This window comes from Apium graveolens, chromosome 10, assembly GCF_009905375.1.
Source record: "Apium graveolens cultivar Ventura chromosome 10, ASM990537v1, whole genome shotgun sequence".
Taxonomy (NCBI): domain Eukaryota; kingdom Viridiplantae; phylum Streptophyta; class Magnoliopsida; order Apiales; family Apiaceae; genus Apium; species Apium graveolens.
This window is the reverse complement of record NC_133656.1, coordinates 20999835-21071923: the sequence shown is the minus strand read 5'-3', so window position 1 is coordinate 21071923 and position 72089 is coordinate 20999835.

Genomic DNA, 72089 nt, shown 5'->3' with positions numbered 1-72089 from the left:
CACCTGCTGATTCAGGCTTTACTAGTCACTCAGTTACAGGAGTACCTTTCCAGTTCTCTTCCTATCCTGTTCCATATCATCAGTTTGAGGCTTGCCTTATGGAGCAACGATTCCTACCGGGTCAGATTCAGGAGTTACTGCATATTATGCGTACCAGAGAGGTTGGGAGTGGTGAGAGGTGACTTAGAGAGAGGCTTCAGGCGTTTCGTAGAGCAGCTGCAGTGAGGATTGCTGAGGCTACACATGAGGACATCACCCCTGATTTCCTAGTGGAGTGGGCTAAGTGGGTTCTAGAGGAGCTTGAGGAGATTGGAGGCCCAGACTTGCCATGAGCCAGAGATATTCCTTTCCAGTATTGTCATTTATTTTACTGCACCTCTTTTACTTTACCTTATTTATTGCACCAGTTATACCCCTTTGATACCATGAACCCTGTTTTCCATAACTATTTATATTCTATAAAGAAGCATGCAATTTACTTAGTTACAACTTTTTTCAAAAAAAGATATTTCTGTTTTACAAAACTTTTCTTTTCTGCAAAGAATTTGGTTTAAAAGCTAAATAAGTTGTTTGATTCTTTACAGAAAATGCCTCCTAGAAGAAATACCCGCACCAACACCCAGAATGAAGAAACCAACAACAACAATAATAACAACCAAGATGATACAAACCAGAATGCAAACCCAGGACCTATAGACCCAGCAATAGCCCAGATTCTCCAAATCTTGGCCCAACAAACAGTTCACCTGGCACAACACCAAGAAAGACAGACCAATTCCCAGGTAACTTTCAAAACTTTTCAGGCGGTGAACCCACCAGAATTCAAGGGATCCTTAGAGCCGATTGAAGCAAATGTTTGGTTAAAGGAAATAGAGAAGGCATTTGCCTTGGTGAAAGTAAAGGAAGAACAGAAGGTTGAGTTTGCAAGTTACTATTTGAAGAACGAGGCCTCCTATTGGTGGGAGATGGTGAAGACATTGGAAGGTACAAATGTTATTACTTGGGAGAGGTTTAAGGAATTGTTTTTGGAAAAGTATTTTCCCCAGTTTGTCCAGGATCAGATGGAGCTGAAATTTTTAGAATTAAAGCAAGAAAATATGTCGGTGACAGATTATGAGAGTAAGTTTGAGGAATTGTCAAGGTATGTGCCGTCGTATATGGATACTGACAGGAAAAATGCTAAAAGATTCCAACAAGGTTTGAAACCATGCATCAGAGGGAATGTAGCCATTTTTGAATTGGATACCTATGCAGGAGTTGTACAGAAGGCTATGATTGTAGAGACAGAGAGTGAGATGTCACAGAAAGAGAAAGAAAGCAAGAAAAGGAAATTTGAAGGGAATGAAGGTCAGTCACAACCAGGGAAGTTTCCAAATTTTAAGAAGGGCAAGTTTCAGCCAGGAAGAAATTTTAATTTCAAGAGACAAAATGCAGGCAACGGAAGCTAGGGCAACCGTCCAGTTAATGTGAATCAGCCAAATCAGTTGAGATTAACTTTTCCAGATTGTCAGGTATGTGGGAAGAAGCATAGAGGAGTTTATAATAAGTTGAATGTAGTTTGTTTCAAATGCAATCAGAAAGGGCACTATTCAAGGGAGTGCCGAAATCGGTCGGCAAGAGAGCTAGAAAATAAGGATCAGCCTATCTGGAATCCAACAGTGAAGGTTCCAGCCATTGGATTTACGTGCTTTAAATGTGGGAAGCCAGGACATATAGCCAGGGATGGCAAGACACCAGCCCCAGTCAGTAATGCATTGAGAATTATGGGGTCTACCCTAGCAGTGAATGAGACTCCAAGGGCTAGAGTTTTTGACATGTCTGTGAAGGATGCTATCCAGGATATGGATGTCGTGGCAGGTACACTTAATGTGAATTCTTTATGTGCCAAAGTGTTAATAGATTCGGGAGCAACTCGATCGTTTGTTTCACAAGATTTTGTTAGTAAGTTAAATTGTCCAGTTGAGTATTTAAATGAAATAATGACTGTGGAATTGGCAAATCAAGAACGAGTATCTGTTAATCAAGTTTGTGGGAATTGTGAGATTGAGATTTCTGGTAGTAAGTTTTGTGTAGATTTGATACCATTTAAATTAGGAGAATTTGACGTTATCTTAGGAATGGATTGGTTATCTAAGCACGATGCCCAGATAGATTGTCAAAATAAGAAGCTAATGGTAAAGACGCCAGACGAAAGAATAGTAACGTTCAAGGGCCAGAAACAAGTAAAGAAGTTCTTAACGATGATTCAAGCCAAAAAGTTACTACGACAAGGATGCGAGCATTTCGTGGCATATATGATTGATAGGAGTCAGGAGTCAGCGAAACTTGAAGATATTCCAGTAGTGAATGAATTTCCAGACGTGTTTCCCGACGAGTTACCAGGACTTCCTCCAGATAGAGAAATTGAGTTTGTAATCGACTTAACACCTGGAACAGAACCGGTATCCAAGGCCCCGCATAGAATGACGCCCATTGAGATGAAAGAGCTAGCGAAGCAATTGCAAGAGCTGTTAGAAAAAGGAGTAATCAGACCCAGTGTATCCCCGTGGGGAGCCCCGGTATTATTTGTCAAGAAGAAAGATGGAAGCATGAGACTGTGCATCGACTATATGGAACTCAACAAGCTTACAATCAAGAACAAGTATCCGTTACCCAGAATTGACGATCTATTTGACCAATTGAAGGGAGCCAAGTTTTTCTCCAAAATTGACTTAAGATCGAGATATCATCAACTGAAGATTAAGCCAGAAGATATACCAAAGACAGCTTTCAGAACAAGGTATGGACATTATGAATTTTTAGTGATGTCTTTTGGATTGACCAATGCCCCGGCAGCGTTTATGGACCTGATGAATAGAATTTTCAAGGAATACTTGGACAAGTTCGTCATTGTGTTTATAGACGATATTTTGATTTATTCAAAGGCGGAAGGGGATCATGCGGAACATTTGAGAACAGCTTTGGAGATTTTGAAGAAAAAGAAGTTATATGCTAAATTCTCGAAGTGTGAGTTTTGGCTACAGGAAGTTCAGTTCTTAGGACACATAGTTAGTAATGAAGGGATCAAAGTGGACCCAGCAAAGATTGAGACAATTATAAACTGGGAAAGACCGAGAACACCCACCGAGGTAAGAAGTTTCTTGGGATTAGCGGGATATTATCGTTGATTCGTTCAAAAATTTTCAAGGATTGCAACACCATTGACAAAGCTTACACGAAAGAATGAAAAGTTTATATGGAACGACAAGTGCGAAGAAAGTTTTCAGAAATTGAAGCAACGATTAATCACAGCAACTATTTTGTCACTTCCAGACGACCAAGGGAATTTTGTAATTTATAGCGATGCTTCTCATAAAGGACTAGGATGCGTTCTAATGCAGCACGAGAATGTGATTGCGTATGCGTCAAGGCAATTAAAACCACACGAACAGAAATATCCTACTCATGATTTAGAGCTAGCATCCATAGTTTTTGCTTTGAAAATTTGGAGACATTATCTGTATGGAGAAAAGTGCGAGATTTACACGGATCACAAAAGCTTAAAGTACATATTCACACAGAAGCAGCTTAATATGAGGAAAAGGAGATGGTTAGAATTGATCAAGGATTACGACTGCTCGATTAATTATCATCCCGGTAAAGCGAACGTTGTAGCAGACGCGTTGAGTCGGAAGGAAAAGTTATATATATTATCAGTACCTGAAGAGATATATAAGGAATTTTAGAAACTGGAATTGGATATTAAAGTTTGCAGGTCTAATGAAGCAAAAGTGTACAATATGACTTTTCAGCCGGAGTTGTTAGAGAAAATAAAGAAGTGTCAGGAAGATGTAATGGATCAAGATATAAATCGTTTGGTAGGTGAGGAATTGTGCACGCGGATGATGATCAAGGTATTCTTAGGTTTTCTTCAAGAATTTGGATTCCACCGGTGACGGAGCTGAAGAATGAAATTTTACAGGAAGCACATAATTCAAGGTATTCAATCCATCCAGGGAGTACCAAAATGTACAGAGATTTAAAGGAAAGTTATTGGTGGATATGAAGAGGGAAATTGCGGAATGGATTAGCAGATGTTATACATGTTAGAGAGTTAAAGCCGAACATCAAAGACCAAGTGGATTGCTATAGCCATTGGAGATTCCAGAGTGGAAGTGGGAACATATTGCCATGGATTTCATAGTTGGATTACTAAGGACAAGGGCTAATCATGATGCCATTTGGGTTATAGTGGATAGACTAACTAAATCAGCTCATTTTCTGCCTATAAATGAAAGATTTTCACTCGACAAGTTGATCCATATATACCTGTTAGATATATTTGATAATGTCATGGCTAATATAATTTATGTTTAGATTTCAGATCTTACTTAACAGGACAAATCAGTACTTAACTGTTGATCAGTACTTATACTGGAAGTCAGGACTTAAGGATATCAGTACTTATATTATCAGGAGATAATCATCAGAAGTTAGATATCAGAACTTAAGTGCTGAAGGACGATCAGATAAGGACAATAGCTGATTAAAGGAAAGAAGATCGAGATAAACATAAGAAGAGATATGCATGAAGAAGGAGTTCCGTGAAGAATGGAATACTTGGATGAAAAGATATCTGATTGATATATTTTAGGAAGCAGAATTATATTCCATATCAATTAGCGATTATCTTGTAACTGTGTAGTATATAAACACAGACATAGGGTTTACACTATAAGTGTTATCATATTCGAGAAGATTATTCATTGTAACCCTAGCAGCTCTCGTGATATTTGTTCATCACTGAGAGGTAACAGTTCCACACTGTAACAGAATTTATTGTTTCAATAAAGTTTGTTTTCTGTTACTTAATATCGATTTGATTGTATTATACACTGTATCCACCCCCCTCTACAGTGTGTGTGACCTAACAAGTGGTATCAGAGCCTATCTGTTAACACACATGCAGTTAAAGATCCAAACACAATCATGTCGGACACAGAAACTCCAACTAAGCCTACCAAAACTGAGGAACCACCAAAGACACAAATTCAGAGTCGGTATGAGACCATCAGAGTTCCCATACTGAGACCATCTGAATATCCCATATGGAAGGTAAGGATGACCATGTTCCTGGAAGCAACAGATCCAGAATACCTTGATAGAATCAAGGAAGGGCCTCACAAACCAACCAAGCTCGCTGTTGCAGTTGCAGGTGAAGCAGCAAAGACCGTACCAAAGGAGAAGAGTGATTATACTGCTGAAGATATAGCATCAATTGCTAAGGATGCTAAGGTACGACACTTACTGCATAGTGCCATTGATAATGTAATGTCAAACAGGGTAATCAACTGCAAGACTGCTAAGGAGATATGGGATGCTCTGGAAACAAGGTGTCAGGGAACTGACACAATTAAGAAGAACAGGAAGACAATACTCACTCAAGAGTATGAACATTTTGACTCAAGGACTAATGAGTCATTGAATGATTTATATGATAGATTTGTCAAACTTTTGAATGATTTATCATTGGTTGATAAAGAGTATGATCTTGAAGATTCAAACCTTAAATTCCTGTTAGCTCTTCCTGAATGCTGGGATTTGAAGGCAACGACAATAAGAGACAACTACAATCTTGATGAAACAACTCTTGATGAAATCTATGGAATGCTCAAGACTCGTGAGCTTGAGATGGAACAAAGAAGCAAGAGGAAAGGAGGAAAGTCAAGGACAGTTGCTCTTAAGGCTGAAGAAGAATCCCCCAAAGCAGCTTCAGCAAGGAAAGACAAGGGTAAAGCTCTTGTCATAAAGTCTGAAACTGAGTCATCAAGTTCTGAAAGTGATGATGACTCAGATTCTGAAAGCTTGCCTGAGACTGATGCTGATGAGGAGATGATGAAGCTGTGTGCTCTTATGGTGAAAGGAATCACAAAGATTGCATACAGGAAGTTCAGGAAGGGAAAGAAGTTTTCCAGGAAAGGCATAAGTTTTGACAAGAAGAATTTCAGAAGATCTGAAAGCTGAGGAGGAAAGTCTGACAGAGGAGATTATACCAATGTTAAATGCTATAATTGTGGTGAGAAAGGCCACATATCTCCTGATTGCAAGAAGGCAAAGGGTGACAAAGGCAAGGCTCTTGTTACAAAGCAGAAATGCTGGACAAACACCTCAGAATCTGAAAGTGAGGAGAACTATGCATTGATGGCAAATGCTGATAAAGAAAGTGCTGAGAGCAGTTCTGAAGCTGCTGAAACAAAGGCACCTCAGACTACTTATGCTTTTCATACTGATGATATTAATGAGCTGAGAAGATATCTCAAAACCATGTTTGTTAGTTATAGAGATCAAACTTTAACATGTGAAAGATTAACTTCTGAAAATCTTGCTTTTAAGAAAAGAAATGATTTCTTAGAAAAAGAGTTAGTCATGTTCCATCAAACTCAGAAGGATAGAGATGATGCTTTTTATGTTAGGGATGAAGTACTAAAAATGAATGAATCTCTAAAAACTGAGTTAGAAAAGGAAAGAGAGATTATCAGGACTTGGACTAACTCTGGAAAAACAACTCAAAATTTGCTAAGTAGTGGAAACTGGAAAGAAGGCTTAGGTTATGGAGAAGATAAGAATGATAAAGGAACTGAAGAGATTAAGCCTGTTGTTAAGCAAAATCCAAAGTTAAAACCTGTTAAGTTTGTAACTGTAAAGTCTGAAAATGAGAAATTAGAAGTTAAAGAGGAATCAACTTCTGACAAAATAAAACATGAAAAGACAGCTGAAGTGAATATAGGCTTAATGACAAAGAAGCAGCTTAAGCATAAACTGAAAGATGTCAAGAATGCAAACAAGGTAAAATCACCTAGGAAAAATAGGAATGGAAAGGAAGGTGTGAATAAAAGCAATGATTATAAACCTGTTCCTGATGCTCCTAGGAAAACATGTCATAACTGTGGAAGTTCTAACCATCTAGCTTCTTTTTACAGGAAGAATAAGAATATTAACTCCTTACCTTCAAAATCAGGAGTTAAGAGTCAGTCTGTTAGATACAAGCCAAAAAATCCTTGTTTTCATTGTGGTAGTTTATGGCATTCCATTTATACTTGTAAGGAATATCATAGTTTGTACTATGATTATTATCAAATAAAACCTTCTTTGAAGAAAGTTTCCATTGTTCCTTCTAGTGTAAATTCTGATTCAAAGTCTGATAGTGTAAGTTCTGATAAGAAAATTGTTAACATAAACTCTGATGCTAAATCCGCTGTAAATGTTAACAAACTTAATAAGGCCAAAGGATCCAAGCAAGTCTGGGTCCTTAAAATTAATAATTAGTGGTCTTTGTGATTGCAGGGCAACTGGAAAAATATTCTAGTTCTGGACAGTGGATGTTCAGGACATATGACTGGAAATAAGGCCCTGCTATCAGACTTTGTGGAGAAAGCTGGCCCAAGTGTTTCCTATGGAGATGGCAACATTGGAAAAACATTGGGATATGGCAATATCAATCTTGGGAATGTCATAATTAAAGATGTAGCTCTGGTCTCAGGACTTAAACACAATCTGCTGAGTATAAGTCAAATCTGTGACAGAGGTTATCATGTTGATTTCTTTGAAGAACACTGTGAAATTGTGAGAAAATCTAAAGGCAAAGTAGTTTTGAAAGGATACAGGCGTGGTAACATTTATGAAGCTAAGCTTTCAACAAGTACTGATGGTTCTGAAATCTGTCTGATGAGTAGAGCATCAATTGAAGAAAGCTGGAATTGGCACAAGAAACTCTCTCATTTAAATTTCAACAATATAAATGAACTGGTCAAGAAAAATCTTGTGAGAGGACTGCCAAAGTCAGTATTTGCTCCTGATGGCCTTTGTGATTCCTGTCAGAAGGCCAAACAAAGAAAATCTTCATTCAAGAGCAAGACTGAATCATCAATTCTTGATCCTTATCATCTACTACATGTTGATCTATTTGGTCCAGTAAATGTCATGTTTATTGCAAAGAAGAAATATGCATTGGTCATAGTGGATGAGTTCACCAGATACACATGGGTGTATTTCTTGCACACAAAAAGTGAAACTGCATCTATCTTGATTGATCATGTCAAACATTTGGATAAATTGGTCAAAGATTCTGTGAAAATTTTAAGGAGTGATAATGACACTGAGTTCAAGAATTTGATAATGGAAGAGTTCTGCAAAAACCATAGAATAAAGCAGGAATTTTCTGCTCCTGGAACTCCACAGCAAAATGGAGTTGTTGAAAGGAAGAATAGAACTCTCATTGAAGCTGCACGAACAATGCTTGAAAAGCAAAGCTTCCAACCTATTTCTAGGCTGAAGTTGTGCAGACTGCTTGTTTTACTCAAAATGCAACACTCATTAACAAGCATGGAAAAACACCATATGAGATGGTGAAGAAAAAGAAGCCAAATCTGAAATACTTTCATGTATTTAGATGCAAGTGTTTTGTTCTCAAGACTCATCCTGAACAGCTATCCAAGTTTGATCTAAAAGCTGATGAAGGAATCTTTGTTGGATATCCACTTTCCACAAAAGCCTTCAGAGTCTATAATTTGAGAACAAAAGTGGTCATGGAATCTATCAATGTCTCTTTTGATGACAAGAAGATTACTGGTCTTGAAGATTTCATTGACCATGATCAGCTGAGATTTGGAAATGAAGACTCAAATTCTGATACTGAAAATCCTGACAGTCTAAGTCCTGATACTGTAAACTCTGATGGATTAAACTCTGATGTTATTGAAACTGTGGTGACTACGTCAAAGGAAGATGCACCTATGCAGGGGGAGCATACTCAAGATCCTACCACATCTCAAGAAACATCAGAACATACATCTGGCTCTTCAAGTTCTGATTCGTCAAGTTCTGTTAAGCCAAGTTCTGATAGTGCTGAAAATCTAAATACTGAAGAATCCAACTCAGAGAGCATAGTTTCAGGGGGAGTATCAGATAATGAAAATGAAGACAGCATGGATCATGGGGGAGCATCCAGTTCTAGAGAAAACCTTCCATCTGCAAGGAAGTGGACAAAATCACATACACCTGATTTGATAATTGGAAATCCTGATGCAGGTGTCAGAACTAGAACATGTACTTCAAATGAATGTCTCTACAATTCTTTTCTCTCTTAGAATGAGCCAAAGAAAGTGGAAGAAGCTCTTCAAGATGTTGATTGGATGCAAGCAATGCAGGAAGAGTTAAATGAATTTGAAAGAAACAAAGTCTGGACCCTAGTGCCAAGACCAAAGAATAGATCTGTTGTTGGTACAAAGTGGGTATTCAGAAACAAAACTGACAGTGATGGCATAATTACAAGGAATAAGGCAAGGCTGGTTACAAAAGGATATTCTCAACAAGAGGGAATTGATTATGATGAAACATTTGCATCAGTTGCTAGGTTAGAAGCTATAAGGATATTTTTGGCTTATGCTGCTCACAAAAAGTTTACTGTCTTTCAAATGGATGTGAAAAGTGCTTTTCTCAATGGAGAATTGGAGGAGGAGGTATATGTTGAACAACCTCCAGGCTTTGTAGATTCCAAACATCCAGATTATCTCTACAGGCTTGATAAAGCACTTTATGGACTTAAGCAAGCTCCTAGAGCATGGTATGAGACTTTAGCTCAGTTTTTTCTGGAAAGTGGATTCAACAGAGGAACAATAGACAAAACACTGTTCTACCTCAACCATGGAAAGGACTTACTTCTGGTCCAGATTTATGTTGATGATATCATTTTTGGGTCTACAAATTACAAACTTTGCAAGAAGTTTGCAAAACTAATGCAGTCAAGATATCAGATGAGTATGATGGGGGAACTTAGCTATTTTCTGGGCCTTCAAGTCAAGCAGAATGAAGAAGGCACTTTTATTTGTCAAACCAAGTACACCAGAAACTTGCTGAAGATATTTGGAATGCAAGATTGTTCAAGTGCATCCACTCCCATGGCCACTGCAACAAAACTGGATAAGGATACTGGTAAATCAGTAGATATTACTGACTACAGAGATGCAGATTTTGCAGGTTGCAAAATTGACAGGAAAAGCACAAGTGCAAGCTGCCAATTTCTTGGAGGCAGATTGGTTTCTTGGTTCAGCAAGAAACAAAAGTCAATTTCCACCTCAACTGCAGAAGCAGAGTATATTGCTGCAGGAAGCTGTTGTGCACAGATTCTTTGGATGAAGAATCAGTTACTGGATTATGGGTTAACATATTTCAAAATCCCTATTTACTGTGATAATCAAAGTGCTATTGCTATGACAGGTAATCCAGTTCAACACTCTATGACAAAGCACATCAGCATCAGGTACCACTTCATAAGGGAACATGTGGATGAAGGTACAGTGGAATTGCACTTTGTTCCAACAGATCAACAACTAGCAGATATCTTCACAAAACCACTGTGTGAAGCCACTTTTACAAGATTGGTAAATGAACTTGGAATGATTTCAAGTTCTTTCTCTAAATCTGCTTAGTATTGTTCTGTATTATTAGACTTTATGATCAGTACTTACCGAATTTAATCTCTTTCTGTGATTACTTGCTAAATGTTTTTAAGTACTGACTATTGTCTGATATATGTTTCTAAACTCTGATAAGTGATTTGTCTGTCTAAGTAACAATTCAATCCTCTGAGGATAACTGTGCTAGATACTGACCTAGTAGTCTTCAATAAATAAATGATCCCATGTAAGAAGTAATTATTTCTGTGAAAATTTTATGACACAAGCAAATTCTGATAATTGAGCTTAGTTGAGTTTACTTTGTTTATCTTATTACTAAGTCACAAATTAGAATAATGCTACTCATCTGTTAAGTTCTGATACTAGTAAAACTGCTGAATGTACTAAGTGCTGATAAACCTCACTTATAAAAAGAAAAAGGATCAAAGAATAAAAATCAGGTACTCCTTTGAGATCTAGAGCAAAAATGTGGAAGGGAAGACCCAAGTGCATTGCTGGTATTAAGTAAATATGCATTAGAAAAGCAAAATATATTCTTGGTGACTTTTCACACTCTATGATTACTGGAGAAATACTCTGATAATAGCATAAATTCTGATAAGCAGTCGTGACTCACTTACATTGAGAAGCCACTGTAAAATAGAATTTAAAAAGATGCATAAAATTAGCACAAAACAGTTGAGGTGGACTCAAGCATGAACTCATTCATCAGTAGGTTTCAGGATAATGACAGCTCTTTAGCAAAATTTTAGTTATGCCTTATTTCTAAGATATACTGAAGTGAATCAGACTTTACTCTTTGTCTTCTATTTAGCTTGATGCACACACTAATCACTCCATCTGAATGATGAAAATTACTGTGGTGGTTTATGTTGTTTTAGATAAACAGTCATTGTGTCATTTTGCACTAACTCTGAGGACAAGTTCTGGTTGCATATTCTGATGATTAAGTTCTGAAGAGTATAACTCGGCACTTGTATGAGGATTTACTAAGATAGGCATTCCTTTTTCGAGTTAAGAAATTATGTTCTGATGACTGTTAGTTCTGAAATAAGTCTAAGTTCTGATATTACAGTCTAAATTCTTTACTTGACTTATCTGTGGATAAAATTTGATAACAGTCTCGGTACAATCTAGAACATGTGAAGTGGAAGATTAATAGTCACTATGGTTAGGATTAATGGTACTCGTACTTGAACAGTCAACTTTTACTTGTGTCTTATGCGCATTAAACCATGTTTTCTCTTTCCAATGAATGTTATTCTTTTTCTAAGTTTGGGGAGACGAGGTAGAATTAATTCTACCTGTCAGCATTAAAAACCTTTGTGTCTCATGGCATTCTCTTGCCTATATAAATAGCCTCTTCATATCAGCCTTCCCATCAAATTCTTTCTCACAAACTTACCTTCATACTTTTTCTTTCAAAAACACAATGGTCAGATACAACATGTTTTTGAACTACCAAAACTTCAATATGGAGCTAAGCTATGCCGACTGGCAGCAGGAATGGCACGTCACGGCCATTCCTGAGGAGATATGGGACTCTATCCCACAGGAGGTACTGACCCACCTCCTGTTCTTCTATATGGACTACCATCGCCATCTAGAGCGATTGGAGGAGGAAAGGCTGGAAGCTCTCCCCCAGCAAGAGCGAATCATCCGACTCGCCATTCTATTTGTCGAGAGTAGGAAGAAGAAATGATTTAATCTCATCTTTTTCCTGTTTTTCTTCATCATCAGCTTTGTCAGGCTTCTTAGCTAGGACTAAAGCTGTTGATGTTAGGTTTCGTAGCTTAGGGAAATCTTGTATAAGTACTGATGTAATTTCCATTTCATGAATGTATTCTCTTGATATATTAATGAAATCTGTCTTTCTTTCAAGATTTTGTCTCTAAGTTATTTTATAATGCATTGATAAATCCTGATTGATATTTTGATGACCATATAAATTCTGTTTTAATTTAAGTTCTGACTTTCCTTTATCAGTACTTACTCATTTGATTTATCTTTGTCATTTTAACTTGATTTCTTTTCAGAATATTAATGATGCAGTGAAAAATAATTAAATCAGTGGGAACAGTTTCAATTTTGAATTAAAACTGTTTCACCTTGATTAATGGGATATCTGGGTAAATGGAACGGCTTTTCCTTGAAAACAGGCAAGTGGGCAAGTAATGATTCCTGTTTTCTCGCGCTCAGTAACTATCCGTTATTACTGCATGTCTGACAGGTGTCCAACGGTAACATTTTTTTTAGAGTATAAGTACGACAGAGAAAGGATTTCTTTAATCTTTTATTTCCTTCATACTTTTTCTCTCTACTTGCTTTTACTCTCTCTTTCTCTCACGTTGGTTTTTTATACAGACATTTGATCAAACACCTAACAGGCACTTTTAAATCTCAATTTTTCACATGGCACCTAAGGATTTAATCATTGATGGAGCTAAGTTTGTTTCAAACAACTATGCTGCAATTCTTGATCATGCTGAAGCTCCATCTGAATTGCATTTTGTGCAAGATCTTCTTGCACACAGTGAGATTGGGTATGCACTGACCCAGCCTTCAGTCTTTTAGAGCCAACAAGTTCTGATGTTTTGGTGGACTGGGCATTTTGATGATGGTGGTAAACATGGCACTCCCAGTATTGTTTTCGAAGTGGGTGATTCATCTTATGCAGTCACTCCTGGTACAATACGCAAAGCTCTACATCTCCCAGAAGGTTGTACTTTTTTAATTCCAGTAGAATCAGCTCTTCAGGATTTAATGGCAAATTTGGGGTATGAACGGAGTTTGGCAAAACTTGGGCAGTTGAAACGGGCTCATATCAGAAGAGAATGGAGCTTCTTCTTCGACTGCATCACCAAAGCTTTTGGGAACAAATGTTCGAATTTTGATGCTATCCCAATTCTGAGTCAGCACATAGGGTATGCTATTATACATCAAACTCATTTTGATTTTGCAACTGGAATAATTGGTTTTATTGGGGATAGGATGACAGAGGATAGGAATGTTGTCTATTTTGCTAGATTCTGTCAACTTATATATACTTTTTGTACTGATGAACCTCAATTAATAAGTTCCTCAACCCCACCTTTTAGAGTTGCAAAACGATACTTTAATGACCTGGTAAATGCTGATACTAAGAAATCAGTGGTTAGACCATTACAAATTCCTCAGTCTGTAAAACAGATCTTAGTAAATGCTGATCCTCATACTTATAGATCTGTTTACTCTGATGTCCAACCAACCACAAACACCCAAAAACCATCATCCTCAGCACCTACCACTCATTCTACTCAACCTACCCTCAGGACATATCTCAAATCCTATCTCTCCACTTCACAGACTGAACAACCCTCAGCCTCAGCACCTACTGTGAAGCCTTCTTCCTCCAAGCCAAAGAGGACAAAAACTGTTCCTCAAACACCTCAAAAGAGAAGGAGGATTACCTTGAGAGATGAATCTGATACTGAGGAACAGGTTCCTTCTTCAGAACCTATTGTAAGTGAAGCTGAGAAAAAGACTTCTCAGAAGGATTCTGGAATTGGGGGATCTAGGCTTCTCAAAAGGCTTAGAAGAATGACAGTTCCTGAAACTCCCAAGGAATCCAAATCAACAAAGAGATACCAGAAACAGAGGGCAAAAAGGCCAGTTTCAGATGATGAAGAGGAAGCAGCTAAGGAAGGGGATCAGGAATCTCTGATCTCACAAGACAAGAAATTTGCTCCAGTCACTTCTTCTCCATCAACTCCATCTAAGGAAGCTGCTACTGAAAAGGCCAACACACCATCTGTGTCTCCTGTTCAAAAGTCTGTATCTCCTGTTGATCCAGGCCTAAGAGCTGAAATTGATATTCAGAATATGGTTGTGCCTGACATACTTTTCTTAGAAGCTCCACCAGCAACTAATCCTTCTACAACACCTGTTCCTGATGCTGTTCAAACTCCAGAGTTATCAATAACATCTTCTCTGAATCATGATGCTGATGATCAGACTTTAGGTGAGCATCAGGATTTGGCTGTTGATCAGAACTTAGAACAAGATCAACAATTAGAGGATTCTGAAGCCTCTATTGCTACTCATACTGTTGTCTTATCAGAAGATACTGATTCTTTAAGTTCTGATGCTGCAAATGCTGGAGATACTGGTGATGCTGCTCCAACTGCAGATGCTGATACAACAGGTTCTTCAGGACATGCTCCTTAACAGACTATTCTAAAGTCTGAACTGGTTAAGAAGTTTGTTACCGGAGAAGCACCAGTACCTTGGAGTGAAACTCCTGCAGGTCAGGAGTGGACTAAGGAATGGAACTCAGTTTCCTGTGTTCCAACTGAAAAGCATCTTGCTGAGCACTTGACTAAAGCTGATGCAATGTTAAATTCTGATGATTTCAAAACCCAGCTTAGAGTCACTGCATTGAGTACTAAACATCTACAAGGTCTTCATTCAACTACTCATGCAGAGCTCCACAAGATTCAGGAGAACTTTATCAAAAAGGAACAAGTTTGGAAAATTGATAAGAAAAAGTTCTTCCAACCTACCATTGACAGGATTGCTTATATTGAGAAGACTCAAGATCATCAACAAGCTCAGATTGATGAAATTCTGAAAAATCAAGCTTCTCAGCAATCACAATTAACTGAAATCTAATCCTTAGTTGAATTGCTTATCTCTCTTCTACTACCTGCTGATGCCAAAAAGGGGGAGAAAGTAATTAAGTCCAAATGCAAGACTGACAAGACACTAGCAGGAAAGGATAATGAAAAAGATGATCAAGGAAACTCTGGAATGGGTAGAGGTCATAGTCAAGGTAGAGGATTCACATCAAGACAAGCTAGTCACATGACAAGTTCTGATACTGGGAACAGAATAAGTTCTGCTACTGGTAAAAGGATAAGTTCTGATGAACTTTTAGATATTGATGAGGAAATGTCAAGACAGTTATTTCTTCAGGAAAATCCAGGAATGGACTTGGAGAGTTTAATGAAAGAAGAAGCCAGGCTTAAATCATAGAAAGTCACATCTAAATCTGAAGCTTCTGGTAAAAAGCCACTTCCAAAACTCAAAGGCATTGTGATCAAAGAAAGGACACTTACTGAAGCAACATTGGCTAGATCACAATCACAGATAGATCCAAGATCCAAGGGTAAAGAAAAAGTTGGTGAACCTATCAAGGTTTATGTGCCTCCTGAGGATAAAGAAATTACTGATGAAAAGGATAATCTTGCTCTGACTTCTAGAAAAGTTCTTAAAACAACCTCTGACATGGCTCAAGTTGTTCAGAGTCAAAAAATTGTAAGTTCTGATATTCAGAAGAAGCAAGTAACCTCTGACATAGCTCAAGTTAACTTGATATCAGAAGATAGACCAAAGACACTCCTACCAGGATTCACTAAAGCAAAACAGACTCAACCTTTGAAGACTACTGTAAGTGGTTTTGAAGCAAGAGTAGTTACTGGAAAGGAAGCAAGAGATAAAACTGGATTGGGAAGTGCTGATGAAAGGAGAATACATAACACTACCAATGATCCAACTTCCTTGAGTGAACCAGGTATTGGAGCAACTCCTGAGAGATTGAATCAACTGGAATCTGTACAGATGGTTTACCATACCTACTTGAAAGAATACATCATGTTGTATTTCATGACAGATGGTAGGGTTTTCCATTGAAGTATTTTGAAGAATTGGAGCATGTACTTTTCTTACTTCAAGTGGATGACAGAATAACAGGGACTGCTGCAAACTATTTAAAAGAACAGATTCAGAGACAGAAAAGGCTTTATTCTGTTAAGTCTGACAGCACATATGTTCCAAAGTACAGAGATCACAATGGTGATATTGTTGATATGAAACCTAGTACTGCACAGATCAGAACATATCTTGGTATTAAGGGACTTGAATTCAATCTGGAGTCTGACAAAGCCTATGTCATAAGACTAGATCAGGAGTTGAGAAAAGCAAAGATCAATGATCTCAGAGCTGTAATCTTTCAAACTGGTGAAGATACTGCAGAGCTTAAAGATGCCAAAAGGAGAATGATTGATGAACTCAGATATGCTGAGAAATGTTTGTTGAAGAACTATCTCAGAACAACTCCTGACATCAGAGAAATCAGATGATGAAGCCAAGTCGAAGATCTACAACTGCTTAAATTCTGATATTTGTACAGACTGAAGTTGTTATCAGAAGTTAAATATTGGTAAAGCTTTAAGGACTGTAAGTTGTAGTTATCTAGTCTAATTCTCATGCATTTGTACTTAATATTTTTGACATCATCAAATATCTGTTAAACTTGTATATTATGCTAATTTACAAGTTGGGAGAGATTGTTAGATATATTTGATAATGTCATGGCTAATATAATTTATGTTTAGATTTCAGATCTTATTTAACAGGACAAATCAGTACTTAACTGTTGATCAATACTTATACTGGAAGTCAGGACTTAAGGATATCAATGTTAGGTCCCAATTTGTTTGTAGAAGGGGGGGTTGAATACAAACAGTACCGAATAATCGAATTAAATGCGGAATAAAAAATGTGAAATAAAATTCAAGTTAAATAAAAATATTATTAAACTTGAAAGGTGTTACAACAACTGTATCGATTACAAGGAATTAATCTCAAATTAATTATCACAAATTTAGAATAAATTCGACATGAACTTTTTCTATTTTTGCAATAATTAGAATCAAATGCTAAACGCGATTTGAGATTAAGTTCTAGGGATTTTGATCCGCTAGATTGTTACACAAGAACAAGAGAATGATTTCTAGTTGATTGGATTTAACTTTACAAACTAGAAATTTAATCTTGAAGTAAGCAGATGAAAAATGAAATATTTGCTGCGGCTGCTGTGTTCTTGTTTTTGACTTGTGTATTGGATGGATAATTGAACTGCTGCTTGTCTGCTTCTTTTTAATCAACAGAATAGAATTGAACTGGCAAGACAATCCTGAGCTCAACAAGACAATCGGTAGGACAATGGATTGAACTAGCAAGACATTCTGAATGAACTAGCATGACAATCAGAATGAACTAGCAAGACAATCCTCCTCCTAGTGTAACTTTCGGTGAGACTATTGAAAATGGCCTAGCATGACAATCGGTATGACAATCCTGATTGTCATGCTAGTTCATTTTCAATTGTCTTGCTGATTTAATGCAGATTTTAATCCAATTTAAATTCTGAAAATTCCTAAAATTAATTCAGAATTAATTAATCAATTAATTCAATTAATAAATAAATTATTCTTCGCAGATATAATTTATTTTCTTAATTAAATTAGATGACTTAATTAATTAATAGAGAATTAATTCTAGTCTTCAACAACACCCATCCTTCTGCAGATCTTCTGAAAATCACTGAAAATTATGAATCAATTCCACCACTTCAATGTTGACACTCGATGTACTGTCTGGTTCATGAGTGACTAACTTCCGTGACGTTTCTTCATGTCTTGACTTTGACACTTTGATTTTCTTCAGATTAAATCCTTGTAATTAATGATACTCTGACGAGATCTCTGTCACTTGATTAAATCCACGATCTTGATTTATATCACTGAGGCATGATCAACTTCTTGAACTTCTTCCAGTGAATTACCTTCTCAAGTCTGTAGATAAACCTTATTTCTGAATCCTTTGACAGATATTACTTTGCGAGATCTCTCTGACGGTCCATCCACTATTTACTTATTACATTCTTATTTGAGTTGAGTTGAATCCTCGAATATACAAATAGGCCTATGACATATGACTTACAATCTCCCCCTATTTGTTTGTTAGACAATAACACACAAATACCTAGAGGATAACTCAACTAACAAATAAGAAAAAGATATAAACATACATGCAAAGTAAATAGCAGAAAAGTTCTGGATGAGATTTAACATTTTCCAGATTCCAAGTAGATGTTCCTCTAGACTGAACATATCTTCAAGTAGTTCCATCTTCATTTGTACAACCACATTTCCTGTTGAGAAGCCCATATCTCTCTTGCTTCTCCCCCTATGAGAATCAACTGATTAAAGAAGATCACCTTCGTTTACCACCTCTCCTGTACAATAGGATCCGCAGATAAAATCCAATGGTACTCCCCTTTTGAAAACAGCTTCTCCCCTTACTTAGAAAATCACCTTGTGTTTACCACCTCTCCCGTACAATAGGATCCGTAGTTACAAACAACAATGGTGTGGTATAGTGTACAAGTAGGATCTTTTTCTTACTCCCTGCTATTTCTCCCCCTTAGTTGAGGAATCCTTCAAACTATTACTTAAGCTTTTATCTCCCCCTTAAAGAAGGAATGTATGCCGTCGTCTGAAGGAGTTCTCATATTTCACTTGGTTGGAAAAGAAATAACAAGTAGTTTCTTTTTCTACCTCACTGTGAGTGTGTGATTCTGTTTAGTGTACCTCACATGTGTTTCACTCTTCTCTCCACTCGTGTTTACACTCATTCTCACAAGTGTATCACTCTTCTCTCATAGCTCCATAATCCAGCTGTACCTGCAAGGAAAATCACCTTAGCCATCCTTTAAGGAGGTCACAGGTGGTGCAATGGGAGTTCACAAATCCCCATCCTTGTTAAACTCGTCAGATAAATCTGAGTCATAATCTACAAGTTGTTAGTTTCCCTTTTAGGGTTCCAGATTTGAATTCTGGGAAGGTAAACAATGATCCAACGATTTTAGCATAAAGATCAAAGTTCCCTTCTAATGTCTGTGAAGACACTTCCTTGTGACTTATCAGGTAATATCTGAATCATTGTCAACAAGTTGCCGATCTGCACCTATGTCAGATCCACTATCCGCAGATGCATCCAGGGGATTTAAGCCTGGGGAGGTAGACACTGACCACTGACATATGGCTTTTGGATCAGTATCCTCTCCTAACACCTGTAAAGGCAATTGGTCCACTAACGAACCTGGAACAATCGAATATGACCTTAAAATGGTCGAAACTCTTGTTTTCGTCAACTCATCCTTTGTGTGTGTAACCTCTCCTTGTGCATCAAGAATTGATTATATTTGAAGTGGTGACACTACATCGGATACCTTGGCCGACAGGCAAAATTCAGTAGACTCACCCTGTTGAGAGAATGAATCTAGTAACTGTTTTTGTGCCTTTTCAGCCATTACATCTTTTTGAGAAGATGTATGGGGGCTAGCAGTTGTCTCGGTTTAAATACTACTCATCTATGTAGGAGACAGAGCTACTGGGTTGACTACAGAACCTTCTTTATGTGGTGCACTAGGCACTATCTCCCTCACGCTCATTCATACTACATTTAGTGGTAAGAGAGTGTTGGTTGGTTCTGTTTTTGTGTTTGTCTTTACAGTCTGGGATAGACGTTATGGGTTTTCAACCTCATGATTGTCAATGAAAGAAAGTCATTGGAGACTGAACCTGTATCATAGAACATATGGTAATAGAGAGAAAATGATTTACAATAGTGATTTCAAAAGATTTTACATGAAATAAGAAATCACTAATGTAGAAAGAAGTTTAATTTTTGTTTTTCAAAATGAATGAGTTTTTGATAAAACATTGATCACTTAGGGTAAAGTCTAAGTAATTCTCATTCATGTCAAAAGCTTACAAATATCTGCAACATAATGTTAACAACATATCATTGACCGATACTTGTCAAGTACTTTAGATACTAATTGTTATGTTGCATTATCAATATACCACTGCACATATAAAACAATATGATTGTGCCTAGTGATAAGATAGTTATTAATATGATGACTCTACTTATTCATATAAAATTATAACTTCTGTTAGAGTGTCATACCATGTCCTTGACGATTGCTTGAGCAGTATACTAGTTCATACCAACCTGAAGTGAGATTGTGAAGAAGAAATTGCATAGTCCAATAGATCTGCAGCTGCAAAGTCCATGAACTGTGGTGCATTGACTTCCTCTTTTGACTTACCAACCAGGAGTACACTTGTACACATCTTACTAGAGTACAATTCCAAGTGTAATGTGCAGCAGGTGTTTGATATGTCGTAATATTCTCAAGTCTCGTCACTGGTGCTATATGTTAGATACTGCTTCCTGATAATAACCTAGCACAATATACAAAATTACAATGATAACATTCCCAGCTTGCAAACAGCCATATCCCTCGGATAAACCTTTGCTGTTATCTCCAAAGGTAACCAGGGGGCCAGCTTTCTCAATTCACATTTGATAGCAGGGCTCTATCTCCGGTCATATGTCTTGATGATCCATTGTCAAGAATCCACACTCCCGGTTACACCTGTTTAATGCCCTGCACTACAAATGGATTAGACCTTCTTCGGAACCCAAACTTGGTTGGGCCCGGCATACTTGTAGAATTGTCCTTTGTCAGGCAAAACAACATTTTTAATTTTAACGATCTCAACATCCTCAATGACTGAACATTTGACCTTGTAAACAGCCTTAACAAATTTTTGTTTAAGCTTAGGCACAAATGTCTCCTTTCTAGCCTTAGAAGGACTAGCAGTCTTAGACCTATCATGCTTCTTGTTATTCACATGCTGACGAAGAGTAGTCTTATCATTAGACACATGCTTACCATTAAAATAAGCATACATCATATTAAAAGCACAAGACATACAATTAGCAACACCACATACTTTATGAGAGTGATTAATAGCAGGCAATTTATGCATGGCAGACATGGCATTTTTGTTATCCAACTCATGTGTGTCTGAGTTAGTCTCAGTTGCTTTCACAACTTTGACTGGAACTTTCGACACACTTGACTTGGAAACAATCTTCTCATTAGCATGATCTTCAGCACGTATTTCTTCATGAATAACAGAAGAGGTCGCATCAAATGGTTCAGCAATTGATGCTTTATAGAGGGGTTCATCAACACCCTTAAGCACATGTGGTACTTCCCTCCCTTTAGCACAGACATGAGGAGGGGAGTTTATGCCTAATTCTCCAATAGCAGCATTGTAATCATAACCTATTCCAGATGTTTGATTAACAGCTTGCTTACTGTAGAACTCTTTAGCCTTCGAACAAGAATTGAAGTAGGCTCTAACCTTAGTCTCAAGACCGGTGATCTTGTCTTTGAGAATAGTTTCGAGTTTTCTATAACAGTCAACTCTATTCTCTAGAAAAGATACCTGTTCTTTTAATTTGTCTTGATTAATGTGCACAAGTCTTAATTCATTGACCTCTTTCTCAAGGTCTGTGATCTGTAAACTTAACAGTTCATTATCAAGACGTGCACAATCTAAGTTACCTCTTAGATGATAAACCATTTCAGCATCAGAAAGTTTTACCTCTATTCTTGACGATGAAGCTTTTCCATCAATAGCCATAAGAGCAAGATTCCCTTCTTCTTCATCTTCACTGTCAGTATCATCCCAGCTTCTTCCCTTTGCTAGATAAGCCATTTCAGAGTTCTTTCTTACTTGCTTTAGCTTCCTACATTCTGTGGCAAAGTGTCCCAACTCATTGCAGTTATAGCATCTAATGGTGCTCCGATCAACCATCCCTGTTTGGTATCCACCACTGCTGGTGTTAGAGGATGAAGATCCACCTTTCTGGGATTTGTTGTAGTTGGACTTGTACTTAAGCTTGGGATTCCTCCTGAATCTGACATGGGAGAATCTCTTGACAATTTGGGCCATTGATTCATCTTCCAATTGCTCCAGCTCTTCCAAGGAATAAAAATCATCACTTGATTGATTTGTAGTAGGAGGATCATATTCTGCTACTAACTCATTTTCCTCACCCTTGGAAAACTGTACCATTCTTTCTAACTGTTGAGATTGTTGTTGTTGTTGTTGACCTTCAGCTATAAGTGCAGTAGATGTGCTGACCATTCTATCCTTCCCGTAGACTTCCTTCTGTTGAATCTGCTCCAACTCATAGGTTTTTAACACTCCATAGAGCCTGTCCAAAGAAATCTCACTCAGATCTCTAGCTTCTCTAATGGCAGTGATTCTATGTTCAAGATGAGCTGGCAGTGTTAAAAGGAACTTTTTGTTGACCTCCCTGATTGAATAATACTTTCCATTGATGTTCAGGTTGTTGATCAACGCATTGTACCTCTCAAACACTTCAGTAATTCCTTCTCCTGGATTTGATTTGAAATGTTCATATTCAGAGGTTAGGATTTCCAACTTGTTCTCCCTAACTTCCTCTGTGCCTTCATTAATCACCTCAATAGTTTCCCACATGTGTTTGGAATTTTTACAGTTCATCACATGTCTGTTCATCAAGGGATCAAGGGAATCAATAAATATTAATTGAAGGCTGGCATCCAAGGAAGCTTCTTCCTTCTCAGCAGGAGTAAAATCTTCAGGCTCTTTTGGATAGGTTCTAGCTTCAGTAGTCACCACACCATCTATTATTACCTCCGGTTCAATAACCATCGGAGTTTTTATACCCTTCTTTAACAAGTTTGAATATTTGGGATTTGCGACTTGTAAAAATAATAGCATCTTCTTCTTCCACATGATATAATTCTCTTTATCAAATTGTGGAATTTTAACGGTTCCAACTTTATGTGAAGTCATTATGAATTTTTGAATAAATAAAAATTAAAGGAGTTGAAAAATCACAAAAGTCTAGGATCTTGATTTGTTCGTTAATCAGAAGGCTCTGATACCAATTGTTAGGTCCCAATTTGTTTGTAGAAGGGGGGGTTGAATACAAACAGTACCGAATAATCGAATTAAATGCGGAATAAAAAATGTGAAATAAAATTCAAGTTAAATAAAAATATTATTAAACTTGAAACGTGTTACAACAACTGTATCGATTACAAGGAATTAATCTCAAATTAATTATCACAAATTTAGAATAAATTCGACATGAACTTTTTCTATTTTTGCAATAATTAGAATCAAATGCTAAACGCGATTTGAGATTAAGTTCTAGGGATTTTGATCCGCTAGATTGTTACACAAGAACAAGAGAATGATTTCTAGTTGATTGGATTTAACTTTACAAACTAGAAATTTAATCTTGAAGTAAGCAGATGAAAAATGAAATATTTGCTGCGGCTGCTGTGTTCTTGTTTTTGACTTGTGTATTGGATGGATAATTGAAATGCTGCTTGTTTGCTTCTTTTTAATCAACAGAATAGAATTGAACTGGCAAGACAATCCTGAGCTCAGCAAGACAATCGGTAGGACAATGGATTGAACTAGCAAGACATTCTGAATGAACTAGCATGACAATCAGAATGAACTAGCAAGACAATCCTCCTCCTAGTGTAACTTTCGGTGAGACTATTGAAAATGGCCTAGCATGACAATCGGTATGACAATCCTGATTGTCATGCTAGTTCATTTTCAATTGTCTTGCTGATTTAATGCAGATTTTAATCCAATTTAAATTCTGAAAATTCCTAAAATTAATTCAGAATTAATTAATCAATTAATTCAATTAATAAATAAATTATTCTTCGCAGATATAATTTATTTTCTTAATTAAATTAGATGACTTAATTAATTAATAGAGAATTAATTCTAGTCTTCAACAGCACCCATCCTTCTGCAGATCTTCTGAAAATCACTGAAAATTATGAATCAATTCCACCACTTCAATGTTGACACTCGATGTACTGTCTGGTTCATGAGTGACTAACTTCCGTGACGTTTCTTCATGTCTTGACTTTGACACTTTGATTTTCTTCAGATTAAATCCTTGTAATTAATGATACTCTGACGAGATCTCTGTCACTTGATTAAATCCACGATCTTGATTTATATCACTGAGGCATGATCAACTTCTTGAACTTCTTCCAGTGAATTACCTCCTCAAGTCTGTAGATAAACCTTATTTCTGAATCCTTTGACAGATATTACTTTGCGAGATCTCTCTGACGGTCCATCCACTATTTACTTATTACATTCTTATTTGAGTTGAGTTGAATCCTCGAATATACAAATAGGCCTATGACATATGACTTACAATCAGTACTTATATTATCATGAGATAATCATCAGAAGTTAGATATCAAAACTTAAGTGCTGAAGGACGATCAGATAAGGACAGTAGCTGATTAAAGGAAAGAAGATCGAGATAAACATAAGAAGAGATATGCATGAAGAAGGAGTTCCGTGAAGAATGGAATACTTGGATGAAAAGATATCTGATTGATATATTTTAGGAAGCAGAATTATATTCCATATCAATTAGTGATTATCTTGTAACTGTGTAGTATATAAACACAGACATAGGGTTTACACTATAAGTGTTAGCATATTCGAGAAGATTATTCATTATAACCCTAGTAGCTCTCGTGATATTTGTTCATCACTGAGAGGTAACAGTTCCACACTGTAACAAAATTTATTATTTCAATAAAGTTTGTCTTCTGTTACTTAATATCGATTTGATTGTATTATACACTGTATTCACCCCCCTCTACAGTGTGTGTGACCTAACAGTACCTGAAGGAAATTGTAGTTCGTCATGGAGTTCCTGTGTCTATCGTATCTGATCGAGATCCAAGATTTAATTCAACATTTTGGAAGAGTTTTCAAGAATGTTTGGGAACAAGACTGAATATGAGTACAGCCTACCACCCACAGACGGACGACCAAAGTTAAAGAACGATCCAGACGATTGAGGACATGTTAATTTGTGCTATTGATTTCAAAGGAAGTTGGGACGAGCATTTACCTCTGGTAGAATTTGCTTATAACAAGAGTTATCATGCCAGTATTGGGATGCCACCCTATGAAGCCCTTTATGGACGCAAATGCAGATCTCCAGTGCATTGGGACGAAGTAGGAGAAAGCAAAATATTTGGATATAAACTAATACAGCACACAAAAGAAGTGGTTGAAATTATCCAAAAGAGATTGATAGCCGCACAGGACCGTCAAAGGAAATATGCAGACCAGTCAAGGAAAGACATGGAATTCGAAGAAGGAAGCTTGGTATTACTGAAAGTATCACCATGGAAGGGACTAACGAGGTTTAGAAAGAAAGGAAAGCTGAGCCCAAGATATGTCGGACCTTTTGAGATTCTAAAGCGTGTTGGCAAAGTAGCTTATGAATTGGCATTAACTCCGCACATGGAGCACATTCACAATGTTTTTCACGTATCAATGCTTAAGAAGTATAATCCAGACTCCAGGCATGTAATAGAATATGAGCCAATAGAGCTTCAGACATATTTATCATATGTAGAGAGTCCGATAGAGATTCTAGAGGAAAGAGAGAAGGTATTGAGGAATAAAGTGGTAAAGCTAGTAAGAGTGTTATGGAGAAACCCAAAGGTTGAAGAGTCAACCTGGGAATTAGAAAGTGATATGAGAGAAAAGTACCCTCGTTTGTTTTCTTAGGAGATTCTGAGGACAGAATCCTTTTAAGGGGGGAAGGATTTAATATCCGGGATATATCGTGTAATTATTTTTGCTAATAAATAATTATTATATGTGTTCAGTATCAATTCTGTGATATATTTGTTAAGTGTTAAATGTGTTGGGATGTTTAAAAATAATATTAATTGAGTATTTTAATTTTTATATGTCCAAAATAAAATATAGATAATTGTCATATCTTCCTAATTATTTTTATGTTGATTTATGAATTTATAAGAATCATATGAAATTTATAAAATCTTTTTCCGGGTATTTAAAATCTATTTTATAAAAACGGGAACCAACCGACGTCATCCATTGTTACGTTTCTGGAACCCGAAACTCTTCCGAGAACTCCTTCCTAACCTAATTGTAATATTTCGAGCATATTCCATGTTTCGACTTTTTCGATCCGGCGTACGGTTTGTCCTGCGCGGGTCCCGGCGCAATATTTTCGATACAATATTCGTTTCGGTAAATCAATAAAACTCGTATTTTCGATAAACGGGAGCTTTTTATTAAACTATCCCAATTATCACCTCATAGTACGTGTAACCAGACGCTGAGACCAAGACCGCAATACAAATTGTACTGATTTGGATAATTATCCCGGAAACTGATACCGTTTGGATCAGTTTTTACAAATAAACGTACCGTTTTATATCTGGAATGATCCAACGGGATACTAATTTTCTGTAATTATAAATAGCCTTTACCATATTTTATTTCGTATCAAAAATCATTTGCAGTAAGTAATTATATAAATTTCCAGAGAAATCTCATATATTTATAAACCTTTCTGAGAATCAAACCAACAATCGAAGGTGTTATCGGAGTCCGTTTGAATAGCCCGAGTACTCAAAACGAAGGTCTTGAGGTGTTCTATCAGATTCCGTGTTCTAAATCACTGCAGAAATCAAGAAGAGGCAAGGCGTAGGAAAGGGAAACAGGTAGTCGAGGAGTAAGACAGTCGTGGCTGAAAGCGAGTGCAGTATAATAAGCTAGTACCAGGCAAGTGTTCTGAATTTTCTCGAGATATTATAGTGATTGATAGTCATGTTTTATATTGCAAGTGCTTTGAAGCACTGAACCCTAAACCCTGATTCCAGTTATTGATCTTGAGCTGTAAACCTGATTCTTTCTAAACCATTGATTGTTGTATACCCAAATACGACCCTCAAATATACGATACTACTCCACAAATACATACAGACTAATTATCAAACACTGAACCAAGACTGCTTACACACTCAAACCATTGTATCTTATGCTTTGAAAGGCCAAATCCTTGAAACCCTGAAACACTGATTCTTTTGTTATCCAATTCTTTCACTACCTAGCAGCCAAGATTTGGAAATGCCATATTGGTCTTTATGTAGATTGAAATCATTTTCATTATTGAACGTCCAATGTTGTTAATGATCCTGTTTATTGTTTATTACTGCTTATTCTGTTATTATGGTAGAATTGGAATGTTTTATAAAATTGTGGACCAGATTCGTGGTCAGACCATATAATGGTCAAGTTAGGCCAATGTGTGCCTTGGATCCAGCAGTTAGAGCAGTGCTGTGTGCTGATCAGCAGCCTAATCTTGGTTTTTAAAATGAAAATATAATATCCAATTCTAAATCATAATCTATTGTTCACTTGTTATCATAACCATATTTACCTGATGATCATTATTCTCAGTTTTGTCATTGTGACTTGCTGAGCTAGTTAGCTCATTTGTGCGATGTTATTTATGTTCTTTTTCAGTTAAGAAGGTACAGGTTGGTAACGAGGATCCCTAGTCCAGCGCGAGAGCTAGGGGTTCAGGTTGATCGAACTAAGCTAGTAGGCTTCTTTTGGGATACTTTTGAGTTTATAAAAGTTTGTAATAATATTTAATACTCAGTGTTGAGTTGGAATAGTTGGGATTTGAACGGTTTGTTATATAAGTGTGTGTTTGGCTTGTATGCATACTTTAACCTGTTGTGGTCCGTGGTAGTTGGTAAGTAGGGTCACTACATATCATTATTATTATCTTTATCATTATTATAAGCAGGTTATAAATAAGGTGTGTGTGGACCCAAAACTTCTGACCCAGGTTTGGAGGGCGCCACAGAAGTGGTGTTAAGACTCAAGGAATTATGAATACTGAGCTGAAGGATCCTGCCTCTCTTTAATTTTGTTTTTCTCTAAAAATTTTCACACAACTCACAGAAAAGCTCAGATAATTTGTCCTACAAATATAAGGGGTGGCTAAAGAAGGGTGATTTGTGGTCATACAACTAGAGGTAGTCCTTAAATAAGGTCTAGAAATAATCATACCAACAGGATTTATAACATGCATTGTAAAAACCCAAAATTTTGACATCGGTAAAAGATCTTTATGAATAGTAACCTTGTGGTTTAATAAAAACTTTTGTGACCACACCATATATGAGTTTTTAATTTAAGTTTCCGAGTTCATATTGTGGTTATATGTACTAAATGAGTGTTTGCAAAAGTCATGAGTTTTCGAAGAAAACCAATAGCTTAAATTTTACGAGCCATTGAGGAATAAGAGAATTATACTACGACCAAGAAAATCTTGAGAATTATAATTTTATAACTCATAACCAAGTACGAGCACTGGAAATGGTAATGATTTACGATAAGCAGAATTATTCGACGTAGTATTTACAAGATTTTAATTTAAACATAGGTGAACGAATGCGAGATAATGTAGGATGACAAGGGATCAAGTGATAACCTAGGAAAATTAATTATTTATAAATTTATCCAACAAGTAATAAATTAGGAACCTAGTTACAAAAATAGATAAATAACAAATTTCAATAAACATAAAATCCAAGGAGCTTATCATGCAAGTTTTGACAAATGACACACCTAGTTAAGCCTATCCTTTAAAAATAGAATGCATCTTGTCCTACACACTTTCTATATTCACAAGAAACCTATTTCCATCACATTTCCAAGAAGCAAGCAAGGCAATTCTCTCTCTCTCTCTCCAAAACCCCAATGCTGATTTCCAAGAACACCATGGGAAGAAAAATACATATCTCATGATCTACTTATTCAAAAATCACCAAATTTTAACCAAAGCTTCCCCATACCATGCACAAGGTACGTTCAAAATTGCATGTCCATTGAATTAGTATAACATAGTCAAATCCTTTCTCTAAATTGGTGGTGAATAGTAACTCTGAAAATCACTAACTTGTTTTCTTGATTTTTCATGGAAGTTTAAGGCTCCTAAAGCAAGACCAATGCTTCATCAAGGATCTTAAAACTTTATTAAGTATTAAAAAGCTTCAAGGAAGGTATAAACATTCATCCAAACTTTGTTTAAGTTTTAAGTTTCAAGAAAAGTAAGGATCTTGGATATAAGTATGGTTTTGGTGATTGATTTGATATTATCTTGATGTTTAGTTAATTAGTTTTAAGGTTGATGATGATTGCCTCAATAACATGATTTTATTGAGAGGAGTTACTATTAAGATGATGATTTGATGATTTTTGATGGTGGTATAATGATTTAAGACGTAAACGAAACTCGAATCGTAATCGTAACCTCGTTAAAATAAACAAAACTCAACTTAAGTTTCCGCAGAAGTTCCCAAATGTATAAACTGTAGTTTCTTAAAATTAAAACCTGATTATGATATAAAATTTTATAAGGATCGTTTAAGCACTTGAATCGCTTGATTCTGATTTACGGATCAAAAGTTATGACTGTTTTAGTAAAAGGGATTTACGCGACAAAACTGCTACAAATTATGAACTTTGAAAATCTAAATGATCGACTTAAAAATATTTACAAATCATGAAATTTTTTACAGAGAGTAAGAAATAGAGTTTCTTAGCTGCCATAAAAATTTCAAGTAAAAATGTTTAGTTTTTAATTTTATAAAAATATGGGAGCCGAGGTCACGCAGAGTACGAACATCAAAAACAACCCCCTGTTAGGAAACTACCACTTCGGGATTTTCACCCCTGTTACCAGAAAACTATTTTCAAATGATGTGTTCTACATTTTGTGTAGATTGTGAACGCAAAAACGGTGCGTCAATTAAGTTAACGGTTTGAGAGATATCAACGATTTAGTGAAAGCGGTTTGAATAGTAAAACTCCGTAGTTGACCGAACTTTTGAAATGCTTTTCACCTAATTAAATTCATTTTATCAAAATGAAACTTTTAGGATAAATATTAAAAGCACTCAAGAAGCTCCTAGAGGTGGTTTCATATTAAAATACTGATTTTACGATATATTAAAAATGATCGAATGCGAGTCGCGTAATAGTAACATTCGGTAAAGTCAACTCTAGAAGACTACTTTGACCGTCCGTTTCGACGAAGGATCGGTACTTATTTCGATTCGGTCGAATATTGAAAATTATGAAGTATTGAACTTATTAGAATATAAGTTGGTGATGAGAGTAAGAATGCTAATTAAGATTATGATATTTATTGAATAGAAAACCTGGAACGAGAGGAAGTCGAAAAACGTATCTTGGATTCCAGGCAAGTTTTCAAACCCTACCTTTTAAAACTGTTGTGTTGTGTTTGTTTTCAGATAAATTCTAGATACATGATATTGTATTATGATATTTTACGAATTGTGATATATAATATCATACGATATATTAATGATTTTGGTATATGAATATTACCGAATTTCAATCGATAACGCTAGAGAGTAGTGTTGTATATATGAGGAGTATATTTTAGACTATATTTTAGACAGAGGATCGGTCAGTATAATTTGATGAAAACCCGGAAGTATTCCGGAGGTGTTTTATTTAAGAATATTAATGCTATAGTAGAGCGTGATGTATAAGTTATAAGACCGAGAGTCGGTCAGTTTTTATAAAGTATAAACCCGGGAATCATCCCGGAGATATTTTGGACGATTAAAAGTCCGTACTTGTTTTATCCCAAGGGACTCGGTGTCCACTTGTGAAGTATTAAATACCTCGAATATATTTAAAATGATTTCCAAAGATCGTATTCCCTCAACTACATTTAATTACTTGAGTAACGAATATTATTTCAAGTTATTCCTTCAATATAGGAGAAGTATTCTCCAACGATTATTAATTTCAAACCTGATTAAGTATATTATTAAAGATTACTTTAATTATTTAAACATAAATTAGTTGGGGAATATTATTTCAAATATTCTTTAAAAACATATTCATTCGAGGTCTAATTATTTAATAATTATTATTTAATTATTATTTATTTATTTAATGATTTAATATAATTTAAAAATCATGAAACCTATTCAAAAATACTCCTAGATTTCAGAAAATCATACGAATACTTTCAGATCATCGATGAATTTATCTCGACTTACTTTAAATATTTGAGCATATTTTCAAAAGAAACTCCCCTTTATTTAAATATCAGTTGACAACGGTCAATTCACATCCTTAGTACTTCCTCCGAAAATTCTCGGAAGTATATATATATATATACATATCAAGGTGTACCTATCAACAAGCAATATGGTTGGGGAACAATATAAGTTCCAGATATATGATGGGATTCTTACAAGGACAATGAGGGGTAGACTCCAGTACTTCGTGAACTGGGGAGACTACCAATTTACTACAACATGAGAAGGTATATTATATACCGATGAACATGTGGAGTATGCGTACTTGAGAGGGATGGACGAAAAACCGTGTCTTGAGAGGGATAGACACAAAGTGGGTACCTGAGAGGGATGGACACAGAAAAGGCCCGAATGCGGCCAGGGTGATAACTGATAAAAAAAGGGAATCGTCCTTTTACTAGTAGAAAAGGTTACTATTTCCGCAGTACGACTGATCATCGTATGCGGTGACTTCAGTGAATGTCATATTCTTCCAATTGAAATTGAGATGCAATACCGTAACCCAAGCCTAGGTGCTGGGTTTACCATTAAGGTATTTGCATACTAATAAATCAATCAAATAATTGTTTTGAAAAGAGGTGTGTATCACCAAGAAAACTACTTTGAGTAAATATATATCCTTATACGGATTGATATAATTTCATTAATAGTTGTTTCATACTGTTGATTATTATGGTTGAACATTATTGCTCACTCTTGATTTCTTTCAAATGTCACAATACAACAAGTTACCAGTTTACCAATGTGGGACTTAGACACTTGAAATCGTGGGGAGAATCCCCTACAGCTTTGTCTCAGTTGGACCAGAGTATCCAGATAATTATAAGATGTTAGTAGTAATTATTGTAACTTCATGTAGAGGTTACGAATAATTGTTTAAGATCCTGTAAAGTACATTTGAGTGTAATAAAAGAAGATTACATTTTGTACATCATTTCTAAGGCTATAACTAGTGTGTGTGTCTGTGTGTATGTGCGGGAGATTGGGGTCTGTTGGATTATTGAATCAATACAGGTTACACTTGAGTGAAGGATGGCGTGACGACCCAGATTCCTGACCCCGGATTTGGTGGCGTTACATAAATGGTATCAGAGTATTAAGTTATAGTACTTAGAGACGAGAGTGTTAGGATTTTGTCTAAGATGTGAGATTTCGTAAGAGCTCATATAGAGTTCATCATTGGACTACCGGATCTAGCCTCAATGTGTAGGTTAGATTGAATGTATATTTGAGGTATTAAAGTGTGAGTAATAGAACCATTAGAGATTATCAGAATGATGAAAAGAAAAATTATAATCATATATGATTTGGCAAGGATGTGGATGTAGAACTCGGAGCTGAGTCTCTAGGGCATTTGGGGTAAAGACGATATTACCAACACCATATGTAAATTTTGATAACACGAGCCTTGTTACTCATAGTTCTTTATAAGTTGCCCATGAAGGGGAATCACATGTGAGAACCATAAAGTCTAATTATTATACAGTTGAGGTTATTGACCCAAACTAGTTGAAGGTGTCATTTTACCAAGGAGGATGTCGTATTAATCACGAATTCACCAGAGATAGTGTCCAATATACCCTTAAGGATATTTTCTATTAAGGAAGATTTGAATGTAATATAAGAATGTTATCATAAGACGACTACACTACATGATATTATTAGTGTGCTTAACATGTAAGGTTATGATGGTTTAGCTCAGAGATCGAGAGCATCGAGAATTGATGGCATGTCTACAATTGAATGGCGTAAGATTACAACGAGCGATAGTTCGATCTTAGAACCTTCTAAAAGAATAGACAATGAGTCTATAGCGAAATTATTTGGTAGAAATGATTTCAGATACTACGTATATATACTCGTAGACCTCTAATATATACAGTAATGTATGTTCACTTACACACACATGCCACTGAACTTATGGACTATATTGAGATTCCTAAGAGATCTCTTTGATCTGTTCCCAGAAGGAACTGGCCACTTGTAGTTAGTAACGGATGCGTGTAGCAGGCCCCTATCGGCTTAACAGATGCTTTTGGAATAATTCTGAGAAAGGTCTTCGAGGTGAAACACCGGAATGACAAATATATTTACGAAAGTCAAGTTAGTAAGTGACTTTAAAATGAGGATTGAGGGAGACACTAATTGAAACATGGAATTGCGAAAATGAAGAGATGGGATCATCCTCGGATGGATGATGATGAGGGTTAGGATAATCAGTGAATTATTTGGCATTTACTCACCGTCACACTACTCCCTCCAAACTGTTGATCATTCGTATTGCCTTGATAAGTCATATCAGGCAATCCTTTTCGTTCCCTACTTTGAACTTCTGATTTGACCATCTTGAATAGTCTTTCTCCGCATTAGGACTTGTTCAATTCTTTTAGTTGATCAATGAACTTTCATTCATAGATTATGATCTTCTTGTTCGGCTCAGAGCTATTTATACTTTATTTCAATTATCCAAGGATTTTTTTCTCCTCAATTCATTGACGAATATTCATTATGGATATCTTCATTTGATTCTTCTTTCATACTTACTCTTCTCAGTCGAGATTGTAAATATTTATCAAATTGTTAAAAACATGGATGGTCTAATATCCATAGATTCCTCATGAATCCTTTTCTCTCTAAATCAGGATGAAATTGAATATTGAACTTTGAAATCATAGTAAGGGTATTAATTTGATATTGGTATTCCGAATTCAATTCTATTGAGAATCTAATAAAGTATGTGAACGAGGACACCTCTGAGTATACCCTTTTATTGGCAAGAAATATTTGATAAGAGGCTACCGATTGTTCCGAGGCCAAGACCACTCGATTCAGAGTTATAATTGTTTTTCTTGGCCCAAATTTGAAAACTCTTTATTTCAAAATAATCATCCAGGTAGCCACAATTCTTTAGTGGTTACGATATTGAGATTTTCTTTTTTTTTTTCAAACAAACTGAAATATGCTTAGTTGCATATTTTTTCATGAACGGCTAGTTAATGTCCTAACTAGTCGAAATTTTAATTAATACGATGGAAACCTAGCTAATCGCCCTAGCTAGTTACTATGTGCCAAACCAATTGAGATGGCCATTTTTTTAGCCGGTTGATAATATTGCTTGTTATGGACTAGTTATTATTTTTCTAGTTCCACTTCCAATCAAATTTTGTTTTACATGATGCATTATATATGCAAGATTAATTGTTGATGAAATTTTCAAAGAATGATTTAATTGAGACTTAACTAGGTCGCCCACTCAAACGAGAATTCATATTCAGTTTTTTTATGAAATATTCTATTCATGAAATGTTCTACTCTTTTGTTTATATAACGAATATCCATTTAAAATCATAAAATGATTGAAGAACAATATACTTCCTTCTTTGTTAATTATTGGATATAATTCCTTCTTTCAAAATAGCATCTTTTGAAACCTCAATGGTTAACCTTTGGTTGAGGATGTTATTCGAAATTTCTTTCATCACTCGAAAAGAAAAGTATTCTTTCATTGGGGAAATCTTACAAGTATTGTTCGTATGATGTTATTATTCAACAATCATTGCTTTCAAGGAACATAATATAAAATTTTAAGGACATGGAAGGATAATCCTTGTTGTATTCTTTCTTCCAAGTTATAAATCTTTTGAGTGTTGCGACTCTTTTATTCAGAGCTCATTATTTCTTCAGATATTATAATTTTGAAATCTTGTTCAGATTGTCTAAATTGCATCGATATTGTGAAAATCATTCTTCCGATGCTGATTGCCTTCCGAACAAATAGAGGTATAGTTGAGAACCAATTATTGTAATATGAGACTGAAAACTCAGTGCTATGATGGTGCAATCGGAGCATCGTAATGAGTATGTTGTTTTAAAAAGGGAATATCATGTTTAGTTATTATCATAAGGATCTTTAACATAGTTATAGAAGAACGATAATATAGATACCAACGTGATTAGTGAGATACGCCTCTATGAAATATTATCGATAGATACTAATGAATTCAGGTTAGACCAAGCATGTATAAATTCGATGTATAGGATTTTCAAAAAGTGAAGGTAAGATTAGTAACAACCCCGTGATAGCAATACTCGATGATAAGAAGAGGATTTTGTGTGAAGTATAATGATATGTCTATGCGGCTTAAGGACCGTTACATAAGATGTTCTAATAATAATCTAGAATAATCGCGATAAGGTTCGCACTAGAAGGGACAAAGAGTTTAACTTATGAGGAAATTTTGAATTTTTTTTCTCTTACACTGAACACGAGATAGAGGCTATAGTTAAATTGATCAAGGTCTATGATTGAGAAATCTATTATCATCAAGGAAAGTCCAATATGGTGGCCGACACTTTAAGTAGGAGAAGATAGATTGTGGATAATAAATTTCAGAACAACTAATGAGATGGATCACATGAATGAATTTCGGAGTTGAGATAATGTAAAGAGAACCCTTTATTACGTAACCTAAAGAATTAATGATGCCTGGAAACGTAAAAGGATATTAGTCATGACAGAATATGAAAAGGGATATCATGGAGTAGGTAAGTAAGTATTCGATATGGTTGAAAATAAAAACAGAAAGGCGAGGAATAAAATTTTGGCGATTACGACTTGTAGATGACCCAAAAGGGAGTAAGAGTTAATTATAATAAATTTTGAAGGAGGATTATCAAGAACCAAGTTAGCCGTCATGCTATTTAAGGATTTTGAGTGATAGATTAAATAAGACCGCTTATTTATTATGCAAACGATAGATGTACAGTCTACAAAATTGTTATGAACGCAGAAAAGATAATTGGGACAGAGAGACCCCGTGACGACTGCGCTGCGCAAGGACCCAAGATTTAGTTTCATAACAGAACTATTTCCCAGGATATTTTGTGAAAAAGGACGGACAGAGGCACGACTTAGAGTTCTCAAATCGACAAGTAGAATGAGAGGACTATCCTGACCATTGAAGATACGTCTAGCGGCTTACCTTTTATTTGGAACAGTTTGGGGAATCGCCTATTGTTGACAGACAATTCGTGTAGATGTACTTACCACGCTAGCATACGAAAAATAGTCGCCGATATCCCTTACAAGGATAACGTGAAAGAATGAAGGATGCCATTGTCAGAGCTGATAGAAGGCAAAGAAGATCGTACATGCCCTATAAAGGCCACTGGTAGCAGGTACCAATAAACGCGAATACGTCTAAGGCGCTAGCGAGAATAACAAGTACGACCCAGAAGGTATCGTAAGTACTATAGATATTATACGCGGAATGATTAAAGAAGTCCGACCGATAACGGAAGCTGACCGTTCTACGAGTCTAAACGTGTCAATCAATTATGTATGAAATGGTGCTTCCTTTAAGATGGCAATAGGACCCGACGTGCCTTACGTTACTACGGGAAGAAATGTTAAATCTGGCGCTAAACGTATAACAGGAGACGAGTGTGTAGAAATGCAATGAGTACTTCTTACATAAAATAATCGACATAGATGATATGCCGAAATGAGAAAACGTTAAGGAACGAAACTCTAGCACTTATAAGAGTGATGGAGAGGGAAACAAATAAGTTGAAGGAGCATTCCAAACACTAGAAGATGCGCTAATAGTCCATATTATAGATTTCTAAGGAAGATGAAGTGACCAATTGACGTTAATCGAATTATCGATAATAACGAATTATCATGCGGGCATTGGAACATCTACAAAGGGTTGTACAGAAGAAAGAATCGTTCTCCCTTAGGTTGGGAAGAATTTGGTAAGCGGAGGATACTGGACCATAGTTGAGTCAACAGACCAAAGAAATTCCTAGAACTTATCAGAACCAGCTAGTGGCAGCCCAGGATAAACAATAGAGATATGCGTACCAGAACTATAAAGACAAAAAGTACGAAGTAACATACCAAGTATTATTGAAAGTACCTCCTGGGGAGGGAGTGATGAGATTCGAAAGGGAAAGAAATGTTGAACCCAAGATTTATTGGACCGGTTGAAGAATTAAAATACTAAAGAAGTTGACTTATAAATTAGCACCATCGTCGAACGGTCGCCAAGTTTATAACGAGTATCACGAATCGAGGTTAGGAAATTTAACCGTCAATGCCAAACATATGATTGAAAATGAGCTAATAAACTTGCAACCAGACTTAAGGTTTGTGGAGTAACGTATAGAGATCATAGGTCTACAAGGACGAGTACCCGAAAATATATTGGATGGATGAGTGGAAATTTTATGAAGAGATCCAATACTATGAAGTCAACGTGAGAACTCGAGGTGGTCATGTAAGAAGCGTATCCCCACCTATTTCTAAACTGATTCTGGGAAGGAATTCTTTTAAGGGGGAAGACTGTAAAAACCCAAATTTTTGACATCGGTAAAAGATCTTTATGAATAGTAACCTTGCGGTTTAATAAAAACTTTTGCGACCACACCATATACGAGTTTGTAATTTAAATTTCCGAGTTCATATTGTGGTTATATATACTAAATGAGTGTATGCAAAAATCGTGAGTTTTCGTAGAAAACCAATAGCTCAAATTTTACGAGCCATCGAGGAATAAGAGAATTATACTACGACCAAGAAAATCTTGAGAATTATAATTTCATAACTCATAACCAAGTACGAACACTGGAAATGGTAATGATTTACGATAAGCAAAATTATACAATGTAGCATTTATGGGATTTTAATTTAAAAGTACGTGAACGAATGCGAGATGATGTAGGATGGCAAGGGATCAAGTGATAACCTAGGAAAATTAATTATTTATAAATTTATCCAGCAAGTAATAAATTAGAAACCTAGTTACAAAAATAGATAAATAACAAATTTCAATAAACATAAAATCCAAGGAGCTTATCATGCAAGTTTTGACAAATGAGACACCTAGTTAAGCCTAGCCTTTTAAAATAGGATGCATCTTGTCCTACACACTTTCTATATTCAAAAGAAGCCTATTTCCACTACATTTCTAAGAAGCAAGCAAGGCAATTCTCTCTCTGTCGAAAACCCCAATGCTGATTTCCAAGAACACCATGGAGAGAAAAAATCACATCTCATGATCTACTCATTAAAAAATCACCAAATTTTGACCAAAGCTTCCTCATACCATGCACAAGGTACGTTCAAAATTTCATGTCCATTTAATTAGTATAGCATAGTCAAATCCTTGCTCAAAATTGGTGGTGAATAGTAACTCTGAAAATTACTAACTTGTTTTCTTGATTTTTCATGGAAGTTTATGGCTCCTAAAGCTAGACCAAGGCTTCATCAAGGATCTTAGGACTTTATTAAGTATTAAAAAGCTTCAAGGAAGGTATAAACATTCATCCAAACTCTGTTTAAGTTTTAAGTTTCAAAAAAAGTAAGGATCCTGGATATAAGTATGGTTTTGGTGATTTATTTGATATTATCTTGATGTTTAGTTAATTAGTTTTAAGGTTGATGATTGTTGCCTCAATAACATGATTTTATTGAGAGGAGTTACTGTTAAGATGATGATTTGATGATTGTTTATGGTGGTATAATGATTTAAGACGTAAACGAAACTCGAATCGTAATCGTAACCTCGTTAAAACGAACAAAACTCAACTTAAGTTTCTGCAGAAGTTCCCAAATATATAAACTGTAGTTCCCTAAAATTAACACCTGATTATGATATAAAATATTATAAGGATCATTTAGGCGCTTGAATCGCTTGATTCCGATTTACGGATCAAAAGTTATGACCGTTTTAGTAAAAGAAATTTACGCGACAAAACTGCTACAAATTACGAACTTTGTAAATATAAATGATCGACTTAAAAATATTTAAAAATCACGAAATTTTTACAAAGAGTAATAAATAGAGTTTCTTTGATGCCATAAAATTTCAAGTAAAAATGTTGATTTTTGAATTTTATAAAAACAACCCCCTGTTAGGAAACTGCCACTTCGGGATTTTCACACCTGTTACCAGAAAACCATTTTCAAATGATGTGTTTTAAATTTTTTCTAGATCGTGCACGCGAAAATAGTGTGTCAATTGAGTTAATAGTTTGAGAGATATCAAAGTTTTAGTGAAAGCGGTTTGAATAGTAAAACTCCGTAGTTGACCGAACTTTTGAAATGCTTTTCACCTAATTAAATTCATTTTATCAAAATGAAACTTTTAGGATAAATATTACAAGAACTCAAGAAGCTCCTCGAGGTGGTTTCGTATTAAAATACTAATTTTACGATTTATGAAAAATGATAGAATGCGAGTCGCGTAATAGTAACATTCGGTAAAGTCAACTCTAGAAGACTACTTTGACCGTCCATTTCGACCAAGGATTGATACATATTTCGAGTTGGTAGAATATTGAAAATTATGAAGTATTGAACTTATTAGAATTTAAGTTGGTGATGAGAGTAGGAATGCTAATTAAGATTATGATATTTGTTGAATAGAAAACCCGGAACGAGAGGAAGTCGGAAAACGTATCTTGGATTCCAGGCAAGTTTTCAAACCCTACCTTTTAACATTGTTGTGTTGTGTTTTTTTTCAAATAAATGCTATATATATGATATTGTATTATGATATTTTACGAATTGTGATATATAATATCATACGATATATTAATGATTTTGGTATATGAATATTACCGAATTTCAATCGATAACGCTAGAGAGTAGTGTTGTATATATGAGGAGTATATTTTAGACCGAGGATCGGTCAGTATAATTTAATGAAAACCCGGAAGTATTCCGGAGGTGTTTTATTTAAGAATATTAACGCTACAGTATAGCGTGATGTATAAGTTGTAAGACCTAGAGTCGATCAGTTTTTATAAAGTATAAACCCGGGAATCATCCCGGAGATGTTTTGGACGATTAAAAGTCCGTACTTGTTTTATCCCAAGGGACTCGGTGTCCACTTGTGAAGTATTAAATACCTCGAATATATTTAAAATGATTTCCAAAGATCGTATTCCCTCAACTACATTTAATTACTTGAGCAACGAATATTATTTCAAGTTATTCATTCAATATAGGAGAAGTATTCTCCAACGATTATTTATTTCAAACCTGATTAAGTATATTATTAAAGATTACTTTAATTATTTAAACATAAATTAGTTGGGGAATATTATTTCAAATATTCTTTAAAAACATATTCATTCGAGTTCTATTTATTTAATAATTATTATTTAATTATTAATTATTTATTTATTGATTTAATATGATTTAAAAATCATGAAACCTATTCAAAAATCAGATTTCAAAAAATCATACGAATACTTTCAGATCGTCGATTAATTTATCTCGACTTATTTTAAGTATTAGAGCATAATTTCAAAAAAAACTCCCCCTTATTTAATTATCAGTTGACAACGGTGAACTCACATCCTTAGTACTTCCTCCGAAAATTCTCGGAAGTACATATATATATACATATCAAGGTGTACCTATCAACAAGCAATATGCTTGGGGAACAATATAAGTTCCAGATATATGATGGGATTCTTACAAGGACAAGGAGGGGTAGACTCCAGTACTTCGTGGACTGGGGAGACTACCAATTTACTACCACATGAGAAGGTATATTATATACCGATGAACATGTGGAGTATGCGTACCTGAGAGGGATGGACGCAAAATCGTGTCCTGAGAGGGATAGACACGAAGTGTATACCTGAGAGGGATGGACACGGAAAAGGCCCGAATGCGGTCAGGGTGATAACCGATAACAAAAGGGAATCATCCTTCTACTAGTAGAAAAGGTTACTGTTTCCATAGTACGACTAATCATCGTATACGGTGGCTTCAGTGAATTTCATATTCTTCCAATTGAAATTGAGATGCAATACCATAACCCAAGCCTGGGTGTTGGGTTTACCATTAAGGTATTTGTGGACTAATAAGTCAATAAAATAATTGTTTTGAAAAGAGGTGTGTATCACCATGAAAACTACTTTGAATAAATACATATCCTTATACGGATTGATATAATTTCATTAACAGTCGTTTCATACTGTTGATTATTATGGTTGAGCATTATTGCTCCCTCTTGCTTTCTTTCAAATGTCACAATACAACAGGTTACCAGTTTACCAGTGTGGGACTTAGTCACTTCAAATCGTGGGGAGAATCCCTTACAGCTTTGTCTCAGGTGGACCAGAGTATCCAGATAAGTATAAGATGTTAGTAGTTATTATTGTAACTTCATGTAGAGGTTACTAATAATTGTTTAAGATCCTGTAAAGTACATTTGAGTGTAATAAAAGAAGATTACATTTTATACATCATCTCTAAGGCTATAACAAGTATGTGTGTGTGTGTGCGAGAGGTTGGGGTCTGTTGGATTATTGAATCAATACAGGTTATACTTGAGTGAAGGATGGTGTGACGACCCAGATTCCTGACCCCGGATTTAGTGGCGTTACATGCATAAAAAATGCTGAAAATACTAAATTTGATTCAACATAAATGTTGATAAAGTAAAAACAATATTTATACCTTGTGAATCTGAAGATGTAGCTTCGTTGCAGACATTTAGTGGTGGTACTGATAAAACATCAGTAGACAGTAGAAATGGATGAATTTTTCCTTGAGCATCTATAATTAGAGTAACTGTAGCAGGAGTAAAGCCTTCATTGCAACTTTGATGCAATGGTTCTTGTGTAGCTGGATAATCAGGAGTTACTTGATGACTTTGACAACCAGGTTCTTGTGTACTCTTATCTATAATCGCAGTAATAGACTCCTAAGCAGGCTCTTTGTCATGCCATTATTGAATGGACTTTTCAGTCAGAGGCTCTAGTTCTTTAATATCTGTTGTACCACTTTGAGGTACAGGTTCTTGTGGGATTGGATCAGAAGATGTAGCTGTTGTACCCCTTTGAGATGCAGGTTCTTGTGTGCTTGATCCAGGGAAAAGACCTTTCCCTTGCAACCTCTTTACACTAGCTTCAACTTTCTTATGAGAGACTTATCTTGCTCTCTTATGATATTGCTTTACTGGAGAATCAGACAATTCTACAGGTGCCTCAGCAGTTCTGGCGCCCTCCAAACCCGGGTCAGAAGTTTGGGGTCTACAACACATACACACACACACATATATATATAAACCTGTTTATGATAATAATATATGGAATGACCCTACTTACCATAACCACAGATCGTAATAGTTCAAAGTATGTCCACAAGCCACAACCTTATTTCTTACAAATGTACCAAATCCCAAATTATTTATCTTACAACTGAAGTAAAACTTTATTACAAATTTTTAACACAAACTAAGCCACACATCTTCTGCTAGCTTATTCCATTTGAACCTGGAAACCTAAGTCGCACAGTTGACTGGGGATCTCACTACCACCAGTTTCCTTTTTAAACCAGGAAAAGAATATAAACAGATTTACAAGAGTGAGCTAACTAGCTCAGCAAGTCATAATGACAACACTGAGATTAAACAATGATCAATTGAAATGATATAAGGAATTAAGTTTCCTGATAAGCAATGATTAGAATTGGACATTCACTTTTATTTTTAAAACCAAGGTTAGGCTGATGATCAGTCATGCACTAATCCCGAGCAAGGCTCCCAGCTTTGCGTTATATACTGGATCCAAGGCACACATTGGCCTATTATGACCACGAATCTGGTCCAACCATGAATCTGGTCCATATTTAAAAATAATCCAATTCTATAATAATAACATGATAAATAATGTAATTTAATAAAATGAACCATAAACAACATTTATCTTGAAGCATAGGCTGATTTACAATACCCTGAAGGTATACAACATTGTATATGTGTGGTTCGTATTTGAAAATTCAACAATCAATGGTTTATAAGAATAAGATGTACGACTCAAGATCAATAACAATAATCAGGGTTTAGGGTTAAGTACTTCAAAGTACTTACAATATAACAAGGAAGAATCAAAACCCTTGCTGTATAACAAGAAAGATCTAAAATATTTGCAATACATTACAAGAAAGCTCAGGGACACTTGCCTTATCAATTCGCTTTTACTCTACTTGCACTCGTCAATTGGTTCCCACTCACTGACCACTTGTTTTCCCTTTCTACATCTCGCTTCCTCTGTTAAACATTACATGTATGTATCAATAATACTTCTCATCTCATTCTATTCGTTACAAGCTTCTATCTACCCTTCGTTTCACCCAAATCTGACGTACGGATTGAAAGTTATAGCAAAAACAGTCAAACAATGCACGTAAAGTCATCTTATACAACAATCGGATCACATATAGCACATAGCACGTGATATATTCAATCAGAATAATTATTCAAAGAAGATTCGGCGTTAAAATGTTTTTCCAAGTATTTAATACGAATTTTTGAACATTTTTCGGAATTAAAATGGGTCTCCGGAATCATTCTATAATTAAATAATAGGGTTCGAACACCCGAATTTGACTTTAAAATTATTTTATAATAATTGTCGAGCCTTGAAAATAATTTAAAATAATATTTTAAAGCTTGAAACTATTTTTCATAATTTTTAAATCCAAATAAATAATTAAATCTAATTAAATAATCAATTAAAATTAATTAATAACTAATTAAATTAATTAATAAAATTAATATTTAAATTAAATTGAATAATTAAATAATTAATTATCAAATAAAATTAATTAATTAATTAATTAATTAAGATTTATTTTCAGAAATAAATATTGAATTTTTGGAATTTTAAAATAATTTTCTGAAAATAATTATATAAAGAAAATACATTTTCTGAAAATTATAAAATCGATATCTGATTTTTGAATTTTTTTAAAACTAAAATCTGATTTTTAAAAGTTTTTAAAATAAGAGTATTAAAAATGCAAATTTTACAAAAACTCGGGGGCTAAACTGTAATTGTTACAGTCACCCCCCTCTGTTCGCCGGCCGGACTGCAGAATCCGGTGGCCAAAAAATAATCCGGCGAGCCGCGATATATATTAAAACGTCACTACTTTTCCTATTTTTCGACTTGGTTTGGTTTAAAATTGTATCAGAAGTCCGGCTATGGCAATAACTGTAGCAGAAAACCTTCAGAAATGAAAGTCCGGCGAAATCGCCATTAACGCTGTCGAACCGGCGGGTTGATTCCGGCTTCCAAATTCTGATTTATTTACATGGTTGTATTTCATATGACATGATCTACAGGATGGTACTCATCAATCATACCCAAAATCAACCAAAATGAAATCCCCAATTTGAATTAAGAACATTCAAACAATTAAAAACCTTAATTTAACAATTCGAGAATCAAATATCAATCTCAACATGTTATTGAACTCCAAATCAGTCATATAATATACCGAAATGATCAGGAAGAAAAGATCTACATGATTCAAGCATCAAATCACACAAACAACATCAAGAACAAAATTCCTATTTTGATCATCAAATAATTCGAATTAAATTAAATAAATAAGAAAATAACCTTAATTTATGCACTGAAATGGATGATTGATTATGAAAGAGCTTTTTAAGAGCTTCGATTTGATATATGGCACGCGTGTGAGTTAGATTTTCAAGAACACGACGATTAATTAGGGTTTTCTCTATATTTTATCAGTTTTTACTGGTTGATTATGGTTATAAGAATAAAATGAAATAAGAAAAGGGTTATTTACATTTACAGAATATTAGTACGCGTTGGATCGTATTGGATCGAAAAATAAGTTACTTAGCCGCTAAGTAACTGCAAAAACGATCCAATTGGATAATGTTTTGGATAACTATCATCCTGTTTTGGATAATTATCAAAACTTTTGGATAATTATCAAAAGTTTTGGATAACCATCAAAACTGCGCTTCTTATAAAACATTTTATACGAAGATAATGATATTGAAATGATTATCGTATCGAAAATTTTGCGCCCGGACGCGCACGGGTCAAACCGTAATCCGGATTGAAAAAGTCAAAACACGGAAAATGTCCGAAATTATCATATTGGGTTAGGAAGGAGTTTTACGAAGAGTTTCGGGTTGTAAAAATGCAAAAACGGTTGAAGTTGGACGATTCCCGGCTTTATAAAATGGTTTTCAAAAATTACCAGCAAAATATCATAATTATCTACATTTTATTCTAGACATAATAAAATTAACATACCTATACTTTACCATATATATACATCTACATATCAACACCAATCATCAAATAATTCACTAAAAATCACATAATAATTATTTATTGATAAAAATAATTACACGCTATGTCCCGGATATTACAGCAGTTGTCTGGAACTCAGGATTTGGATTAGATGCACTCTGTATCTCCTCAGCAATTTCCTGTTTAATCTTGAGCAAATGCTGATTGTAATAAATTTTGACCAATCATCTTTTCTTTGGCCTGGGGATTGTGCCAGCATTAGCAGTTGTGCCCTCTTCAGTTGGTAGTACAACTGGTCTGGGAGAAGAACCAGATGAAAGGTTTGGAAATCTAGAAGATAAGGTAGCACTGTCCTCATCTGAATTTGATTTTAATCCAACAAGTACAAGTTTCCTCTTGACAAATTCACAAGGTTTTGAAGAATGAGGAACTTGAGCTGCTTCATCTTTTGACTTAGCTACAACATGATTTGTTGCTCTCTTAGTTAATTCTTTCTTTCTTTTTACAACAAGTGTCTATTGGGAGACACCTGAGGTGGCTTTTGTTTCAGATTTTTGTGATGGTTGAGTTTGTGTTTGGGTTTGTGTATGGGTTATTGTGCTTGGGTGAGCTATAGGGGGTTTCCAATGGTAATTTCCTCCATCTTAGTAATTTGGATGTTAAGTAAACCATAAGTCTCAGGGAGCCTTACTAAAAGCAAGTTCCTAGCGACCAATGGTAACATCAAAGGAGCTAAATTCAACCGCTTTTCATCTTGTGAAATTAAGTCAGAAAAAGCCCTCTTTGTCAATTTAAACACTGATACTATTTGATTAGAGGGGATAGGGGTATCAGGAAAACAAATATTGAAAATTAACTGACAGAATCTAGCATAATATACTATATTTCTATCATCATTTATCCTATCACCCATAAAAGACAAGACTACTCTACCATAATCATAATGTGAACCATGAATTAGAGAGTACCCTATCTATTGTGTCATGATGGGCAAGGCATCAAAATTAGAAGATTTGTTGTTGAAAGCCTTTGTGATGCAGTCGAAAAAGAAATTCCATTCCTTCATGAGCCCATTCCTTTTTAATTGACCAAGGTTCTTCAAATCCTTGTCATAGCCTATCTCAGTGAAGAATCTTTTCATTTCAGTATCCCCCATGAATCTAGTATAGGAGGTATGAGTAGGCAACTGTGATGCATCCCTTATAGTTTGAGGAGTTACAATCCTTGTCTTATTATCAAATTCAAATACAAGGCTTGGAGATCCATTAGCTCCTTTATTATCATATATTCCAGTCCTCCAGATAGAAAGCACCTGGTCACAAAATAGTTGTTAGTCACAAACTTTGCACCACCATAATCAAATGATTTAGAAACAGCAGGTGAAGTCATGAATAATTTTCAAGAAAAAATTCGGAACATAATTTAGGGTTTCAGAGTTTACGGCTTGAGAAAGGTAAAGTAGCAGAGAGAAAATAAAAGAGATAAGTAAAGTATTATCTGAATTTAAAAATTGATTTTGTAACACATCACTCCATTAGTTTAGACATAATTCAGTTTAATGGGACATGTGGCAATAGACGATTGACTGTAAAAGTAATCATGTAAATGTGTGTTACTGCATGCACAGTTCCCGAGAATAAAGTTCTGTATTAAACGAACGTGTTTCATATCCTCACGTCAACGTGTAAACATCTGTAAGCATGAAAAATTACCCACTTGTGGCTAACTTCAAACCTTTGATTACAATACTGACTAAAGCAATATTTGAATATCTTAAAAAAATAGTTAATGCAAAAACACTTGAAAACACGTTAAAACACAAATAACTTGAGTACAAATACACCAACTCAAAGCTTATTAGAGCATAAATAAGTGTCAGAAATGCCACTTAACACACCTCCAAACTTGAATCGATGTTTTTCCTCATGCATAAACAGACTCAAAGAACAAGAAATAAAAATGCACGAATGCAACTATATGAATGCAACGATCCCCAAAGAATAATTAAACCAATCAACTAGCAACACCTCAACAAATGCAATTATTCGCATAAAGATCCATCAAATCTCACAAATCAATCTACACACCAAAGACGTGCGTGTGTGCAAATGCTTACAGATATATTATCGCAACTAGACCGACAGTCATAACTCACTACTTATCAAAACAATCACAAGTTTATAAATAGAATAAAAGCTGGACTAAAAATAACTTATGACACTTCAATTATTATATCGAAGTTAACATGGATTCATGCTTTTATTCACAACAAAACAACAAAAATATGCTTATTTGATCGTGCAATGAGTGAGGTCCTCAAAAGACTTATACAATAGCACCCATGTAGCGAGCGTTAGGTTAGCGGATCCCAGACTATAGAAGCCTTAGGTCACTAGGAACAAAGTCCCCTAAGAACTTAATAACTCGAGTACTAAAGAGCCCACTCGTGATCAATTATACATAACACTTAATCTTTTTATTTCTCTTTTTTTTCTCTTTTTTAGCAATTTCTGAATGAGTGCGTTTCGCTCCATCTCATTCAACCCTAGACTACTCATAAAAATATGAGCCAGCTACTAGCCAATTGACACCTAGCCATACAACTAGCAATGAACTCCAATTTTCTCCAATTTTTAAATATCCATGTCTTTTATTATTAAGAGAATACCCTAAATTCTAAATATAAACAAGCGATTAAACCTCGACAATCAAACGAACCATGATCATGATCTAACACTCTAGCAACCTATAAGACTTAGTGAAATACAAGTGTCTCTAGCATGCAAATCAATCCAATAAGACTCAACATCACTAAATACGACATCACTACACTAGCATCAATATTACCAATTAATCAAAAAAATTATCTAAGGGAATCATGATATAATGCAAATGCATGAAACTACATGAACAAATTATCATAAAACTACCAAAATAATAAAAAAAAACTACACGGAAAAATATATACAACTATATGAAATAAAACTATCATGAACATGTAAACTATATGAGACTCACACAAACATATTCCTTCAACTGCTACCCCCAAACTTAAAATATTCATTATCCTTAGTGAAGGTAATAATAAGGAATCAGGCATACCTACTGTGAATCAGAATCCTCACCCTCAACGGGTGGAGCGTCAGGCATGTCCGGAGGCGGATACACTGAATCCTCACCAAAAACTGGCCACTGGATGTCAACTCCGGTGGCTCTAAAAGCTGTCCACAGTGCCTAGGTGAGATCACGTGCAAAACGACTATGGATGTCGTGCATCGCATCCATCCTCCTCGCAAGATGCCTATACTGCGTCTAGCTCAAACCAGCTCCCATCTCTGCTCGTGCTGCCTCCTACTGCTGCTGCTGCTGCGACGAACCAGCCTCCTCTCCATACTGAGCCCTCCAAGCTGCTCGACGGGCATGCTGAGAACCTCCCGCTGTAGCTGCCTCCATAGGCACACCACCTGGAAGATGAGAATAAGAGTAACCAAGGCCCTTAGGATCGGGCTTGCCACCATACCACTCAATCATGCTTTGCAGCATAGCACTGTCAATAGGAGCACTGGGAAGCTGTAGCTGCTCATGTGCTGGCCAATGAACACCAACTGCCACGCACAACTTCGTCACAACTGACACATACGGAATAGCCCCAGTAGTACTTCCCCTCAAAAATCTCAGAATCCCCTGATATATCACCATCCCCAAGTCAATGTAATCACCCTGCAGAATCCCCCACAACAGACGAGCACGCTCCACAGTAATCTCATGCACATGCGAAGATGGCATGATGTTAGCACAAATAAACGAATTACAAGCACGTGCAAACCTGTTCATGCATGACGCAGGGAACGTGGAGTAATCAGTAGTGCCCCTCTTGAACTTCCAGTATGTCTTAGGCACACAAAGAGTAGCAATAATAAGATCCAAATCAAAGTCTTCCGGAGTCTTATCATTCCATGTGTCCTGACCCACCTTCCTCACAGGCTGCTTAATCACCCTCCTGATTGCCTCTACACTGTACTCAACAGTCATCCCTCTCACTACCGTGAAACCATTCTTCTCCGCCTTTGCGTTAGCATAAAACTACCGCACAACAACGGGAGACTCACAAAAAGGAACCCAGCCCATCTCAAGGATCATCTCCAAAAGCTTACCATCATTCCCTGATGGCAGAAATCCTCTCTCCTTAGCAATAGGCTTCGAGAGAAGCCTCGTGTACTCCTCTTCAGCCCCGGGAGTAGAAAATCTAGTCCTCACACCACCCGCAGATGAAGAGTCGGTGGTGTTGCTGCTGACTTGTGTTCTCTGTCTTTTGGGTGCCATCGGGATTGAAAAAGAAAGAATAAAAGCTTAAGTGTTTTGAGAGAATTTGTGTTTGATATTTTATGGATTGGTGGAGAAGTTGTATGTAAGTGTATGTATTTATAGGTAGATGGGTGTGAGTTTGATAAGAAATAGAAGTGGGGATTAATTATGGGAATCGTGGGAATAATGGAATTGATTAGGAGAGGGAATTATGGGATGTGGAAGAGTAAAAATTAGGTTAGAATTGATTTTGGAATTAAAATCCTGATTTTCTCTAATAAAACTGCTATTTTTATTTTTTTTCTGGAACAGGGACTCAGCACGGCCGCGTGCTAGGACAGCGCGGGCGCACTCTAACTCTAGAATACCGGCACGGGCGCGTGCTAGGACAGCGCGGGCGCGCTTGGTTTCTGGAAAAACGGCGCGGGCGCGCGCTTGGTTACCGCGGGCGCGCCCAACTTCAGTACTTGTCCCTGAATATTTTCTTTTTCTGATTTTTTGTGTGTTTTTTCTCTGGTCTTCTTGCTTCCTCTACCTACTAATTTACAACATACTTGGGTTGCCTCCCAAGAAGCGCTTCTTTTACGTCGCTAGCTCGACGTAGAATCTCGAGATTAAGTGGACAATAAAACGACACTAACCACCTCGCGGTTTGCCGTGTCACCATAGTAATGCTTCAACCGTTGACCATTAACCTTGAATGCCTAGCCCAGATCATTCTCAAAAATTTCCACCGCTCCATGTGGAAACACAGTTTTGATTATGAAGGGCCCTGACCATCTTGACTTCAACTTTCCAGGAAAAAGATGGAGACGAGAGTCGAATAAAAGATGTTGTTGCCCTGGCACAAATTTCTTGAGCACTAGACCCCGATCGTGCCACCTCTTGACTTTTTCCTTGTACATTTTGTTGTTCTCATAAGCTTGAAGTCGAAACTCGTCAAGTTCATTCAATTGAAGCATCCTCTTCTTTTCAGCCGCATCCAAATCCAGATTTAATTTCTTCAAAGCCCAATATGCTTTATGCTCGAGCTCCACAGGAAAATGACACCCCTTATCATACACCAACTGAAACAGCGACATTCCCAATGGAGTCTTATATGCTGTTCTATACTCCCAAACAGCTTCATCAAGCAGTAAAGACCAATCCTTCCTTGATGGACACACAACTTTCTCTAGAATGCATTTGATCTCCCTGTTAGATACCTCAGCTTGACCATTTGTCTGAGGATGATAAGCCATAGCAATACGATGATTCACATTATACCTTTTCATCATGGCAGTGAACTTGCGGTATCTAATATTATACCCCTCGTCACTGATTATGACTCTCAGAGTTCCAAACCTTGTGAATATCTGCTTGTGAAGAAAATTAAGCACCACTTTCACATCATTTGTTGGCAACGCCTTAACTTCAACCTATTTCGACACATAATCAACTGCCAACATGATATACTGATTGTTGCAAGACGAGACAAATGGCCCCATGAAGTCAATTCCCCAAACATCGAAGACCTCACCCTCGAGAAGCACATTAAGAGGCATCTCATCCTTCTTAGACATATTACCCACACATTGACATCGATCACATTTTAAAACGAACTAATGAGCATCTTTAAACAATGTTGACCAAAAGAAACCTGCTTCAAGAACACGAGCTGCTGTCTTTTCTCCAGCATAATGTCCTACATAAGCCGTTGAGTGGTAATCTCGCAAGATCCCCCCCTGTTTTGCTATAAGGAATACATCTCCTGATGATTTGGTCAGCTCCTTGTCGAAAAAGAAATGGCTCATCCCACATATACCACTTCACTTCATGTAGAAACTTCTTCCCTTGAGCATAAGATAAGTCGGGAGGCATGATATTATTCACAAGGTAGTCCACAATGTCTGCAAACCATGATTCTTCTTCTTGCACTCCAAATAACCGCTCGTCGGGAAAAGACTCATTTATCAATGTCTTATCCAATGAAGTAGCATTAGGATTCTATAAATGCGAGAGATGATCAGCAACTTGATTTTTAGTTCCTTTTCTGTCCTTGATCTCTAGTTCAAATTCTTGGAGCAAAAGAACCCATCGAATCAATCTAGGCTTCGGGTCCTTCTTCGAGATGAGATATCGGATGGCGGCGTGATCGGTGAAAACTGTCACCTTAGTCCCAAGTAGATAAGATCGAAATTTCTCAAAACCGTAGAAATAGCCAAAAATTCTTTCTCCATAGTAGTGTAATTCAGTTGAGCACCATTTAGAGTCTTACTAGTGTAGTAGACTACATGAAATACATTGTTCTTTCTCTGCCCAAGAACTGCTCCAATTGCATAGTCACTTGCATCACATATCATCTGAAAAGACTCATTCCAATCAGGTGCAGTTATGACAGGTGCCGTGATTAAACTCTTCTTCAATATCTCAAAGCTGCAAGGCACTCATCATCGAATTTAAAAGGAACATCTTTCTCTAACAGACTACACAAAGGCTTTGAAATTTTCGAGAAGTCCTTGATGAAACGCTTGTAGAAACCCGCATGACCAAGAAAACTGTGAATCCCCTTGACAGAAATAGGTGGAGGAAGATTCTCAATGACCCCCACCTTGGCCTTGTCCACCTCTAGACCCTTATTAGAAACCTTATGCCCGAGAATAATGCCTTAATGCACCATAAAATGACATTTCTCCCAATTGAGAACCAGATTGGTCTCAACACACCTCTTGAGAACGTGTCCCAGATTCTGCAAGCATTCATCAAATGAATCGCCAAAGACTGAGAAGTCGTCCATGAACACCTCCACATTCTGGCCAATCATGTTAGAAAAGATGGCCATCATACATCTCTGAAATGTGGCTGGTGTACCATACAGACCAAAAGAAACTCGTCTAACGGCGGAAGTACCAAATGGACAAGTGAAGGTAGTCTTCTCCTGATCTTCTGGAGCGATACAAATCTGATTGTAACCCGAATAGCCATCCAGAAGATAGTAATCCTCATGACCGGCCAACATGTCAAGCATTTGATCAATGAAGGGCAATGGAAAATGGTCCTTCCTAGGGGCTTTGTTCAGCTTCCGATAGTCCATACAGACCCTCCACCCCGTGACTTTCTGTGTAGGGATAAGCTCATTCTTCTCATTTGTCACCACAGTAATTCCACCTTTCTTTGGCACACATTGAACCGGGCTTACCCATGAACTGTCAGAGATAGGATAGATGATCCCTGCATCTAGCCACTTCAGAATTTCCTTCTTCACTACCTCCTTCATGATCAGCCAGCTGCTGATCAGTGGGAACGAAATGAAGCTCAATTGTTCCTTCCATAACATGCTCTCTTATAAAATGATATCTGATGCTGATATGTTTAGTAAGAGAGTGTTGCACGGGATTTCCTGTCATAGAAATAGCACTTTGATTATCATAATAAATAGGAATTTTTGAAAATGATAATCCATAGTCCATGAGTTGATTTCTCATCCATAACAACTGAGCACAGCAACTCCCAGCTACAATATATTCATCCTCAGCAGTCGAAGTAGAAATAGAATTCTGTTTCTTGCTGAACCATGAGACTAATCTGCCTCCCAAAAACTGAAAGCTCCCAGATGTACTCTTCTTGTCTATTTTGCATCCAGCAAAATCAGCATCTGAATAACCACATAATGCAAAATCAGTTTCCCATGCATACCAGAGACCAAGTAAAATAGTACCCTTGAGGTATCTGAAAATTCTCTTTACTGCAATTAGGTGTGGCTCCCTTGGATTTGCCTGAAATCTTGAACACAAATAAGTGGCAAACATAATTTCTGGCCTACTAGCAGTTAGGTATAAAAGAGAACCAATCATACCTCTGTAGCTTGTGACATCAACTACTGTACCTTCATGAGGATCAAGTTTTGTAGCAGTTGCCATAGGAGTACTTGCAGTTGCACTTTTTTACATATTAAACCTCTTCAGTAGATTCTTTGTATACTTGGACTGATTAATGTAGATTCCATTATCAATCTGTTTAATTTGCAAACCCATGAAATAGCTCATCTCTCCCATTATACTCATTTGATATCTTGATTGCATCAACTTTGAAAACTTATCACACAGTGTTTGATTAGTTGATCCAAAAATGATATCATCCACATAAATTTAAACTAAAAGCAAATCTTTACCTTTATTCAGATAAAATAAGGTTTTATCTATTGTACCTCTTGTGAATCCACTTTCAAGTAGAAACTGAGCAAGGGTTTCATACCATACTCTAGGTGCTTGTTTCAGTCCATAGAGTGCTTTATCAAGTCTGTAAACATAGTCAGGATATTTAGGATCCATAAATCTAGGTGGCTGTTCAACATAGACTTCCTCTTCAAGTTCTCCATTGAGAAATGTACTCTTGACATCCATCTGGAAAACTTTAAACTTCTTGTGAGCAGCATATGCCAAAAAGATTCTGATTGCTTCCAGCCTAGCAACAGGGGAAAATGTTTCATCATAGTCAATACCTTCCTGTTTCGAATAACCTTTAGCCACCAATCTTGCCTTGTTTTTGATGATTGTTCCATCAGAATCAGTCTTATTTCTGAAGACCCACTTTGTGCCTACAATTGACCTATTCTAAGGTCTAGGCACCAGCTTCGATACTTCATTTCTTTCGAACTCATTCAATTCTTCTTGCATAGCTATGACCCAATCTGCATCCTTGAGTGCATCTTCTACTTTCTTTGGTTTTTCTTTTGAAAGTAGATTGTGATATAAGCATTCATTCTGAGTTGCACTCCTTGTCTTTACACCATCATCAGGATATCCAATAATCAGATCAGGAGTATGATCCTTGTCCATTTTCTAGCACTGGGAAGTGTCCTTCTGGAGCCAGATGCTCCCCCTGAATTGTATGCCTCATCAAATGCATTTGAGGCTCACCTGAATCTGTTGTGTATCTCCTGATGAAATATTGGGACTTGACTCATGTTCATCTGATGTTGAATCAGCATTGGATTCTGAGAGATTAGATTGAGAAGAACCTTGAGATGATTCTTCAGTGTTAGTACCATCAGCTGACCCTTGTTGTTGCTCCCCCTCAATATGTGCAGGTTCATTAGTATAATGATTATCTTCAGACTCTGAAGGAGTATCAGGATTTGGATTATCAGGATTTGACAGTTCATTAGAGTTTGATCCAGATTCCAATAATGCATTTTCATTTGCAAGGATTAGATTTTCATGAGTGTCTTCTTCAAAACCAGGAATCTTCATATCATCAAAAGATACATTTATGGAGACAACTACAATATTTGTTCTCAGATTAAAAACTCTGTATGCTCTTGATGGTGAGTATCTAACAAAGATTCCTTCATCAGCTTTTGATTCAAACTTTCCTAGCTGATCAGAATGAGTTCCCAAAACAAAGCACTTACATCCAAATACATGAAGATGTTTGAGACTGGGCTTCTTTTCTTTCAGCATCTGATAAGGAGTAACACCATGTCTGTTTATCAGAGTGATATTCTGAGTATAATATGCTGTGTTTACTGCTTCATCCCAGAAGTAAGTAGGTAGTTTTGCTTCTTCTAGCAGAGTTCTTCCAGCTTCAATCAAAGTTCTGTTCTTCCTCTCAACAACACCATTTTATTGAGATGTACTAGGAGCTGAGAACTGTTGTTTATGCTTTTGTACTTGCAGAATTCCTCCATTTTTGAATTCTTGAACTCAGTGCCATTATCACTTCTCAGAATTTTCACTTTATGAGTGGATCCATTTTCAATTTGCCTTATATGATCCAGAAGAATTTCTAGAGTTTCATCCTTCCTGTGTAGAAAATAAACCCAAGTATATCTAGTGAAATCATCAACAATTACGAGTGTGTACCTTTTCTTGTTGATGGACATTATGTTCACTGGTCCAAAGAGGTCCAAGTGTAGCATGTGATATGGCTCAGAAATAGAGAATTTTGTCTTGCTTTTGAAAGATACTCTTCTTTGTTTGGACTTTTGGCAAGCATCACAAAGACCATCAGATGAGTATAGCATATTTGGTAATCCTCTTACCAGCTCCTTCTTGGCAAGTTCATTGATTGAATTGAAGTTGAGATGTGAGAGCTTCTTGTGCCAGTTCCAGCTCTCATCTACTGATGCCTTAGAGATAAGGCAAGTAGCTTCCTTCTTATGACTTTCATGTAGCCTAGCTTCATATATGTTACCATGTCTGTATCCTATCAACACAATTTTCTTTGACTTGTTTTGAACAACTTCACAGTGTGAGTCATAGAATACCACATGATAACCTCTGTCAGTGATTTGACTGATGCCGTGAAGATTATGCTTCAGTCCTTCCACCAGAGCTACATTCTCTATTTCTACCTTTCCAATTATCAAGTTGCAATATCCCAGAGTGTGTCCTACATTTCCATCTCCATAAGATACATATGGGCCAACCTTCCTCTCAAATTTTGATAGTAGGGATTCATTTCCAGTCATGTGTCCTAAACATCCACTATCCAAGACAAGTGTATTTTTTTGTTACCCTACAATCAGAAGAATAATTAATTAGAAGGATTTTTAAGGACCCACACTTGCTGGGCCCTCTTTTTGGACAACTTAAGCCTTTGTGTGTCAGGAGTACTTCTGACAGTTTTTCTTTTGTCAGGATTTGTCTTGTCAGAAGCAGATTTAGTAGAACCAAAAGAATTAAGCACACAAGCAACTTTATTAAATTTAGGTAAAGGTTCATAATAGTTATGATATAGCTTATGATAGGAACTACAAGTATAAATCAAATGCCAACTACTACCACAATGAAAACAAGGATTTTGTGGTTTATAAAATACTGATCTACCCCTAACATCAGACTCAAGAATAGCAGTTTTCATTTTTTTACTCCTCCTGCAATCAATAGCAAGATGATTAGTATTTCCACAGTTAAAACAAGTTTTTCTAGGAGCATTGGGAACAACCTTATAATTAGAATCCTTAGAAATACCTTTCTTACCATTCCTGTTTCTTTTAGGACTTTTTACCTGAGGTTTGTCAGTAACCTCAGATAATTTCTTTTTCAATTGTCTTGTAGACAACAGTCCTATATTCTTTTCTTTCTTAACAGTTTTAATGGTTTCCTTGCTTTCCTTTCTTTGAGATTTATTACTTACTAATTTTTCTTGTGATCTTGATGTTGAACCTTTTTCAAAGATAGATTTAGGTTCATCGGCTTCTGAAGAGATAAACTTAACATGAGTCTTAAGGGAAATTTTATTTTCCATGTCAACATCTTTAAGTCCATCTTTATAGCCAAGGCATTCTTTCTAGTTTTTCTTTGAGATCTTTTCATGAACCTTTTTTCCTGAATCAGTCCAGGCTTTAAGGGTTTTTCTCTCATTTTCTAAATCTTTTTCTAACATACTGTATCTAGCCTCAAACATCCTTACTGTATGTGTAGCTCTCTCACATTATTTCTTCAAATCAATCTGATTTATTAAGTCAGACTCTAACTGTACATTCCTAGACTTTAAGATCTCAATTTCAGTTATAAGTCTATCATTTTCTAGAGTCTTATTCTTAAAATTACCATGCAGAGATTTAAGAATAGATTTTAATTCAGATATATCTTCAGTATTAAAAGAGAAGAAAGGAGTTAATACCTTAGATTCAGAGGAAGTAGGATTATCAAAGCTAGCCATCAGTGCATAACATATGTCTTTATTTTCAGAATCAGAGGAGTCCATCCAATTCTTGCTTGAGGTAATCAGGGATTTGTTCTTCCCTTTGTCATGCTTTATCTTCTTGCACTCTGTAGGAAAGTGACCAGGTTCATCACAGTTGTAGAACTTGATTTTTGTCCTATCTACCTTTCCAGCTTTAGAGTCCTTTCCATCTCTTCTTCCAGTTGACTTCCTTTCACCTTCAGTGAACTTCTTCTTGAAGCTTCTATTCTTCTTAGACTTCCTGAATTGCATCCTCTTGAAGCCCTTAACCAGTAATGCAGCCATTTGCATGACATCAGAATCTATAATGTTCTCATCAGTTTCAGAATCAGTATCATCATCAGGATTTGATGATGAATCATCAGTATCTGATTCTGGCAGATTGTACTTCTTCCTTACAACTTCAACAAACCTTTCTTTTGAAGCTTTATCATTCACTTTCAAAGTAACTGATTTTCCTTTATTGCCTTTCCTCTCTTTCCTTTGCTGGACTTCCAAGTCATGAGTTCTCAACATGCCATAGATTTCATCCAGAGGTAATTATTTCCAAATCATACTGATGTCGTATGATTGAAGTCTGAGTCTCCCATTCTTCATTCAAGGATCTTAGAAACTTGGTGTTTGAATCCTCTCGATCATACACCTTTCCCAACAAAGAGAGATTGTTGAGCAGGGTCAGAAATCTGTCATAGATGTCAGTGAGACTTTCATCAGGCTTGGCCTCAAAGTGTTCATATTCTTGAATCAGAACAACCCTTATGTTCTTCTTGATGGTCATGGTTCCTTGACATTGAGTTTCAAGAGCATCCCAGATCTCTTTGGCAGTCTTGTAGGCTATAACCCTGTTTGACATCACAGAATCAAGAATGTTATGCAAAATGTTTCTTACCTTTGCATCTTTCAGCACCGCTACTTTCTCTTCTGGTGTCCACTCACTCTTCTCCTTCAACTGATAATGTTCAGCAACAGTAAAAGTTGCAGGCACCAGTTTTGTTGGCATGTAGGGTCCATCATTAATTACGTCGAGATAATCTGGATCTGTAGCTTCCAGGTGCATGAGCATCTTCACCTTTCATGTATGATATTCAGTCTTTTCAAGAATGGGGATTTTAATACTTTCATACTTGTTTAGAGACATGTTTAGATCGCTTCTGATTGTAAGTTTATCAGTTTGCTCTGATACCAATTGTTGCCCAGTAAAGATACAATTTTTAAGGGGGTTGAATACAATTGTATAAATGTTTCGAACAAGTAATAAAATATAACAGCTTTTTATATTTCTGATAAAAACTATTACAGAACTCTCTCAAGAAATACTGATGTTCTTGAGAGCTTCTAGGTCGTATGATGCTCGAGATCAATACCCTATGTGATGACCTAAACTGTGTTTATATACTACACAGCTACAACTAAACAATCAAATATTTGCATTATTAAAAGCTAACCGAAACTGATACATATCTTCAACTGAATAGATAAAGTCCTATAACTCAGACGTAAAAGATATTTACTCCACAATACAAGGAACAGAACAAATCTTCTAACTGACTGTCTCCAGATACTAACGACATCCAAATGCTGATGATGTGTCAAATCCTGACGACACATCAAATACTGATGACACCCGAACAGCCAGATCCTGAGCTTCCTTTGATAATTGAGAATCAATACGTAACATAATTTTACATATTAAGAATGTAAATTAAAAACTGAATAGTTTACTTAGAATTTGAAAAATTCCAAGTTAAATTTGAATTTGAAAAAGAAATATGCAGAGATATCTGAAATATTTATAATTCAAATTTCAGTTAATTTCCAAATTAATAAAATTAATATTGATTTACTGGAGATTAATCTGTTGCAAAACATTAGCTGAGTTCTTGCCTTAGGATGAAGAATTTAGCATTCCAATTTCGCCTAAAAGTCTAGTGAAAGTTGCTTCATCCAAAGGTTTAGTAAAAATGTCAGCCAACTATTTTTCTGTTGGTACAAAAATGAGCTCAATGGTACCATTTGTAGAATGTTCTCTAATAAAATGGTACATAACATCAATGTGATTTGTCCTAGAGTGATTAACTGGATTAGCTACTATAGATATAGCACTAGTATTATCACACATAATAGGAATTTTATGTAACACTAGGCCATAATCCATTAGTTGATTTCTAATCCAAAGCACTTGAGCACAACAACTTCCTGCAACTATGTATTCAGCTTCAGCTATAGAAGTTGATACAAATTGATGTTTCTTGCTATACCATGATACAAGTCTCTGTCCAAGAAATTGACAGCTTCCACTAGTGCTCTTTCTGTCAACCCTGCATCCAGCAAAATCTGCATCTGTGTAACCAATAGCTTCAAAACCAGTTCCCTTAGGATACCATAATCCCACGTTTGGAGTTCCCTTCAAGTATCTGAAAATCCTCTTCACAACCATCAAATGTGATTCTTTTGGATTGGCTTGAAATCTTGTACATAGACATGTTGCAAACATGATGTTTGGTCTACTTGCTGTTAAATAAAGCAATGATCCAATCATCCCTCTATAGCTTGAGATATCTACACTCTTGCCCTTTTTATCTTCATCCAACTTTGTTGCAGTAGACATAGGTGTAGATGCAGGTGAACAATCAATCATTCCAAACTTTTTCAATAGATCCTTGACATATTTAGTTTGGCTGATGAAGATACCATCACTTCTTTGATTGACTTGAAGTCCAAGGAAGTAACTCGGTTCCCCCATCATACTCATTTCATATTCACTTTGCATAAGCTTGGAGAATCTTTGGAAAAGTTTCTCATTAGTAGAACCAAAGATGATATCATCCACATAAATCTGAACTAGGATCATATCTTCACCATGTTTCTTGTAGAAGAGAGTCTTGTCTATGATTCCTCTAGTAAAACCATGCTTCAGTAGGAAATCTGATAGTGTGTCATACCAAGCTCTAGCTGCCTGTTTTAGTCCATATAGAGCCTTGAGTAAGTTGTACAAAAAATTTGGAAATTTTGGATCTTCAAAGCCAGGTGGCTGTTGCACATAAACTTCTTCTTCTAACTCACCATTCAGAAAGGCACTTTTGACATCCATTTGATACACTTTGAAGTATGAATGTGCAGCAAATGCTAGGAAAATTCTTTTAGCTTCAAGTCTTACAACTAGAGCAAAAGTTTCATCATAATCAATTCCTTCTTCTTGTGAGTAGCCTTTTGCAACTAACCTTGCTTTGTTTCTGGTAACTATACCATTTTCATCCATCTTGTTCCTGAATACCCATTTTATTCCAATAATACTTCTATTCTTTGGTGCAGGAACTAATTTCCAGACTTTGCTTCTTTCAAACTAATTTAGTTCTTCCTGCATGGCAGATATCCAATCATGATCCAAAAGAGCTTCATCAATTTTCTTAGGTTCTACTTGAGACAGAAAACATGCATGTAGGTACTCATTAGCAGTTGCACTCCTATTCCTCACACCAGCAGTAGGATCACCAATAATTGCATCTCTAGTGTGTCTTCTATCCCACTTTCTTGTATGAGTTTATTGACTTGTGCCTTCATTATTTTCTTCATTATTGGTATGACTGCTGGATCCTTCTTCTCTTTCTCCCCCTGAGTTTGTGCTCTCAAATTCAGGTGTTTGAGATGAGTTTCCATTTTCATAATTTTCCTGTTGAGTAGTCTCTTCATTTAATGTCTGTTGTCATCAACTTCATCTTCTCCATCAGAGTCACTATCAATGTTGAGGTTTTGAAATGCCAGGGCTTCAACTTCATTATCATCAAGGCATTTTAATCCTGGACATTTGTCATCATCAAAGGTCACATCTGTGCTCTCCATAATCTTCTTTTGATCAATCACATAAACCTTGTAGGCTGTTCTTTCCAGTTAATCTCCCAGAAAAATTGCTTCAAAAATTTTGAGTCAAATTTTTCCACATATTCAGAGTTGTCTTTCAAAATGTAACACTTGCTTCCAAACACATGAAGATGCTTTACAGTAGGCTTTCTCTTAGACATGATTGAGTAGGGTGACTTGCCATGTGCCTTGTTAATGAGATATCTGTTCTGAGTGTAACATGCAGTGTTAACAGCCTCTTCCTAGAAACTTGTTGGCAACTTGGCATCTTACAGTATTGTCCTGGCAGCTTCAACCAGTGTTCTATTCTTTCTCTCAACTACTCCATTTTGTTGAGGTGTCCTGGCAGCTAAGAATTCTCGAACAATGCTTTTGCCTTTGCAGAATTCACTTAATGTAGCATTTCTGAATTTTGTTCCATTATCACTTCTCAATCTTTTCACACAATTATAATCTTCATCATGTTTTTCTATCTTCTTGATGTGCTCAATTATGATGTGTGGAGTTTCATCCTTTGAGTACATGAACTCTACCCAAGTGTATCTTAAGAAATCATCCACCATCACAAGTGCATATTTATTCCTTGAAATTGATAAGACATTCACTGGCCCAAATAAGTCCATGTGAATAAGTTACAAGGGTGCACTTATAGAATTCATAGTTTTTGACTTGTGACTAGATCTTTTCATTTCCTTTCTGACAAGCTTCACAAACTTCAACTTGAGCAAATTCCAGTTTGGGCATGTCTCTTACACACTCCTTTTTGACTAAGGTGTTAATTGCCTTGAAATTCAAGTGAGACAGCTTCTTATGTCATAGCTTTCTTTGTTCTTCTGATGCCTTGGTGTAGAAGCAGCAGATACCATCCTTATTTGTTCAGTCCAAGTCTGCAATAAACAAGCTTCCTTTACTTGCTCCTTTCAGAGCAACTTCACCAGTTTTCTTGCTGGTAAAAGTGCATTCTTCTTTGTTGATTAGAACTTCAAAGCCTTTGTCTACAAACGTCACCAATGGGCCAGCTTTCTCCTCAAACTGTAATAGCAGGGCCTTATCACCTGTCATATGTCTGGAACATCCACTGTCAATGATCCATATGACTTTCTTCACTTTTCCCTGCACACATTAAGATTTAGGTGTGTTTAGTGACCCAAGCAGTGTTGGGTACTTTCTTCTTGTTAATTGATTTAGCAGAAGTAGAGTGAGTTTTTTCAGATAAAATAGAGTTCAATGATTGTTGTGTATTTTCTCTTTCTGATGTAGACTAAAGTTTTGTTTCTTTAAGGTCTACTCTCAGTTTGTGGCAACTCTTCATCACTTTTAAGTTGCAAGGGTTGCAGTCAAACTTATCACAGAATGAGTAGGAATCATTTAAATCTGCTTCATTGTATTTGCAAGCTCCTTCAGTTGGCTTACTAACAACCTTTTTACAGAGGTGAGTTAGATGACTAGCAGAGCCACATCTTTCACACTTCTTTCTAGAAGCATCTGCAACATAAGTCATATTATTGCTTTTATTTATCCCTATTTTCCCATTTCTATTTTTCTTCATCTTTCTTGCATCTTCAATCTTTATTCTTTTGACAAGAGTCTTGGTACTTTGATTGTCCATGAGATTTTCTTCAGCCTTAGAAGATTGAGTTGAGTTTGCATTTTTCTCTTCATTATCCTCATCTGCAATTTCTTGCTTGATAATCAATTCTTCTTCACTGAATTCTACTTCACAAGACTTGAACACAGGTGACCTAACCTTTTTCAGCATTGCTGGAATATTTCATTCTCTGTTCCTTTTCCTTTGTCCCTTATGGTTTTCTTTTTGCTGTTCAAGGCATCATAATCAAGACTAATAGCAATGTTTGCACATAGTTTATTTTTCTCATGGTACTGACTAACCAATTCAGATACATTCTTGAAGGATTTTAACTTTACTTCATTTTTCTCCAGTTTTTCCCTTAGCACAACCTCAATCTCATTTGCACACTTGAGCTTGTTCTTCAGATAACCATTTTCTTGTTTCAGGGCTTTAAGCTCCACTATCAACAATTTAGTCCCTTGTTTTTCACTCTCAAGCTTCTCATTCAACTTTGTTAATATGCTAACTTCTTCATTAGTAGCAACCATGCTTGTGTGGATGTGAAATATTTATGTGCTTATCTTCTCAACAGTTTACTTATATTGATTCACATTTCAAGATAAGCTTTATCTTTCTTTGCCTTCTTGGGTTTCCTGCATTCTGTAGCAAAGTGGCCTAGTTCATCACAATTGAAGCACCTTATCTTAGATCTATCAACAGATCCAATTTTGCAGCCATTCTTGCTATCTGAATTGTACTTCCCTTTTTCCTTCCAGCTGCTCTCTTTATTGAAAGACTATCCTTTATTCTTGAAGTATCTTGGCTTCTTTACTCTAATATTAGAGAATTTCCTAGCCAAATAGGCCATTGACTGATCTATCTCATCCAGTTCTTCAAGAGTATAGAACTCATCTTTTTCCAATTCCAGAATGACTTGTTCTTGTGAATCATTTGTTCTTTGCTTACTTATTGAGGCAACTGGAGTTTGAGATCTTGGTTCATCATTGGATGTTTGACTTTCATTTACAATTAAGGTACTTGAGCCATCCACAACATGTCCTTGACCAGATCTCAATGATTGTCTTTGAATAATCTCTAGTTCATATGTTTTAAGAATTCCATATAGAACTTCCAGTGTTATTCTGCTCAAGTCTCTCCCTTCCCTGATTGCTGAGATTTTCTATATTAAATGATCAGGAAGAGTAAGCAAGAACTTTAGATTCACTTCTTCAGCTTCATATTATTTGTCATGAAGTTGCAAGTCATTTATCAGCTTATTGAATCTTTCAAACATATCAGTAATGCTTTCCTTTGGCTTAGCCATGAAACCCTCATACTGTGAAATCAGTATCCTTATTTGATTTGATCTAACTTCCTCAGTTCCCTCACAGAGTATCTCAATCTTTTCCAATATTTTCTTGGCAGTGTCACAGTTGACAATGTTGTTGTACATTACATTGTCAAGTGATTCAATCAAAATTATATGCAAGCTGCTATCCAGGGAAACTTTCTCTTTTTCAGGATCAGTATACTCAGCAGGATCTTTTGGAGCATAAAGAGCTGGGATAATCCTGTCTCCATCTGTAGATTCCTCAATTCTAACTGTAGAAATGAAAGGTCCATCCTTGAGGATCTGAATGTAGAGTGGATTTGCCATCTTGATAAACAACATCATTTTCTTTTTCCAAAGAGTGTAGTTAGCTTTGTCAAAGGTAGGAATTTTGATGCCAATGATTTTTTGTGTATTCATTCTTCCAGGATCTTGAATCTGTTTACTTTCAGATTTTGCTTTGAAGCCACTTGTTAGGAAATGAATAACACACAGGGGGAGGGGGTGAATGTGTTTTTACTGTTTTTAGGCTTTTCTTGAATGTTTTTGGCTTGGTTGAACAAAGTAAATTTAATCTTGTAGAAATGTGTTACTGCAGGAATTTAAACATGCAAGAATAAGGAACACATATCTTTTCAAAACTCACTTAATTTTGTATTAAAATTAAGAATGTTTTGCTACGAAATTTCTAGGCTCTTTGATGTGAAAGAGCTTAGCTTCTCCCTAAGAGTGTTACAAGATTTCTATCTAAATTGTTACAACTGACTAAGGACCAATGTTAACTTTATAACTCAGTTAACTGCTGGTTTACACAGTGTGTAATAAGACATGCTATTAGCTTTTCTAAACTGTCAATTGTCATTTCTATTCATAGAAAAGCAGATCTTCCATTTCTGGCTTAGCATATCTTTAGCATCCCGTGTTCACTTTAATCTTCCTCTGTCAGTTAATCTTTACCATTGATCTTGCACATTCTTCAAGCTGCTTTTTGTAGACTTGTCAATCCAGCTGTTGGATTGTTTATTGATTGTTTGTCTTGGATATTGAACTGATCTGCAAATTTGTACTTTGTGATTGTACCTCGAGATCTCCAGTTTAGGTCTATAGAACACTTGACATCTCGATAAGTATATTGTCTTATAGAGATCTCTAGTACTCTAAATTTAGTTTGTCTTGTAGAGGTCTTCAGTTCTCTATAAGAGAATTTTGGCTTGTCGAGATCTCTAGTCTTCACATCTTCCCTTTGACTTATCGATAACTCTTAGTTCTCTAGTAGCTTCTTGACTTGTCGATATCTCAGACTTCTCTAGTCAAATTTAACTTGTCGATATCTCAGAGTTCTCTAGTCAAAATTTAACTTGTCGATGGCTCTGAGTTCTCTAGCGAATTTTAACTTATCGATATATCTGAGTTCTCCAGTGGAACTTGACTTATCGATAACTCAGAGTTCTCTAATGAATGTAGACTTGTCGATAACTCTGAGTTCTCTAGTGAAAAAATGACTTGTCGATATATCCAACCTTCATGTCTTCTTGACTTGTCGATATCTCACTGAGTTCTCTAGTTGCTTTCATGACTTCTCGATAAGCCATTCTGGAGTTCTCGAATGACTTCTCTATAAAATTAAATCTGTGACTTGTAGAGATCTTGACTTAGAGTATTTTTCTTCAAACAGATTTATTCAACTCCAAGCTTCTTTAAAATTCTTTTGAGGCATGATCTTCTTGATCTTCTTCCAGATAGAATTCTTAGGCTTGATACTGTTTCAGGAAAAAGACTCAAGTCTGCTCCTTGCATTTTTACAGACTTTAAGTGTTACAAGTACAAAATACAGATTAAGATAACAACACAACTTACTTAGGGTTGACCCCAAGTTTAGCTGATTACTAAAAATAACAGTTCATTAATCTCCTCCTTAGATCAGATGTCCATTTGGCTTGCTTCATACTTTGATCAGGGAAACTAGTGATATTGTTATCTTCAGTGATCTTTGACATCATCACTTATATATTACAAAGATCAATATAAATTGTTATTTGATTCATCTGTTCTTACTTTACTTTCATAATACATCGATTTGTTAAGTAATTGTATCTAACCCCCCTTAAATAATTACTTTACTGGGCAACAAGTGGTATCGGAGCGGTCAAATTAACTGTTAATTTGCAATGGTCAAGATGTTTGGAAGTAACTATGAAAGCATGAAAATTCCCATCCTGAAGAAATATGATTACTCTACATGGAGAGTAAAGATGTTGATGTTCCTTGAAGCCATTGAAGATGCACATGTTCATATCATCAAAACAGGATCCATATCCTATGGAAATTGTGACTATGTCTGCAGATGCTCCTGAACACTATGCCAAAAAGGAAAAATCAAAGTGGTTAGATCCTGAAAAAGTTGCGATGCTTAAAGATGCTAAAGTCGAGAATTTTATGCACAACAGTTTGGACAATGTAATGTCAAATAGAGTTATTTCCTACAAGACTGCAAAAGAGATATGGGATGCCTTGGAGATATAGTGTCAAGGTACGATGGCAATAAAGAAGACCAGAAGAGCTGTTCTTATGCAAGAATATGAGAAATTTGATGCCAAGGCTGATGAGTCAATTACTGACATATTTGATAGATTTCTGACACTACTGAATGATCTGTCATTGGTTGGAAAAGAATATGAAAGGGAAGACTGAAACACCAAGTTTCTGAGAGCCCTTCCAAAAGATTGGGATACACAGGCCTCAATAATCAGGCATCAATATGATCTTGATTCTCTGACCCTGGATAAAGTGTATGGGATGCTGAAGACTCATGACTTGGAGATCCAGCAAAGGAAGAATAGATAAGGTCAGAAGATGAAGGATGTGGCTCTTAATGCCGAGACTCACAAAGGAAAGGAAAAGATCGGTGAGAGGTCAAGGAGAAGGAACATATGGAAGAATCAGATACTGATGATGTATCAGATCCTGACACAAATACTGACGAGGATTCTGAGATTGATATGGATGATCCTCAAGTGGTTGAAATAGCTCCAATACTTGTGAAAGGTTTCAGAAGGATGAGGTTTGGAAGACCACAAAGAAAAGGTGGTTTCAACAGAAGGTTCTCTGGTCAAGGCAAAGACAGGTTCAGAAAGAGTGATGGTCATTACTACAAGGAAAGAAAGTTTTACAAGACCAAGTTGACATGTTACAACTGTAATGAAAGGGGACATCTGGCTAGTGAATGCCCCAAGACAACTGGAAAAGCTTTGGTCACAACAAACTCTAACAAAGACTGGATGGATTCATCAGGAACTGATAATGATGATGAATGTTATGCACTTATGGCAGCCCATTGAGAGAATGCCTCTGGAACTGATTAGGTACCTTCAGTTGTATTTCCTGTTGATATTGATAATTTGTCCGAACTGAAAACTTTCTTATACTCTTTGCATGTTACTTGTAAAAGTAAGACTATTGAATATGATAGTTTGATGGCTGATAATAAGAGGCTTAAAGAAAGAAATGATTTCTTAGAAGCTGAGTTAGTTTGCATGAATGAACATATAAAAGCATGTAAGAAAGCACAACATAATGAAACTCATATAAACATCAGGTATGCTAGACTAGAGAAAGTTCTAGAACAGGAAAGAGAGGTGTTTAAAACTTGGATGACCTTATGAAAGAAAGTTCATGATTTCATCAGTGATAAGAACTGGAAAAAATGTCTAGGTTATTAACAAATTTGCTCATAGGAACATCAATAAATCCATTAATAACAATACTCCAGTTAAGTTTGTTGGAACTGATGAAAATGGAGTTAATTCAGTCTATAAATTTGGTTCTACCTTTAAGAACAATGCTGAAGAAAAACCTGAACGTAGAGTCCCTGCTAAAAAGAAAGAAGATCCTAAAATACAAGGCAAGAAAGTTAAAAACATAGGACTTCTCTCTAAGAGTCAAGTAGAAAAGAAAATATGTGAGGTAACGTCTAAGGCTCCCAAACCTAGGTCAAAGAGAGGTAGAAATGGAAAACAAGGAATAAACGAGGCAAACAACTATAAGTACATTCCTAATGCACCTATGAAAGCTTGTTTAAACTGTGGTAATACTAATCATATTGCGATTGATTGTAGGAAGCCTAAAAAAAGTTTCTGAAATTCCTGAATCTAACATTAGTGGTAGATCAGTATTATACAAACCACAAAATCCTTATTCTCACTGTGGAAGCAGTTGGCATTCTATTTACACTTTTAAATATTATCATAGTTTGTATCACAACAAGTATGATCCTTTGCCAAAATTCAATAAAATTGTTGTTTTAAATAGAACTGCTAAACTGAATGTGCATACATCTTATAAAGTCAAAAATGTTAAGACAAATCCTGATGGAGTGAATCCTGATGGACTAAATCCTGACAAAAGGTCTGCTAATGTAATAATGCATAAATGTGAAAAATAACCCAACAAGTGTGGGTTCTCAAAAATTCTGACTGATTTCCATATTTCTGATTATAGGGAAACAAGAAAAATATGCTTGTCTTGGACAATGGCTGTTCAACACATATGACTGGAAATAAATCCCTATTGTCAGAATATGAAGAGAAGGCTAGTCCAATGGTTTCTTATGGAGATGGCAATGTTGGAAAACACTGGGATATGGCAACATTATCATTGGAAATGTCATCATCTCAAACGTAGCTCTGGTAGATGGAGTGAAACACAATTTGTTGAGCATTAGTCAAATCACTGACAGAGGTTTCTATGTCGTGTTCTATGATATGCATTGTGAAGTAATTCATGAAATCATAAGGAAAACTGTTTTCAAAGCTTATAGACATGGAAACATTTACGAAGCCAAACTTTATGCAAATACTGATGGTCCGGAAACTTGTCCGGTAACCAAGGCATCAATAGATGAAAGTTGGAATTGGCACAAGAAGCTTTTTAATCTCAACTTCAATAATCTCAATGAACTGGTGAAGAAAGATTTTGTAAGAAGTCTACTTGTAATAACCCCAATTTTTGGAAAATTTTGAAACCCTTATGAATAGTGTTTTTGCTGAATGAGAAAACTTTTCATGCCACACTATGTAGGGGTTCTGTTATGGATATTCTAGGATATTATTAGTACTCTATGAAGTATATAAGTGTATGTAAAGATCGTCAGAATCCAATTCCGAACACTTTGGTTTTTCCCGGAAATCCACAAGATACGGAGAGAATTGAGTATAAGGTAACAGGATAAAAATGATTTAAATTAAAGGATTATAATAGAGGATCATAAAAAGGAATATAATGTATTGAGAAAGGTTAAGGGAACCTAAGTAATAAGATCCCGGGTATGATCCTTCAAACGATAAACGAGAACGAAAGTTAAGCGAACCGTATAACAGATCAGCGGTCATTAGGCAAACGATTAGGAAGTTAATCAAAGGGATTAGTGGGAATGATGTCATCCAACCAATAGAAAGAGGACAAGGAAGGGAGGATGACATCATGAGGATGATATAAGCATGACATGGGAAGGAAGGAGGTGTGGTTGAATGAGAACCACACAAATTCAAGGGCAAGAAGGTAATTGACTAAAACAAGCACAAAAACCAAGCAACCAAGCCAAGCAAAAATCATTTTCATCAAAAATCAAAAGCAACCAAGGCTTTGTTCATGAAGCTCTCGGGTGGTTTTCTTAAAAAATGAAAGTCCAAGCTCCTCCACTTACTATTTAGCAAGGTAATTATCTAAGCTTCCCCATGGATAGTTACATACTTCCTATAAGTTTAAGCTTCTAATTCCAAGCCAATCTTTTTCTATAAATCATGAAAGAAGATGGTGAATAGTGTTTTCAAGAACTAAAATTTGTGTTCTTGAAGTTTTGTTTAGATTAAGCTTGGATAAGGGCTTTAAAGGTGATTCCAAGCCATTCTCTTGATTCTCCACTCTCCAAGGAAGGTATAAACTACAAACCCTAGCTTTAGTTTTGAGTAATTAGGATTGAATGTGTTTGATATAGCATATGTGAAGCATGATGCTTGATTGGTTGAGGTTTGGTTGAGTTTGTAGAGATTAGTTGGTTTTATTGCATTGTTGGAGTTGTAAATCTTGGTAATTAGTTAAAGAACCTAAGTAAAGCCTTTAGTTCATGTGAGGAATAAGTATAAATGGTTAATGTGGATTTGTTGGGGCTGTTATGATGTGGTTTGGAGGGATATTGGTTGTATGATTGATTTGGGGTTGATTTGTGGTTGGTATTGAATGGTTTAAAATTTGGGAAATCGCGTAAACATAGCCGTCGTAACGTCCGATTTCCTGTAGACTGTTTTTGTGCATAACATTAGGACCCGAGAACCCCCTGCTAGATTATGACCACTGCCATGTTTAGATAGCTCATGTTACGAGCTTCGTTTTGATATGTAGTTCGTTCGATTCCGATGCACGGTTTAGGAGAAACGACCGTTTCAAGTAACGGCGTTTCGCGAACGAAACTTTTCCCCTCGCCTTACTTTGAAACATAGATTAAAGACCAAAAAGGGTTAATTAATGTATGAAACATTTATGGTAAGTGTGTTAGGCAGTTGGTAAGATACTCGCGAAGGAATCGCTTTAAAACTCGTAAAGGTTAAATTATTAAAAATGGTGGAGCCGCGGGTACCCGAGTGACTTAAGCAAATTAGTGAGCGCAAAACAAGCGTTAGAGTCTAAGTTAGTTAAAGTATAGATTTACAAGTAATTTTGGTTTAATTCCAACTTACTTGTTGTTTATAGGTTACCAGACTCGTCCCGAGCCTTTTATCACCCCAAGTCGCTCAGGCAAGTATTCTATCCGTTATACTGTTGTTGTGATGTATACATTTGTTTATGCATGATCTTGCGATAAATGCATATTGGTTATTTAGCAAATTCTTGCGATATATTGTAGCATGTGATATGGTATATATGCATGCCTGTTTCATATTCTTGAAATATATATCTGTTGGTTCAGTTGATAATGCCTATGCTAGAGGATAGCGGTAATTTGCATATACCCTTAGTATAAGGACCCAAAGGTGAAAATATTTTCTAAAACCGGGAGTCGAGGATCCCGAGTAGATTTTGTATATATGGATATGGATATATATATATATATTTATATATATATATATATATGGTTATAGTTTTCCAAACTATTAATCGAATAAGGGTTATTCGATAACTTTATATTAATTATTGAATATTATTTCAAATATTATTCGAGGGCTTATGACTCCTTTATATTATTATTGAATATTACTTGGATATTCAATCGAGGATGTATGACTCCTTTATTTTATGAATATTATTTATAATATTCATTCAAGGTATTATGACTCCGCTTATTACTGAAATATATTCTTTATTTTATTAAAGAATAAGGTGTCAATAATCAAACTTATTTTCGATTATTCAAATAAAGATAATACTTTCACATAAGTATGTCTTTGATTATTTAATACTCGTTTCAAGTATAAGTTTTAATACTTCTACTTCAATTATTTTTATAAAGATAATTCTTTGTGGGAATATTATTTAAATAATAATATTCAGACATTTTCTAAATATTCTGGGGACTGATTTACTTCATTAAATCAGTTTTACTCCAAACACTCTTTAAAGTGTTTTCGAGTCTTTAAAATGATTTTCAAAAGTTAGAGCGGATCCCAAAACTATTTTTATATTTAAGATCTTCCTTTTAAAAAGGGGATTTAAATACTCGCTCAAAACCTGGGGGATCCGGCTCGGTGGTGTGTTTTATATTCGCAACAAGGTTGCTGTCTTGGTAAAAGAGTTTTTGATTACTTACCCAATACTCGGGAAGTAAAATTCTTGGAACAAGTTAATCCATTAACAGGCATCGCCTGGAAAATATCGGTGAGTTCTCCTTTCCAAATAGATACGACTTCTTGGTGGAGCCGTATCAACAAGTTTCTACTTGGGGAAAGTGGGGATGAGCTTTACGTTTCAGAGTCATGGATTTCATCTGAACTAGGAGTGGCGTAAGTGGCCGAGTAGCGCCGGCCCAGCCTTATTATATTGGCCCAAATGGCCTGGAAGTTCCGCTAAGGCGGTCCATTCCTTAGGAGT